Source organism: Trichomycterus rosablanca, chromosome 10 (genome assembly GCF_030014385.1).
Source record: "Trichomycterus rosablanca isolate fTriRos1 chromosome 10, fTriRos1.hap1, whole genome shotgun sequence".
Taxonomy (NCBI): Eukaryota; Metazoa; Chordata; class Actinopteri; order Siluriformes; family Trichomycteridae; genus Trichomycterus; species Trichomycterus rosablanca.
This window is the reverse complement of record NC_085997.1, coordinates 2,311,508-2,382,306: the sequence shown is the minus strand read 5'-3', so window position 1 is coordinate 2,382,306 and position 70,799 is coordinate 2,311,508. Positions and strand designations below refer to the sequence as shown.

At 42.4% G+C, this 70,799-nt stretch overlaps 6 protein-coding genes across 8 annotated transcripts in view; 3 read left to right on the top strand and 3 right to left on the bottom strand.

The window, feature by feature from the left end:
• Positions 1 to 10,347, bottom strand: part of si:zfos-911d5.4 (uncharacterized) — a 30,060-nt gene extending 19,713 nt beyond the window's left edge. The window contains exons 1-6 of the mRNA XM_063003513.1: positions 10,270 to 10,347; positions 9,277 to 9,470; positions 9,078 to 9,178; positions 8,644 to 8,795; positions 7,275 to 7,503; positions 6,955 to 7,175 (exon numbers count right to left, since the gene is read on the bottom strand). Of these exons, the coding sequence (XP_062859583.1) occupies positions 6,955 to 7,175; positions 7,275 to 7,503; positions 8,644 to 8,795; positions 9,078 to 9,178; positions 9,277 to 9,446 (873 nt within the window). The 5' untranslated portion in view covers positions 9,447 to 9,470; positions 10,270 to 10,347. The remainder of the gene's footprint in view (positions 1 to 6,954; positions 7,176 to 7,274; positions 7,504 to 8,643; positions 8,796 to 9,077; positions 9,179 to 9,276; positions 9,471 to 10,269) is intronic.
• A 19,546-nt stretch (positions 10,348 to 29,893) lies between these two features.
• Positions 29,894 to 37,162, bottom strand: acadsb (acyl-CoA dehydrogenase short/branched chain). 2 transcript variants are annotated; one of them, XM_063003511.1, is made up of 11 exons: positions 37,076 to 37,162; positions 35,612 to 35,738; positions 35,279 to 35,379; positions 34,953 to 35,159; positions 33,938 to 34,108; positions 33,349 to 33,474; positions 32,866 to 32,958; positions 32,677 to 32,766; positions 32,178 to 32,315; positions 31,681 to 31,780; positions 29,894 to 31,064 (listed from the first exon to the last, which is right to left on the bottom strand). In XM_063003511.1, exons 1-11 carry the CDS (start codon positions 37,106 to 37,108, stop codon positions 30,988 to 30,990), a joined length of 1,263 nt encoding a protein of 420 aa, XP_062859581.1. In that variant the 5' UTR covers positions 37,109 to 37,162; the 3' UTR covers positions 29,894 to 30,987. The 2 variants fall into 2 exon arrangements, with proteins under 2 accessions (XP_062859581.1, XP_062859582.1); XM_063003512.1 differs by lacking the exon at positions 37,076 to 37,162 and adding an exon at positions 36,957 to 36,992.
• A 2,046-nt stretch (positions 37,163 to 39,208) lies between these two features.
• Positions 39,209 to 43,708, top strand: LOC134321151 (zinc finger protein Pegasus-like). The gene is made up of 4 exons (XM_063002736.1): positions 39,209 to 39,264; positions 40,827 to 41,017; positions 41,124 to 41,306; positions 41,652 to 43,708. The coding sequence occupies exons 2-4, from the start codon at positions 40,831 to 40,833 to the stop codon at positions 42,305 to 42,307; spliced, it is 1,026 nt and encodes a 341-aa protein (XP_062858806.1). The 5' UTR covers positions 39,209 to 39,264; positions 40,827 to 40,830; the 3' UTR covers positions 42,308 to 43,708.
• On the bottom strand, positions 43,706 to 48,394 carry LOC134321150 (L-seryl-tRNA(Sec) kinase). Its single transcript, XM_063002735.1, has 6 exons — positions 48,062 to 48,394; positions 47,452 to 47,707; positions 47,079 to 47,280; positions 45,075 to 45,150; positions 44,597 to 44,690; positions 43,706 to 44,362 (listed from the first exon to the last, which is right to left on the bottom strand). The coding sequence occupies exons 1-6, from the start codon at positions 48,275 to 48,277 to the stop codon at positions 44,163 to 44,165; spliced, it is 1,044 nt and encodes a 347-aa protein (XP_062858805.1). The 5' UTR covers positions 48,278 to 48,394; the 3' UTR covers positions 43,706 to 44,162.
• A 4,269-nt stretch (positions 48,395 to 52,663) lies between these two features.
• slc18a3b (solute carrier family 18 member 3b) lies at positions 52,664 to 54,196 on the top strand. Its single transcript, XM_063003576.1, has one exon. It carries the CDS (start codon positions 52,664 to 52,666, stop codon positions 54,194 to 54,196), a length of 1,533 nt encoding a protein of 510 aa, XP_062859646.1.
• Positions 54,197 to 59,499: 5,303 nt separating this feature from the next.
• LOC134321695 (choline O-acetyltransferase-like) lies at positions 59,500 to 70,200 on the top strand. Of its 2 annotated transcripts, XM_063003510.1 has the most exons (15): positions 59,500 to 59,538; positions 60,434 to 60,442; positions 61,849 to 62,040; positions 62,158 to 62,276; positions 63,302 to 63,355; positions 63,493 to 63,682; positions 63,769 to 63,943; positions 64,931 to 65,100; positions 65,188 to 65,288; positions 66,099 to 66,227; positions 66,897 to 67,019; positions 67,280 to 67,421; positions 68,828 to 68,890; positions 69,562 to 69,699; positions 69,817 to 70,200. In XM_063003510.1, exons 1-15 carry the CDS (start codon positions 59,500 to 59,502, stop codon positions 70,066 to 70,068), a joined length of 1,896 nt encoding a protein of 631 aa, XP_062859580.1. In that variant the 3' UTR covers positions 70,069 to 70,200. The 2 variants fall into 2 exon arrangements, with proteins under 2 accessions (XP_062859580.1, XP_062859579.1); XM_063003509.1 differs by lacking the exon at positions 60,434 to 60,442.
• Positions 70,201 to 70,799: the final 599 nt, after the last annotated feature.

The window sequence follows — 70,799 nt, the reverse complement described above, 5'->3', positions numbered from 1 at the left end:
GGATCATTCTCAGCACTGCAGTGACACTGACATGGTGGTGGTGTGTTAGTGTGTGTCGTGCTGGTATGAGTGGATCAGACACAGCAGCGCTGCTGGAGTTTTTAAACATCTCACTGTCACTGCTGGACTGAGAACAGTCCACCAACCAAAAATATCCAGCTGACAGCGCCACGTGGGCAGCGTCCTGTGATCACTGATGAAGGTCTAGAAGATGACCGACTCAAACAGCAGCAATAGATGAGCGATCGTCTCTGACTTTACATCTACAAGGTGGACCGACTAGGTAGGAGTGTCTAATAGAGTGGACAGTGAGTGGACAAGGTATTTAAAAACTCCAGCAGCGCTGCTGTGTCTGATCCACTCATACCAGCACAACACACACTAACACACCACCACCATGTCAGTGTCACTGCAGTGCTGAGAATGATCCACCACCTAAATAATACCTGCTCTGTGGTGGTCCTGACCATTGAAGAACAGCATGAAAGCAGGTTCAAAAAGTATGTAGAGAAACAGATGGACTACAGTCAGTAATTGTAGAACTACAAAGTGCTTCTATATGGTAAGTGGAGCTGATAAAATGGACAGTGAGTGTAGAAACAAGGAGGTGGTTTTAATGTTATGGCTGATCAGTGTATATTCATACTCATAGCTGAATTATCACATACAGGTCAGTGTGTTTTAGTACCATTAGTTTTTAAAACTGGACGTCCAACAAGCTCATGGTCAGGTGTCCAAAAACTTTTGTGACCATGACCAGGATGAGGCTGTTAGAACATGATGAGCTTTAATGCTGCACCAGAAGCTTTGATGTGAGACGTGGCAGCAGACAGAAGAGACGGATCGTCTGTGTGATGGTGGTGCGCGGCTCATCATTTCTGAGTTCTAGTACTTAATGCATTATGGATCGTCTCTGGAGTGCAGCGGAGCGACGCGATCGATAATGTGCAGCGTTTCCTTTCTGGTGGGGTGTATTCTTTTACCTTTCATATCTCACATAACAAAGAGCCTCTAATAAAACCATCAATTTATTACCCACGTGTAGGATTTATTTACGCACCCACAGGGGACGCGGTCCTGAGCTACATCAGCGCCCCCCCAAAAAATCGGCTCCGACCGCAGGAACCAGCGACTTCACACCTCACATATACATATTTATTCATATACAAGTGTATGCCTGAGACACACTTTAAAAAAACTTGTGACAGGGGCGTGTTTACCCCCCTGTGTTCCATTCCTTTCCAATTAATGAGACTACCAAGTACTCCCAAACCATGTGGTTATATTTATAACTGGAACATGATGGCTTCTCATGCAGTCACATACATTTAAGTGGTTTCCGGGCTCGTCCTCAGATTACCTGAATCTTTTCACAATATTATGTACAGTAGATGGTAAAAGTCTAAATTATTTGTGACGATTCTCTCATAAAGTTTGGTACAGAGTGGTGAGCCACGACCCAGCCTGAAAATTCTATAATCTTCTCACTCCTGATTGTAATAATAATAAAAATATTATAATTAATTAAATCATAATAATTTTCATATAATGTTTTTATTAATTATTAACAATAACTTTTGATTACTTCACATTCTTACTCTGTTTAGGATTATTTGCTATAAAACAGGACTTACCACTATGATCCTACACCATGGTTTGAGATTTATTACCACTAATACTACTGCTCTTCTGTCTGAATGGAAGTGAATCCCAGCAGTCATGTTCAGACAGAGCTGCTACCCAGACTCTGAGGTTGCAGGACCGGGGTTCATGTTTCTGTAAGTGACACATGGCCGATGTTGCTGTGTAACACTGATCCATGTCACAGCCCTCGATTTACAAATATTTCTTGAGAAACAGCAGATGATATTTTAACACAGCGGGTCCCCTCGGAGCGCAGAAAGGGCCCACGGGGCCACTGATGACCGATAAGCAGATGTCATACGTCTATAAAGTGCTGTTTTAGAGCAGAGAGTCGATACGGATCATCTGAGAAACATGACGGACTTCGTCGACTTACAATCTGCTTTTTTTTTTATGTGAGAGGAACATCAGCGGCTCTTCTGTCCCACAGTCAGGACGGTTCAGCAAAACTGATTTAAAATTCTAAATTAAATTTACTAAAATGGATGTTCAGTATGTTAAATCTGAATTAAACTATTCAGACTGGATTTGTTTATCAAATACTGTCAGAAAATCCATCACATTTACTTGGTAATAAAACTAACACTCGGTCTGACATGTTTTGGTCCAGATTGGGCTGCAAGGTGAGAGTCTCCTGAGGGTCTCTGACCTCCGACCCCTATCCGTCCTTAGCCTTGACTTCACTCTGTCAACATGGCACAAAGTATTTTTCTGTTTGACATGGACCAAATTAAACTGCACCCAGAGCCCCATGGTCTGTACCTACATGGCCTGTACACACATCACCTGTACTTACGCTGCCTCTACTCATGTCAACTTTACTCACATCGCCTCTATTCAAGTCAACTTATTGACATCGACTTTACTTAAATTGTCTCTACTAACATTCACTGCTATACACATCGCCTCATCTCAAGTTGCCTCTCCTCACATTGCCTCTACTTACTTCACTTCATCCCATGTTACTTCTATTCCCATTGTCTCTACTCACGTTCCCTTATCTTTCTTTATTTTTATTTATGTTGACTTTACTTACACTGCCTCTACTCACTATTCATGTTGACTCACTTTACCTTTACTCATATCACCCCTAGTCACATCTCCTTTAATTACGTCAACTATTCTCACATCCCTCTACTTAAATCAACATTAATTACATTGCCTCCATGTTGACTCTACCACATCGCCTCAAATAATTTCAAATCAACTTTATTAACATTGACTTTACTTAAATTTCCTCTACTAACAATCACCTCTACACACATCGACTCTACTCACATTGCCTCTACTTGCTTCACTTCATCCCACTTCACCTCTATTCACATTGCCTCTACTCACGTTCCTTTATCTCACTTTATTTTTATTCATGTTGACTTTACTTACACTGCCTCTACTCACTACTCATGTTGACTCACTGTACCTTTGCTCACATCACCCCTAATCCCATCGCCTTAACTTCCGTCAACTATACTCACGTCACCTCTACTCAAGTCAACTTTAACATCGACTTGCCTTTAGTAATGTTAACTTCTATACATGTCGCCTGTCCTCACGTTGCCTCTACTTGCTTCAGTAAAGGTACCTCTATTCACGTTGTCTCTACTCACGTTCCTTTATCTCACTTTATTTTTATTCATGTTGAATTTACCTACACCGTCTCTACTCACTATTCACGTTCTCACATAACCCCGTCATAGTACTTCTGTCAACTATACTCACATCCCTCTACTTCAGTCAGCTTTACTCACATTGCCTCTATTTTCAGTGAGTCTATTCAAGTCGACTCTACTTACGATACCCTCACAATCCTCTACTCACGTCGACTTTACTTATATTGACTCTTGTTAAATCTCTCTAATCTCTCATTTATATTTATTTTTTATCTACACAGAATTTTCTGTATCATAATTTAAAATGAATCCATTTTCCAGTTTTCTCTAGCATCGCCTCTATTTAACGTGCATCTTCAGCAGGCCGTGTGTTTATTTATTTATTTATTTGCTTTTTAGTGCAATCGGTTGCTGATCCTCTCCACTCTGCATGCACAGAGCACGCCTGGAGTATTTTACTTCATTAGCCGAATCAATTAATTGCCTTCCTGTTAAGCAAACTACCCAGAAAGGCCAGAACCAGGCGCCTATTGAAGCAGCGAGCAGGCTGGAAAGGCAGCTTTTAGGCCCGGCATTTACATGCAATTATCTTCTTATACAATTAACTGGATTGGGCTAATGAGCATCTTGCAGGCAGCGAGCGGATTGTAGCCGCGCTGAATGGCAGAGCTGAGTGAGTAATTGGCGGTTCGGCATGGCAATGTTAATGGGAGCGATCTGAAAGGGAAAAAAAAACCAAAACAGCAGCGTCGGAGAAGACGGGGTAGACGAGAGGCACTTAGCTGAGCGACAGAAACAGATATTCGGCGGTGAATAACGCACGAGCGCTCAGGATTTCAATATCGACCGTGTTCAGACTTCATATAAAATAATAAAGCACAGAAATAAACCTGCATTCACGTCTGTTGATCTGAGCTATAATAACTACTATAGCTGGAACAATCCAAACAAAGAGAAATGTCACCTTGCAGTGATTCCTTCTACTTATATACATCATATGGCCAAAAGTATCTGGACACCTGATCATGAGCCTGTTGGACATCTCATTCCAAAATCTTTCACATTAATTTGGAGTTCCCCTCCTGTGTAACTAACAGCCTCCAATAAGTCTCCTTTTCAGTCAAAAGAGCATTTGTAAAGCCAGGCACTGTTGGATTAGAAGGTCTGGTTCACAGTCAAGGTTCGAATTCATCCAAAAGATCCAAATGCAATTCTGAAAGTCGATCTGTAGTCGATCTGACCGGAGTCAATTCCTACTCAAGTCATTCAACAAACTAACAACAAAATAACATCGTCTGTGCGTCTGAGAGAAACTTTCAACAATAATAAACTGATGGCCAATATATAAATGACCAACTTATAAATCTAAAACGCAATAAAATCAGAACACGTGTCTGTGAGCAGCCTGAGACGAGATCAGGTCGACCTCTAGATTCAGTATCATTTGATTGCAGTGCCACCTGTCGGTGAATATGAGAGTACAAGGACTCGTGATACATACCATCGCCAAGTAGCCACTGTGGGCCCCTGAGCAAGGCCCTTGACCCTGAATTGCTCGTCTCATATTCTGGGTATATGCTGCAAATTAAAAATCTATTGTTCTGTTTTAGCTTGTTATAACATTTGTCATATTTTGTATTTGTATTTATTTGATAGCAATGGATTGGCACCCTGGGAGGCTATTACTTACCGGTAGAATTGGACCCACTGCGACCCTGACCAGAGAAAGTGGTTGGTGAAAATAAAAAAGTCTCTCAATATGAATTTATTCTAGTTTTTTGAGTACCATTTAGCAGATGCTTTTTTCCCCAAAATGACTTACAGTAGTGGGACAGCATACTGTCCAAGCAATTGAGGGTTAAGGGCCTTGCTCAGGGGCCCAACAGTGACAACCTGGCAGAGGTGGGACTTGAACTGCTAGGCTACCTTAACTGCTAGGCTACCAGGTTCAGTTTGAGTAAGGTTCTTTCCTGTCTCACCATGACCCTGTGATAAAGACATGGTTTGATGAGTTAGGTGTGCAGGAACTACAGTGGCCTGCACTGAACCCTGACCCCAACCCTGTTAAACACCTTTCGGATGAATCGGAATGTCGACTGTGAGCCAGGCCTTCACCACAGCCTAAACAGGTACACTTCATAATCTTGTGAAAGCACTTTTCAAACAGCAGGTCAACAAGCTCATGGTCAGGCGTCCACATACTTTCTAATCCCACAGAATGCGGCACAGCAGGTCGGGGGACCGAGATGTTCGGCAGCCCTGATTGGCTGCTTCGACTGCCCCTAGGTGTGAGCTATTGAGTGTATTCGTGTTTCTGTGTGACGTCGGAAATGAATGAATGAATAAATCATACTTTCAGGTGGACAGATTTTCTCACGTTTGTCTTGTTTCCTTCGACAGAGAAAACAAAAGGAGAGAAAAATCACATCGGCGTTTGTGTGGCACGGCTCTCTCTCCCTCTGTACCACCGTCACCCGCGGGCGGGGGCAGTAGGTGTTGTGCCCCCTTATTTGCACTGTGTAATGTGTGCTGTTGTGCAGCTCATTTTTCAGTCCAGACTGCAGTGCTGTTATTGATTTGGTGTAAACAGGGGGGTAATGAATGGCCTCTCTGTTGTTACGGCTGCACACACACACACACACACTGCTATTTACTGATACACACTCTGTGTGTGTGTGTGTGTGTGTGTGTGTGTGTGTGTGTGTGTGGATGATGGAAGCACTAACATTATGATATTGTGAGCACATTCACCGATTCCACCAAACAGAAATGCTTGCTGTACACAATTTGTAGGATTTATATAAAAATCAAAAAGAGATACACCACATAGCCAAAAGTATACGGACACCCCTCCTAACTCCATATAGGATCCCTGGCCGGAATTGTGGGGCAATGTGATGCCCATGTTTTAAAATGAGATGTTCAACATGCTTAGAGTTAGGTGTCCACATACTTTTGGCCATATAGTGTATACCCTGGACAGGGTGCCAATTCATCACAGGGAATCATATACGCACATACAGTATATGCTCGCTTACTGATCGTCTGATCTACCTGCTGCATGTTTTGGACGGTGAAAGGAAACAAGCAGGCACAAGGAGAACGTACAAAACTCCTCACAGACAGCAACTGAAAGAGACTGGATGCAACCCAGGTCCTCAGATCTCATGTTGCTATGCAGAGCCCGCTCATGTTTTTAAACTCAGCTGCCCCACAGTGCACGAGGTGTCCACATACTTTTGGCCATATAGTGTACACCCTGGACAGAGTGCCCATCCATCACAGAGATTCATATACACACATAAATGTTCGCTCACTCACGTCTAGAAGCGATTTAGGGCGTCTGAGCTTCCTGCTGCATTTTGGACGGTGGACGGAAACAAGCAGACACAAGGAGAACATACAAAACTCCTCACAGACAGCTACTGAAGGAAATTGGATGCAACCCAGGTCCTCAGAACTCTGCACGGAATAACAACAGAGGTCGTGGGGTTTCTTTCCGCCTCCTGAAACATGCAGGGTTGTGGATTGTCCGTGAGTAACCCCTAACAACGAATAGAAGCCTGGTTCAGAAAATGTTGCCCTTGTTGTGTCCAGGTGGTACCGGATTCACTTTGACCTCAACCAGGGTGAATGAATGAATGTTAAACTTTAAGTATGTTTTATTTGCACCGAGTGTGTGTGTGATTGGGGTGCTGACCTGTGGTGTGTGTCCCAGCAGAGCCCACAGCATGTCAGTAACCGGGCTCTGCCCCCTGCTGAACTCCAGTAGGTCAGTTTCCTGTCGGTTTACAGCGAGGTGCTGGCAACCCTGAAAATCCCCCTTCAGCTCGGCTCCGGTGTTCAGCTGCACCAGGTCCCAGGTTCCCATCCCACCCAAAACCTTCCTGATCGCCCCCAGCTGCTTGAAGGACAAATGACCTGCCAATCAGAGCCCAATTATAAAGATTTATAATCACAAATTCAAACCTGTTACCAAAAAGATTAGGACAGTAGTCAAAATGTAAATAAAATTCTGACCTGAGATCCATGAGGGTGTCAGAGAGTCGCTGATCCAGGTCACGTAACCCTCTCTGAGACCCCGCAGGAACCCCTCCACCTCATCGTGGGCTAGCAACTCCTTTCTCTTCCTCAGCTCTTCATCCAGGTGACAGTGTGGTGAGAGGAAAAGGATTCTGGGTAGGAACAGTGACTGTCTGATGTTTACGCCACAACGCTGCACGTGACTGCACAGATCTCTGGCCTTCATCTGCGCAGACAGACATTCCTTAGTTCTGTATTTGCCTATTTATCCTATATTTACTCTACACATATCCTATATTTACATACTACATGGCCAAAAGTATGTAGACACAACAAGTACATCCCCTTTTGTGTAGGAATAGCATCATATGGCGCGTCATGTATGCCGATATGCATCAAATAACGAAATTCGTGTATCCCCACACTCCGTGCAAATCCTCATTTGAGTAAAGTAAACAAACTTATAAAATAAGCTGACCTGCGAAAAACCCACGACAGGAGGCAGCCAAACCATAAACACAACCCGGCTAACCTCAGCAGAAGTGCGCCAGCGTGTTAAAGAACCCTCATGGAAACCCATCACCATAATCATCATCATTATCTCAACCTCAGCACAAGCGCCGCTCTCATCAGGTTCATGTCACTGACCCAAATTTAAATTTTTATATATTTTTACACCGTAATTGCCGTAATAACTCCATCATTTGAATGAAGAGCGTCTGAACGTGAAGTTTTCCCCTCTCAAACCACATCACAGCTTCTAACACTGTCAAATAATCAACATGTTGTGTTTTGATTATACAATCATGCTGCCGCTTTGCTTTCTGCAGGTTCCTGTCTGTGCAAAGCAGTCATACATTACACCACCAGGATCTGGTTTGGAGTCGCATTGGAGCAACTGGCCTCCTTGGACACTGTACAGACGCAAGGGGCAATTTCTGGCACACGGGTGGCGCAGTGGTATAACATGCTAGCCCACCAGAGTTGAGATCTCGAGCTCTCAAGTTTGAATCTCAGCTCTGCTCTCAGCCAGACGGGCGCCTACACAGACACACAACTGGCTGATCATGGACAGCGATGTGTGGCTCTCCACACACAATACTGAACTCTGTGAGATCCCGTCCCTGGCAGGTGAAAAGAAGTGATTGCTGCCACAGCTTCTTTGCTCAGGTGCAGCCGTGACATTGAATCTTCTCTGAAGCCCGCCCAGCACAAGCGGTCCTCCTGATTTTTTTAATGCAGTTTAAGTAAGTGGATACTAAAACACAGTCTCTTACACACCTTCCAATACCAATGGATTCAGGTCATTTCTGTGTGTTGTTGTTGATTATTTAAATAAATATCAATGTTGTATTTGTAGGATTACCGTGATGGTCTGCAGGGGGTCAGAGATCTGCTGGATGGATGTGTTGGTGCAGTTCTCCTCCTCCTCTTTAACCTGGATGTGCCAGGTGTTGGAAGCCTGAGCTGAAACCGTTCCCGTCCATTGCTTTACGTCGATACAGTAAACACCAGCACCTGAACACAGTGTATACACTCACTAAACATGTAACGTATACTACATACACACCAAAAGTATGTGGACACTTCATTTAGTTATTGCGTTTATTTAATTACTGAGGTGTTTCAGCCACACCCATTGCTAAGAGGTGTATAAAATTAATCACATGAAATCAATTACATGATTCCTTTGATACTTTATGGCGACAGTTTGGGGAAGGCCCTTTCCTGATCCAGCATGATCGTGCCCCTATGCACAAAGTGAGGTCCAGATATAAGCATATATGATCAGGTCATTACCTGTTACAATGACGAGGTTAATCTCCTCTCTGGAGGTCTGAAACTGATTCGGGACTCGAAGGTTACAGTGCACGTCTTCTTTCCTCAGCCCACTAAGCTTGCTGTGTATTAGAATGATGAATGAAAAATTAGAATGATATAAAACCTACAAATTTGGGCCTGTCGGGACAGAAACTAAAATATTTTCAGACATACTAACCGTACATGCTGGAAAAACTCCTTTACAGTCTGAACCTTCTCCTCTCTTTTGATACTCTGGTCCAAACCAGCAGAAGATGCTAACGGGCCATTGTTTTTTCGGCAGCTCCCGGGGTCACCAGACCCCGAGGACAAATACATGTGGGTCAGTCGGCTCCCGAACTCGAACATTCCTCACGAATAGCAAATCTGCACCTGTTAAAATACAGATATATATTAAAAGAATGTAAAAACATTAAATGTGACTCCATTCTAGTTATGAGTGAGGGATTATTTACAGGGTGTCATACGACAGATGGGAACCCAGGTTTGATCCTCAGCTCTAGTCACTGTATGTGAGTACTCTGGCAGTACCAGTAGGTTTATTGATAGGCAGTGATAGCTCAGTGGATCACTACTGGAATAGTGATCAGAAGGTTGCCAGTTCATGCCCCACCACTGCCAAGGTGCAACTGTTAGGCCCCTAGACAAGGCCCTTAATTGCTTGGATTGTATTCAGGCACAAAAGTTGCCTTGAATCAGATCATCTGCTTAATGGCATCAATGTAGATGGAACATCAAGTGAGGCTTTCTTGACCAACATTAGTGGCCAGCCATACAAATGCTCTTTTAACTGAAAAGGCACAAATTTCCACAGACATACTTCAAAGTCTTGTGAGCCTTCTCAGATGAGTGGCAGTTGTTCTAACTGAAGAGATCACAAAGGTCACACTATTTTAGTACCATTTGTTTGAGGGATGTCCAACAAGAGCATGGTCACGTGTTCAAATAATTTTCTCTATATTATGTATCAATAATAAATAATATTGTTAGTATTATTAATATGATATAATACAATACAATATAATATATACACTATTAAGTGACCGTGTGAACAGAGGTCAAATAAGTAAGTGACCCCCAATCATAAACAACAAAAATCACACACACTGAGAGGATGCGCGCACACAAAGAGCGCGTCCCCGCGACACCACAGACACACACATTTTCTTACTCAGAATGTCGATCAGATTCGGTCCGTCTGTTAGAGAAACGTTTACTGACCGAGTGTAGAGAACTAGAGCGGTTTATAAATGTAGAAAAACACGTGAGTGATGAAACTCTAGAGCTGATTTCACAACACCGCTCTGTCCTACAAAACATAAACAAGCGACCGCGTGGAGCGGCGTGACGTCACCGGGTTGCCAGATTGAACACGCACCTTTACACGCGGATCTTAAAATCATCGAATTATAAAATTCATTTATTAACTTGGATAATTGTGTGATTCTTAACTGGATCACCGAGGCGTTTAGTTTAGGGTTATAACCTAACCTGAACACCTCTAACATGGGGTTAAACATGTATAGCCTAACCTAAACACCTCTAGTCAGGGGTTAAACATCTGTAGCCTAATCTAAACACCTCTAGTATGGGGATAGACATCTATAACCTAACTTAAACATCTCTAGCATAGGGTTAGATAACTAAAGTCTAACCTAAACACATCTAACATGGGGTTAAACAGCCTAACCTATAACACTATTAGCATAGCTTTAAACATATATAACCTAATCTAAACACCTCTAGCATAGGGTTAGATAAGTAATGCCTAACCTAAACACATCTAGCATTGGATTAGACATGTATAGTGTAACCTAAACACTGCTAGCGTGTGGTTAAACATATATAGACTTACCTAAACACATCTAGCATACAGTTAAACATCTATAGCCTGACCTAAACACTACTAGCAAAGGGTTATACGTGTATAGCATAACCTAAACACCTCTAACATAGGGTTTGACATCTACAGCCTAACTTAACACCTCTAGCATGGGGTTAAACATCTATAGCCTAACCTAAACACTTTTAATGTGGGAGTAAACATCTATAGCTTAGCCTAAACTCCTTTAACATGGGTTTAAACATATATAACCAAACCTAAACACATCTAGCATACGGTTAAACATCTAGAGCCTAACCTAAACACATCTAGTATGGGGGTAAACATCTATAGGCTAACCTAAACACCTCTAGTATGGGGTTAAACATCTATAGCTTTACCTAAACACATCTAACATGGAGTTCAACATCTATAGCCCAACCTTTTAACATGGGCATACATGTCTGTAGCCTGCAGTTAGACATATGTAACCTAACACCCTTAACAAATGTAACATCTATAGTCAAGGCTAAGCATCCTAAATGTATGGTTAGTTATTCTGAAGCTAACCTAACCAGTAGAGAAATCACTTACAAAATAAACACGCAAACAGACACCTGTGGCCAAACTTAAACACTCTTTAGATTGGCCTAGATGTCTAAAGTATAGCCTAAACAATTCAAAAAAGCATTTGTATACTAGCATAAGGGTATAAAGTTACTGATAAGTTGTCGTGAACTGGGGGTTTTAATCTGTTAGGCTTAAATACCCTAAATAACCTAAATGTTATCTGTAACCCAGATGTGGCCTTAATTGTAGCCCAACCTAAATGCCCTAAATACTCTAAAAATGACAAACATTGGTAGGTGAGGAAGCTAGCTGAGCCTTAACGCTAGCAGGTGTCTGTTCCATAGTCAAAATAGCAAAATGTTAATTCGGAATATGGAGCTTAAATAACAAACATAGTATATGCACAGTCCGAAGAAAGGAAGCCTTAGGACGAATAGTTCACCTATTCATCAAAACACTCATATGAAACTCACACCTGTGTCTAAACCAAGTAGCCTGTGGTCAAAAATACCACAACAGAGGTACATAATCAATCCCACGCAGTCCTGCATGACGGATGAGGCTAGCAGTACTGATATAGGCACTCTTATTTACCTTAGCACTTCTTTAAAGAATCCTAAATAATGCATGCATACACCGCTAATGCTAGATTAGCTCCTCAGACAATTTATATAGAGCTAGTTGCCCTTAAGGCACGTGAAATGTTAATGCTAGCGCGGCACAAAGGACACTCATTTGTTTTCACATATGCCACCATTTTGTGATGGTTGTACGCCAGCTCCATTAGCACGAGCGAGATGGGGTGATTTAGAAAGCAGGCCCGACAATTGATGAGGCTGGCACAACCGAACTGTGAGGATTTACAATGTGGGCTACCTTAAACTTCAGAGAGGTTTTTATGAGGTTCTTTTGGGTTGCCATGATGCATAGAATAAGCTAATCATGAAATAATTAATGGACTATTTTTATATACTGATCAATTCATTCTGGTTTGTCAGAAACACAGAGCTCAAGGCAGGAATACAGGACACCAATCCATTGCAGGTCCTCAGCCACACTCCCCCTAGACATAGCCAATCATGTCTGTATGTAGATGCCCGACCGCTCCTGGATCCCAGTGGTAGTGGGCTAGTGTAATTTACTGTTTTCCTGAGGTCCCATTTACTTTCATGAAAATCTGATTTTTTCCCAGCAGCCCTTATTTATTTGCATTGTGAGAAAATAAAGTCATTAAGGAGTTCTGAATAACGTACAGTAGATTTGTGTTTGGAGCACCATTGATGTGGGTTTTTCCTTAAGTTTGTAGATGGTAGTTATTAATTGCTTTATTAATTGTAAAGCACAATGTTTTGTGTATCTCAAAACCATTATTATTCAGAACCATCATTTAGAGACCAGTGGGTGCCACTGGAGCTGCGTATCAGAAATCTTATCCACGTTTTGCCCTCGAGCAAACAGCTCTGTCGTGTTATTGCTATTTGCGCTGACTGCATATGTTCTATAAAAAAACAGAAATTAGTGTTTCATTAGATTTGAGTTCAGATACAGCAGCTCACTGCATGGGCATAAAAAAGAGGATATTAGTTCAGAGATTAGCAATATTTAATTCTGGAATAAATACGCAGAAACGCCGATAAACATCAGAATTAAAGCACAACACCCTCGGCGTGTAGTGAATGGACTTCATATCGACAGCCGATAGCCAAATCAGCTCATATGAGCTCAATAGAGAGCAATAAAGCGATTGTTTCCCTTGGCGCTGACCCACACTTCACTGAGAGATAGTAGGATAACGCTGGCCCAACCTCAATAAACCCACAACAAAGGAGTCAAAGAAGGAGAAATTGAAGCGAAGCAGACACAATATCGGCCGGGTTCGAGCGTAAAACACGTAGAACAGGGTTTCATATCGTCTCCAATCAGAGAACAAAGCACCAGCTCATCGTCACGATATTATTCCGCAACTTTTCCTTTATTCGCCTCTTTATTGGAGATGTAGCGCATTCACAGCTGATAGAACAAAAGCGTACATTAAATATTGCTAAATATTATCTGCTGCCGACGCTGTTCACGACAATACAAGCTGTTAATTAGAGTCCATTACGATTCATTGTTTTCATTAATGGATTTTAGGTTTAAACGATTTAAATGCTCCAATTAATCCAAGCACATTAGCGCTGTCAATTTGCATCCGTTCATTAAACCTGCATTCATGCTAACAGGTGCCTTGACTTTTCTCAATTATTTACACTCTCAGTTCACCTCTGGGTTTTAGATAGCCGTACCTGAAGTGGGTACTCTCTGAGTTTTCATGCTAGCGCTTCTATCTTTTGCTTCTTTGAATACTGGTATTGTTTCCTGTGTACCAGACCAGCTCCTGGTACTTGGAACTAATGCACAGCTATAGAGTTTAGCGTAGGGGTGTTAAACTTAGCCCCCAGAGAGCAATAGTCCTACAAAAATGATGAAGGCCTTGCTAATTAGCTGATGTATAGCATAGAGTCTGATGCAGCGGTGCTAAACTCAGTTACTGGAGGTCTGGATTATAAGACTACTATATAATGAGTTAAACCAGGTGTGGTAAATGACTTAATAGGTGTATATGAAGCTTATCATAAGCTCCTGGTAGTTTAAATGACACACATATAGCCAAAAAAACCCAGTATTGCTCCATGAGTAGGGCTCAAAGGCATCAAAATGATGTGATTAGTAAAATATAAATGAATAAAAAATAAAGAAATTACAGGGTACAATAAAAAGTACAGGCCCCTTAGGTGGCACAGCGGTTTATTACACTGTCCCACCACCTCTAAGACCCGGGTTCGAATTACAGTGGTGCTATGTGCTATAAATGTCTGGGTGTGGGGGGTAGGGGGGTTGAAGGCTTGCAATGGATTGGCACCTCATGTCAATGTGAGTAGTGGAGGAACACATAGAACGCAGTGTGATTCCAGATGTGGTGGTGCTGGTGTAAATGTATCAAAAGAGGCAGCTCTCAGCCAGCGTATGGGTGGTGCAAGCGGCAGGGGAATTGGAATAGGGAATTAGAAATGAACGTTTCTGTCAGGTGTATGTAAACTTTGGACCTCTGCTATAAGCGCAGCTTGATTTTTCTTTTTAATTGAATTAAAGCTACACGGAATTCGAGCCACATGTTGTACGTTAATCACGCCGTAAATAGACTGACTTTAACGATGACGATTAGCGGCGTGAATTATTTAATCAGGACTTAATGAGGGAACTAAAGAGGGTCTGAGCTGCTGAGCGCTCCATCACATCCGTTCAGCTCCTCGCAAATCTGATCAGCAGCAGATTTCTGCAGGGTTCAGATCCTTGCTCAGAGACCCAACAGTGGCAACTTGGCAGTGATGAGGCCTGAACTGACAACCTTCGGATTACTATTTAGGAACCTTAACTGCTGAGCTACTACTGCCCTTCAAATGTTTTAGTTTTTACATATTTATGTACCTATAAATACTCTAATTTAAATATAAACTTTTTATATTTATTTTAAGCAAAAAGTCTATTTTTAATATGAAATTTATAGAAGCGGCTTGGTGGGTTTCCTCCGGGTGCTCCGGTTTCCAACCGATTTCCAAAGACATGCAGTCAGGTTAACTGGAGATTCTAAATTGACCCTAGCTGTGACAGTGTGTGTATGTGTGTGTGTGTGTGTGTTTGCCCTGTGATGGAATTTCTACCTTTTGCCCAGTGAGGGCAGTGGTAGCTCAATCGTTAAGGTACTGGACTAGTAATCAAAAGGTTGCCAGTTCAAGCCCCGCCACCGCCAAGTTGCCACAGTTGGGCCCCTGAGCAAGGCCCTTAACCTTGGATAAAAGCGTCCACTAAATGCTGCAAATGTAAATGTAATAAAATGCACTCACCGTGACCCTGACCAGGATAAAGCCATGATAAATAGACAGTAAATGAATAAATGAAGTAGATAGAGAACGATTGGCTAACAGTCAGTGGAACACTGGAATTGTGCACAGGAACACAGTCATGGTGTAACTGGAAAGGTCCTTCCCCATACTGTTGTTACAAAAGTTGAAGCATGTCATTTATTACTTATTACTTCTAATTCACATAATAATAATGCACCTGTTAGCAGCAAGTGTAGCTGAAACACCTGACGTGTGATTCAAAGGGGTGTCCAAATATTTTTGTCTGTATAGTTTATTTATTAAACATAGATAATGGAGGACTTGCTGTGCACATTTCGGCCTTTTAGCACATTTCGTGCCACATTTTGTGCCGCTTTTATTAAACCAAAGCGACTATTCGTGAATCAGATAATCAAAGCGGTCACACATCTGCGTCCGTACACACGCACGCCCCGACCCGAGGTGCACAGGGGGCGACCGCAACTGATGATTTGTTCCACTCACGCCATAACAAACCCAACTAATTTACCCTGGAAATACACTCCGACACCACCGGCGTGGTCAGGAACAGCTTACAGAGAGGACCCTCTGTATAATTGCCACCATTATCGCTAATACAGGCCTGAAAAGGGGGCCTCCGAATCGAGACTGTGGTGCCGCGAGGTCCCGGCGCTCCGGCAAATGATAATTGAACAATTAAACTTTAGCAAAGCTGACAAGCACTTTGCGCTGACACTCGGTATTATACATGGAGCATGAAGAGGAGCTGTGTGCACATTTACGCTCTTTATGAGGAGGTTCTTTTTTGAAAAAGTGCTCGTTTTTTATTCCTGAAATGAGACGTAGCCAATTGCAGGTCTAGCATTAAGTGTGCAAGCGCATATGCGCCAATACACAGCGCATCAAACGAACATGATTATATTAAATTATTAAGAAGATCTTAGGACCATCTATGGTTCTTTCTTTTTGGGCATAAGGTGGGATTACACCCCAGACTGGGTGCCAGTCCTGCCCCATGCTTCCTCACTCACACAATTACTCACTACTAGAGTTGAGCAGTAATGAAATACAAATATTAACAGATGTTTATTAATTTATTTTCATTAACAGCTTAATCCTGGCTGGTGTTTTGGTGGTCCGGCACCCTGGACAGAGGACCAATCCAACAAAGGATGCTTCAAGCTTCAGCAACCAGAGCCTAGAATCGAACCCAGGTCCTCGAGACCCTGAATTCCACTGAACTATTTAATAGCTACACATACCATACAGTATGAGGAGAATTTAGGCTGCAACTGCTGCAATTGTCATGGAGGAAGATGATCACCACTGACCAAGCGTAGGAGATGGCCAGAACAAAAATGAAGCTACTGAAATGCATAAAGACCTGCAAGCATTGAAAGAAGTTTGAATCTATGCAGTGCTATCAGCTGGTCAGGCATCTACACAGACATGGATGGGGGTTGCTGAACACCCTAGCCATTGGGAGGTGCACTGCATTTGTAAGTGCACTCTCAGTACCAGTCCCAAGCCCTGATTAAATAAGGAGTGTTGGTTCAGGAAGGGCATCCGGCACCAAAACTGTGCCAAATCAGGTATGCCGATCAGAATGATCCGTCATGGCAACTGGTAAATACGGGAGCACTGGACGCAATGCAGCAACAACTCGGACAGGACGCCAGAATGTCTGACCTGTGTGAATTTGAAGTGGACCTTTGTGCTGGATGTGTATTAAATATCAAAACCACCAGTTCTTGAATACTCCATTCACCTGACTGTATAATCAAGGCGACGATTCTCATTCCACGTGCTACAGTCACTAATGAGTGACAAATAAAGCACGTTCAGATCGCAATGCATACCACACAACACACAATACACAAATACCCACGTCCACATTCCTCACTGTGTCTATTTACTCCGCTGAGGCATCAATTACCAAATTCCTCATTTCGGTTAGCCACAAAGTAAGAGAATCCGACGGGATAATTGGTGCGATTTCTTTTGTTAGCGTCTCTATTTATGCGCCGGTCCGATAAAGGTATTTCATCCAATGCTAATGCGCTGATGCATAGTTTCCACAGAAAGATCATTTATAATCAGGTTGGCGCACACTTACGCCTTCGAGTTTTGTTTTTGGCTGAATCGTAAAGTGAATCTTTTTTGTGTGTGTTGGGTTCAGTATCATGGATTAAATTCTTCGAATAATTATTATACATCTGAAAGAATTCAGCAAAAATGACGGGCACAATGTTTAGACAGGCTACACTTCGTGCTTTGCATTGAAATTTGATCATGTGACTTATTAAAGGATAAAAGGTTATAAAAATAAACAGTGGAGGCCAGAAGTTTACGTACACCCCAAAAGACTCCACATGTTTCATGTCACTGTACACTTTGTATGTTAGCTAAATTAGGGTTTGTACTTACAGCTAGATTGGAACAAGTGAACCCCTTTTTTATTTGGGAATAAGAGTATCAAATACTGCAAAATGTTCTGGTGATGATGGTCATATTGACAAGAATGTGGAAAAACAAATAATTTATGACCATCACCACGCTACAATTGATGAAATCCCTGGTCTGTCCAGTAGCCACATATGGATGTGATGCCTGGACACTAAAGAAAGACGCATTTAGGATTTTGGGATCAAGTGCATCAGAAAACTGCTGAAAATCTCATGAAGGAAGATGATCACCACTGAGTAGGTGGATAAGAAAGCCAGAACAGAAACGGAGCTCCTGAACCATATTATATAATGCATGGTATGTAGCGTTGGGCGTGTGATGCATGGCTGGATTACTGGCCGGGCCAGTGGGGCCAGCGCCCAGGGGCCCTTGAGGTCAGGGGGCCCCGGGGGGGCCCTGGCCCAAAACATTTTGCGATGCCTATCAACATTTATGATACAATATATTTTTATTTCCGAGGGCCCTCCATTTTAAGGATCTTCTGACTATTAGGGACTTTGACCCCAGGGCCTCTTGGGGGCCCTAGCCATGCTTTTGGGGCCCCTAGCCATGCTTTTGGGGCCCTTAGCCATGCTTTTGGGCCCTAGCCAAAATACTTCTCTGTTATAGTTGACTCCACTCCAGACCTTGCTCATGTGGACCAACTTACTTTTATTTTCAGGTTTGTTAATAATGACGGACATGTAGTTGAGCGTTTTCTAGCTTTTGAGCCTATTGAAAACCATAGTGGGGACAGTTTGGCAGAGTGTGTCGTTGCTATGGTGGAGAATCTGGGCCTAGACTTATCCAACTGTAGGGGCCAGTCATATGATAATGCAAGTAACATGTCGGGAAAGTACAATGGAGTCCAAGCTCATCTTAAACAAAGAAACCCTTTGATTTGTTATGTCCCCTGTGCAGCACATTCACTGAATTTAGTTGGTGTCAATGCTGTTGACAGTAGCCCAGAAGCTGGACGTTTTTTTGACTTTGTACAGGCAATGTATACATTTTGTGCATCATCTACACACAGGTGGGGAAAGGTTTTCCGTGATACTGATATCAAACTCACACTGAAATCACTGTCAGGTACTCGATGGAGCGCACGAGCTGAGTCAACTAAGGCTCTTTGGAAATATTATGCACAACTGAGAGAGGCATTGAATGATATGTCTAAAGATATGGAGGAGAAATGTGTAACTCGAAGTGAAGCCTCTGCACTCTGTGACAAATTGGACACGTTGGAGATGGCCTTCATGGCATACTTCTGGGACACAATACTACAGAGGTTCCAAGCCACAAGCCTGCAGCTGCAGAAGCATGATATTGACATATGTACAGCTACACAACTTCTCTTGTCTTTACGAGACTTTGTGGCAGCACAGAGAGATAACTTTGAGGTGTTTGAAGGGGCAGCTTTAAATGTCACCACTGCTGTCTCCCAAGAGTACAGTCATGACCTCCAGCGTACAAAGAAGCGCAAAATTATGTCTGATGATAGTGCAGAGCCAGGTGTAGCATTTAACGGAAAGGACAAGTTTTGGATCGAAACTTTCAATGTTGTCATTGACAAACTTGTGTCCTGTCTCAACCACCGTTTGAATGCATACACACACTTAACTGAGCTATTTGATGTTCTTTTCATGCCTGACAACTCTTTGCCCAGGGGCCCAGACTATCCCTAATCCGTCCTTGGTGTGATGTTGGAGCTGCGTAGTCTTAACAGTAACTCCAGTCCACTGTTGTAAGCACCTACAGTGTCCACGCAGGCATCTGTACTGGACATCGGAGCAACAGAAGACGGTCAACTGGTCTGACATGGTCTGTGTTCTCCAAGATCACGGAACAACATACTGAAACTGAAGGAACTACTGGTAACACCCATCAGATGTCTTGTGGAGTCCATGGGTGTGTTCGAAAACCTAGGGAGCTCTCTACATAGACAGCATTTTACGTCACGTCGGGCTTGTCAGCGAATTTAACCGTTTTCGGTACACGGAGACAGATGTTGGTTGACATGCTAGCGCGTTGTGCCACCCCATACCATTGGTTTGAATGGCATGAGGCTAACTGTGTTAGCTTAGTTAGCGGAAACTGATGGAATCGCCGTCTGAGTAGCGCGTTCGAATAACCTGCCTTATAAGTCAATGACTTATTAGAATCCTCTCTACTGAGGCAGCTGCCTATGTAGGCAGTAAGACAGCAAGGCAGCTCACTAGGTTTATGTTTTGACAGCATATTAGACAGGTGGTCCTAATGTTTTGGCTCATCAGTGTATATGATTTAGGAGTAACTATCATGGTTCTTAAACCAGCAAATAAATACATAAATAAAACATCAAAATGTAATATTAAGGACATAAACTTAAAAATTCTAGATCTGATTTGTGTAACATGGCTTCTTAAGTACGTCATTATTATTTTTTTATCTTTTCGATCCTTTCTGTTTTCGAACCTGTATTAAAAATCAGTGTTTTTTTGTATAAACTGATATACATTTTATACACTTAATTTTATATAATTTGTGAATTGTGAGCATTTGAAACGATAAAAAAATGCAACGATCCAAAAACATGGAGTGTGAATTTGGCTTGTAGTTTAAATGTAAACTCCGGCTGCTATTGCCATCTAGAGGTTAATCACAGAACACACACACACACACACACACACACACACACACACGGATCAAACCCATTTACACTAATCCCACAGCACCATTTAGAACTAAATTGATCATCTCATCACGCAGCGTTCAACATTCCAGCTGTGATGTTGTTACTGAGGAACCGTGAGGACTCCGCCGCTGTAGCTGAGGGAGGTCGGGGGGTGTTTTTACGTTTCTCTTATTATTCCTGATGTTCCTCTCAGATGAAGTTGTTTTACCATCACATCTGTAATAATGAGGTCACGTTCAGTCTGAACTGCTTTCACAGAGTCTGTCTGGTGAAAAAAACGCTGAAATGAAAACGCAATTCCAGCACGGTGACCCCAAAATAAACACAATCTCGTTCTTCTGAGGACGCTGAGGGGGCGCGGGCTTGTGAAAAACAATTTCATCCAGTTCTGCTGGCATAGAACAGCTGGAGAGAATTTTTATAGAGAAGTGAATTATGACTCCCTTTCTGAAGCATTAGTATTAATATGGACTTCAAAGTATGTCTGTGAAAATTTGTGCCCATTTATTCAAAGGATCATTCGAGGTCTAGGCGAGAAGCGCTGGTGCTAGGCGAGAAGGTGTTCAGGCGGGTTTGGTTCATGTCAGGGATCTGTGCAGGCCGCTGGAGTGTATTTATGGATGAGGAACTGGTTAGGACCTTCCTGAAACTGTTGCCACAATGCTGGAAGGAATCATGTATTTAATATAGCTGCTTTTATACCTGTTAGCATCTGCTGGCTGAAACCCTTTAATAAATAGGAGCGGCCATATAGTGTGTAATAAGTATGCCCGATGATCCAACAGTTTGGGGAAGGTCCATAAAGACATGGTTTGATGAGATTGATTTGAAGGATCGCAAATAATCCAGCCTTAATCCCATTGAACATTTTTAGTATGAATTGGAACACTGATTGTCTGCCAAGCCTTCCCAACACTGGTGCCTCAAAAATGTTCTTTTATGGTCACAAATTCCCACAGACAACTCCAAAATCTTGTGAAAAGCCTACACTGAGGAGTGGCTGTCAATGTCATGTTAATGTCAATGGTTTTATAATGTTATTTCTAACAAACCAATAGTCAGGGGCCATATGTCTTTTATTCATTTATTTTTTTTGATATGATGAAGACCTGTAAAGCAGTAACGTAAAGGCTGTGGCATTTTTAGAACTGTGCACACGTCTTTTTCAGGTGCACACAGGTGCTGAGACAAAGCACAGCCCATGAATGGGGAATAAAAGCGCCTCGGAATGCCCCCCCCCCCCCCCCCCCTCCCCTCCCCTTTAATCCCTCCGTCCTTCCCCGCAGGCTCTCGAGGGTGCTGTAGAACATCGTCTATCATCTAATTACTGACACCACATCACTTTCTGATTCCTCATAACGATCTCCAATCAGCAGTGACTATTTCACGCCTGGATAAAGACCACTCACAAGCAGCTGAGCTCAAAAGAGCCACTAAACACCCCCAGAACGCCCGGCACACCCCTCCAGCACCCTGCCATTACACTAATGAAGTGAATCATATGTGTCTTGTCGCTAATTCGTCTTTGGAGAGGGACGAGGTTAAAAGGTGACACGACCTGCAGTGAATTTTACCTCATTATTAATGAACGATACCAGAATGACACATGCAGGGTAAATCAGTTTATTATTATTATCATTATTATTATTATTATTATTATTATTATTATTATTATTATTTTAATTATATTAAGGATTATTATTATTATTACTACATAAAACAATAATTTATTTTGTATTAGTTTTTTATTACTTAGTTTTATAAATTCAGATTATATTGTCATTTTATTATTATTATTATTACTATTATTTTTTTTATTATTTTAATTATATTAAACAATAACATTTTAAATATTTTTATTAGTATTACTATATTACTATTATTATTATTATTATAATTTAGTAGCAGTAGCATTATTATTGTGATTATTATTATTACATAAAACAATAATTTTCTTAGTTTTTTAATAATCTTATTGTTGTCATTTTTATTATTACTATTATTATTTATTTTAATTATATTAAACAATATTATTATTTTTATTAGTATTACAGTATTACTCTTATTATTATTATTATTATAATTTAGTAGTAGTAGTATTACTATTATTATGTTTTTATTACTATTATTATTATTATTACATAAAACAATAATTTAGTTTTTATTTGTTTTTATTAATTAGTTTAGTTAATTCTTTTAGATTAGTCAATTTTATTCTGATTATTATTATTATTATTACATTAAACAATAATTTTGTTATCATTTAAGATTTTTACTTCATTTTAATTATTATTATTATTATTTATTTTAATTATATTTAACAATAATATTATTATTTTTATTAGTATTACTATTATTATCATTTTTATTACTACTATTATTATTATTGTTACATAAAACAATTGTTTTGCTTGCATTTGTTTTTTATTAATTAATTAATTAAGATTATTGTCATTTTATTCCGATTATTATTATTACATAATTATTACAAACAATTATTTTGTTATTATTATTATTATTATTATTATTTATACTCCAGGATTGTAAAATTAACCCTGGACATGATGCCAATTGCAGGGTAACACACTCACACACTATTCACAGACTCACACCTAGGAGTAATTTATAACAGCCAATCCACCTCCTGCATGGTTTTGAAAAGTACCTACGTAGAACGTAGAACAAACCAAACATACTGTATATGATATGATGAATATTAAAACACACAAATAAAAAGATAAATCACATCACATATTTCTCTGTCTCTCTCTCTCCTGCTTTTGTTTTAGTGTTTGTTAAATTCAGGCTGTTCCCCCAGTCTCACAATCTCGCCAAATCAAATTACACCTCATTTCCATCTGAACAGGACGATTCCTGCTCTCTCCGACGAGTGCGCTGTAATTATTTACTCTTTCTTAACGTCAGTATTGATGCTAACTGTGATTACTCTGTATGTAAACATGATCTGCAGAAATAAAGCCGGATCAGTCGCTGGGTCTTTCAGAGCGTCCACGGTTAATCACAGGGGTCAACCAGGAGCAGCTGGGAACCAGACGTGGTGATCATGAATAATTTTGACCCTGGTGTGACCTGGAAAGGGAAACATGGGGTAGTCGGAGGTGGGGGGGGGGGGGGGGAGTGCTAGCAGGTGCAGTGTGGTAATGGAGTAGCGTTTTGATTCCGACCCCCCCTGAACAGGAAACAATCACTATAACTTACACTGTGCTACTAAAGAGAGAGAGAGAAAAAAACTGAGTTGGATTTGGGAAGGGGGGTGAATATTTATTCTTGGCATTCAAAGTCAGGTTTTACAAATCGGTGACAGCCCTGGGAACCGCCGGGGTCTAAATAGCGCCCGTTCAAAATAGAGTGTCGTTAAGGAGGAACAAATTGCGGCCCACTTCTCCAAGACACAGATAGCGCTGAAACTCTTCTGTTGGGACGAGAAGTGAAGGAAGTGGCCTTGTTCTCCGGGCCGGGTCAGGTTCTCTGTCTTTTGTTCCTTCCTTTTCTCCACGGACATGTCCGAGCGGCTCGTAGTGTGTCTGACCTGGGCGGTTAAGTAGCTCAGGTGCCTCGGACATTCTCCCAGATTAAAGGCCAAAGAATCTGGCTGAGGAATAAAGAACAGGGAAGGAATGAGAGGGCGAGTCGAAGAGACAAAGAGCCAACAGGAGAGGCCGAGCGGACCGAAGAAAGCGGCGAATGAATGGGCGTCTTGTCAGAAACCAGGCGAGCGAGACCTACCCCCCTGTACACCACCGCCCCTCTATCCAGACATCCATCCACCCTGCTTTTTTTTTTTCCTCCTCCGGGCCTTGAGGCAGGACAAGAGCTAGACATTCAGAGGCTCCGTTTCATTCACCTCCAGCACAAAAGCCACTCGTAAGAGGGCATGTCGCTCTCAGGAACATATGTTAAAGCTCACCGGCAACCAGAGAGCTCCGTGTAAGGCCAGCGCTGGTCACCACCAAGCTTCTATTCACCGGAAAACACAGACCGTAGGCCTCCGCTAATACTGAAACTCAAATCTTAAGTCTTTAGTAAAGATCCAGGGTTTAAAAGGAAGCTCTGACTCTAAAGGGATCCAAAATATTTCACGTTCATACTGCAGCTTTTTTCCATTAACATAATTTCACTTTCAGAATCAAGGTTGTTGCTCTGGCTTTACCAGGAACTAGCGGTGTGCTAGTAGAACAGATCGCCACACCACACAGGTGCCCCGAAAGCAACTGTATCAAAACTTAAAACTAAAACCGTCATCCCAGCTGTGAAGCATGGTGGCGGGTGTATGATGGTTTGGGGCTGCTTTTCCAGCCTGCAATAAAGTCGCAGGGGGCAAGTGCTAGTCTGCAGCTCTCCTCAGCAGTGTTGGGGTGGTGTAGTTGGGAATCAGAAATGAAAAAGAGGAAAAATAAGGGGAGATGTGATTTGGATATGTCCAAAAACAGCTAGTTTGAAGCCGGCAGGTCAGAATCAGAATCAGGACTTTAATCCAGTTGAGATGTAAGATTCCTCCTCACCATTCAGCAGTTCTGAATATCATCTACAAACACTGACTTGACTCGGGAATCGAACCCAGGTCCTTAGATCCCATGTTGCTCTGTGCCACCCTGGATAAAGATCAGACACAACTGTAATGTAGCTACCCTGATACCCCTAGTCCCTAGTGTTGCACAGGGGTAACAGTGCTCCATTTTACAGGAAAGGTGATACCCCACCCAAAATACAGTATATGTCCAAAAGTATATGGACACCCACACCCATTTCTAACAGGTCTCTCTATGAACTTGGCGGCAATATTTTGGGGAAGGCTCTTTCCTCTTCTATCATGACTGTGCCCATGTGCAGGTCCATAAGGACACGGTTTGACCAGTTTGGTCTCCAGAAGCCTGCACAGAGCCCTGACCCTAACACCCTAGGTAACACCTTTGGGATAAAATAAAATATCGTTTGCAAGCCAGGTCTTCTTGGAGTGTGTTTGTGGGGCTTTGTGGCCATTCAGTCTTGTAACTTGCGAGGTAGAAGGCCTGGCTCACGATCGTCATTCTAATTCATCCCAGTTGTGTTCAGCAGGTTTGAGCAGGTCTGGGTGCTGTACCAGCCACTGGAGCTTCTCTACACCAAACTTGTCGAGCCCCGTATTTATATTACTGAAGGTTAATTATTAAAAGGTTTTGATCTTTGTTTTTGTAGAATTTGAAGTTTAAATCCAAAGAAAACTTTTCAAAGCACTGTTTAGTAAATTGAGAATTTCTAAAGTTTATTAGATTCAGTCCAAGCTCCCCCCCGTCCCAAGTTCAGGCGAGTTGTAAGCGAGGAGAAATTCTCTCCTTTCATGTTTCATGGCTTCTCCGGGAGACAACGGTGCAATTGAGGTTGTCACCAAACAACGCCATATTTCTCTTCTTGCCTCTAAAATTCCCTCCTCATATCATTTTTTGCGCAGGGGGAGCAATTTGTCTGTCATGCTAGCACAGAGCCCGAGCTCTCCCGGGCCTCCATTAAACTGACAGCGCCGTTATTATAGCCGAAAACCGAGCCAGCCGCCCCATGAATTTGGCCACTGTTTGGGGCGGCGGCGGCGGTAAAGAAGTCGGAGGAATCCTTTTTTTTTCCCTCCATAATGAATTTGATAAATATATTAATTATGAATCGGGCCCGGCAGAGCGATCATCAGATGGTCATGCATCCAGCCGGAGCGGCCGAGTTTGGTGATAAGTCGGCCCTTTGTTAAGCGGCCGATCGGATTTCGTGGTGCCTGTCATCTCCTGCGGGCGCACGCGCTCTTATCACCACGCGCACCACTCACCACCCCATTTCCTGTCTGTTGTAATTAAATGGAGGGGCTTTCTGATTGCAAGTGGCCCGCTTTAGTCGACCAGCTCTTGGGTTTCATGTGTGTGTGAGTGTTTTGTGTTAAGGCGAAACTGAACGTCTTCTGCCCCCTGTAGGACATTTTAGGAACTGACGGGTGAAATAAGCAAATTTTTTCCTGGTCAGTGTTACAGTGGATCCAAGGTAGAGCAGTGTAATTGTCTAACAACAGTTTGGGGAAGGTCATTTTCTGTTCTCCTGGGGCTGTTCCCCTATGCACATACATTCCAGTGGTCTGCACAGAGCTCTGAACTCAACCCATCACACAAGTTTAGGATGAATTGGAAAGATAACAGCGAGCCAGGCCTTCTCATCTAACATCAGTGCCTGATCTCTGAGACACAAATCATGTGGAAAGTCGTCTCAGAGAAGTAGAGACTGTTATAGCCACAAATGGGGGAATCTCCATAATAAATTTTCGGCATTTAGCAGACACTTTTATCCGAAGCGACTTACAGTCTAAGCAATTGAGAAATAAGGGTTAAGGGCCTTGCTCAAGGGCCCAACAGTGGCAACCTGGCAGTGGTGCTGTTTGAACCAGCAACCTTCTGCTTACTAGTCCAGTATCTTAACCACTAGGCTACAACTGCCCTATTTTAAAGCCAGGTGGTCAGGTGTCCACATACTTTTGGTCATGTAGCGCATACCGCTTTGCTTCATCATTCCCTAAATCTAAACCTTTGATTTCCGTCAGTAATCCGTATTCCAGAGCCGGTGGAGGAAGTGGCGTCCGATCCTTCGTTGTCAGCGCTCGGTCTCACATCATTTAACGAAGACGATGATGACGATGATGACGGCTGGAGACTTGAGAAGAAGCATTAAGCGCTTCATTCTGCGCTTATGTCAACAGCGGCCTCAGCTCCAGGAGGAAACTGTGAGCCTTTTGTGTGTCTTGTCATTACTCTACCCTCATTATATACACAAGAATGGGAAATATTCCGCCTCTCTTGATGTCCCTGATCAAAAAGACGCTCTACAGACGACAAGAAGTAAATCGGGGCGCAAACCGGACCGTTTCGGCTCCTCGGGACAAAGTGAGGGGGGGCGGAACGGCGTCAGGAACAGTAGAATAAAATCATTTGTCCATTTTCTGACACATGAGAAGCCATTGGTCACTTCTTAGCATCAGCCAGTGGTGGATTCTCACAAAGAGCTGTACCACATACGGAGAGTCACACTGAGCTCTAGGTGGTCCTCCACTACTCACCCTGGGACCTGCTGATCACAGTGGGATCTGGGGCTGCTCTGAAACACTGGGTACAGGGTGGGAACATAACCTGAACACACAGTTCTAAATCCATTATGACAACACAAACTGACACCTGGGGCAAGAAGACGTTCCAATACATCCCAATAAAGGGCGCTTGTTCAAACCGCTTCCTCAAACTTATATGATTTAAGCATATGATTTAATCTTATTTCACTGATTTTAAACACTAACTAGGAATGACCGTGCCTGAAATACAGTAATTAGGACAAATGTCCACATACTTTCGGTCATATAATGATCAAGTACGTTTCTATGCAGCACCAGTGTTTCACCAACAGATGTCGCCAAATCAAATTAAGTCAAATGTGAAGCTTTGGCGCCGCCTGGTGGTTAAGTAATAGAACGGCATGTGTTACTTTGGAGTTCTGCAGCTCATTGAAGGTGCAATCAGGAGAAAAAGAACTAACACAATTAAGTGTGTGTTTGGGGTGTAGTTTTAAATATAACAATAAAGAATGGGACTAAAATTGTCCGTTTTTGGTTTGTATTAGCTTCAGAAAATTTAAATTTACATGGGAGATGCCAAATTCTGCTTGAAAACCTCTGATTACTGATTTTGTAATCACAGATTTGCAAAAACCTAATATCCTAATAATAATTTATGTAAAATAGCAACATTTATTCCATTTTAAAACTTTCTGTAATTTAATCTTTATTAGTTTTATTATTATTTTTATCTTGATGTAACAATTCGTTTATTATTACAAACCAGGTGTGAAAACTCTTTAAACTTAACAAATTCCATTTTTTTTACCCCTCTATTCCCCTATTCTAATTTCTTATTCCTTATAATAATTCATCCACCACTTGTACCACGCCCAAGATGGCCAGCTAGCATTTGTCCCTTCCGAAACATGTGAAGCTATTGGTCACTTCTTTGCATCAGCCAGTGGTGGATTCTCTCAGACAGCCAAACCACTGAGCTCTAGGTGTTCCTCCACTACTCACCCTTGCACCCCAACCAGACAGCAGGAATTGTGGCAGCGGCATTGAATTGAAGAGAACCCCTGTTCAACCTTTTCTATCTCAGACACAGCCCTGTCTGTTCGGCACACTGTCAGGCCGGTAGTACCGCTCGGAGCTCAAACTCTCAACTAGAGTAGTGAGATAGCACTTTAGAAAGCTGTGCCACCCGTGCACCCCTAGCATTCATTTGAAGCCAGACCTCCTCATCTAACATCAGCACCTTACATTTACATTTCACATTTTTGGCATTTAGCAGATGCCTTTATCCAAAGCGACTTACAGTATACAGTTTAAGCAACTGAGGGTTAAGGGCCTTGCTCAAGGACCCAACAGTGGTAACCTGGCAGTGGTGGGGTTTGAACCAGCGACCTCCTGCTTACTAGTCCAGTACCTTAACCACTAGGCTACAACTGCCCTAGCACCTGACCTTACTAATGCTTTTTTGACAGTAGGCACAAGTTCCCACAGACACACTCTAAAACATCAAAGCATAGGCAGCCAGAATTAAACACCATACAAAAAATCAGGCGTCCACATACTTGTGACTGTGTAGTGTATAATCCTGACGTGGTCTCACGGTGGACTGTAGCGGGGTTCAGGAGGCGGCGGGTCGGTCCATGCGAGTGGGCGGCGGGTGACGACAGGCGGCTCTATCTGCCAATCTGACGGCGGATTGTGTTGCAGGAGTCGGGAGCCGCTCACTCAGCGAGGCGTCATTTACAGTTCAGCACGGGTCTCTTTCATGTGCAGGTACAGTCCGAGCGTCGCCACCCACCATCGTTACCCCCCTCGTTACCCCCCTCGCCCAAAACCTCCAGCTAAAGAAAAAAACACTAGACCTTAGATTTCATGAACTCACTTCTCTTTTCTTCAATAACTCCCTCTCAGCAGAGAAAGAAACACAGATCTTATTTGACAGTGTGGCAATTTGGAGCCATTTGTGGTGAAATAGATATGCAGGCCCCTCGGGAGAGAGGTGAGAGCATGATTTCTCGCTCCTGCTCGTCCCCCAGGGGCCCGAAAGTGATTTGAAAACTCTTCTAAAGGACAGAATGGATTTTTGCAGCATAGCTGGAATTTTTATCGGACAGATTGCACATTTACTGGACCCAGGAGGACCGGGTCAGGGCCTGCGTGTATCAATCATCATTTATGCATCTTTTCTTATAGCTTCCTAATAATCATGGTCAGGACTGCAGTGGGTCCAGTGTCCTGGGAAACAAGTTTCATTAATCGATAGTTGAGCTTATGGCTTCCTAATAAGAACAAAAATCACGTCGGGTCAAGTTTCAGGTCAAGTTAGTGTCAGGCTTTATTGAATGCAACTGCGGAACGTGGCAGCAATGAAGAATCAGAAACATTCGTTAGCTAGCGGTCGTTACAGCCAAATATGCTAATCCAAACTAAGTAAAACTCAGTAACATGATTTCATTTAAGAGGGTCAGCAGAGTCTGTTAATCAGCTAAAATATCGTAACTGTGCGCATTAAAAATAAGATTTAACACAGATCCACAAGTACAAAGTTTGATATTACGTAATGACTATTGCAGCGTCGCTGTTCAGAGAGCGGATGCAACTGATAGCAGATTTCAGAATGTCAGAACTGTTGGGTAACACATACTATGATGTTCAAATATCTAGAACACCAGAGCCAGAGATCTGCAGCATCTGAGATCTAATAGAAACGTACCCGCCGGATGTTAAAAACAAATCAAGACCCTTTTTTTATTCATCATTGTGCCATGACGATCACTTTAAGTCATTCATTATCTGTTCTTCCCACTGCTTTATCCTGGTCAGGGTCAAGGTGGGTACGATTCATTGGGCGAAAGGTAGGAAACACCCCGGACAAGTCGCCAATCCATCACAAATCAGACACACACACACACACACTCGTACTTGGGCCATTAATTTCTAATAGCTCCAATTAACCTGACTGCATGTCTGTGGACTTGTGAAGAAAACCCACACTGACACAGGGAGAACATGCAAACTCAACCTTTGGGAATCAAACCCATGCCCTTCTTGCTGTAGTTATAGGTTTATCTATTCATTATGAACAGCGATGAAAATCCCTAAAGGTGTTAAATCGCTGCTATAGTTCTAGATTATTATAATATATAATAATTATTAAATTATTTGTGCTGCCAGATTTACACAAACACTACAGTTTAATTTGAAAAAAAAAAACACACACACAATGATTCCAGTCTAGATTCTAGTACAGTACACATTAAACCAGAAGGATGTGCATTTAAATCCCAGGACCCAGAAGATCCACTGCCGGATTCTTCAATCAGAAGTTACTTGAATGATGTTCAGGACCTGACTGCACACATGACCTGAACTGCATTATGGGAGTGAGTGATGAACTTGTGGACCTAGGAGTCGTACTCCTGCCCGATGAACTTGGCTATGGTGCTCAGCTGAATGTTGGTCGTTCCCTCGTAGATGGTACCTGGGAGGAAATTGTGGGATAAAAGTCACTACCTCATGGTAAAACAGAGTAAATGTTTATAAGAATACATTTCCGTCTCTGACCCCCATATGACCGTGTTCTACCAAAGGACAGTGGCCTGGTGACCAGCCGTTAAGGTGCTAGACTTTTGATTGGAGGGTCAAGGGTTCAAGCCTCACCCTAACAAGGACTCGGATGCTTAGATGCTTCAATTGCATCCTGTACCAGTGAAGTATGTGGACACCAGACAATCAGCAGTTTGGGCATTTCTGCAGCTTTAAATAAGCCTTTCCCAATTTTTGGGAGGGAATCTGTGGGAATTTGTGCCTATTCGGGCAAAAAAAGCATTGGCCTGGCTCATAATTGACATTCCACATTAAATTCGTCAAGCTATGCATTTTTAGCTCACTGGAAAGGGCCTTCCCTAAACCATTTTTATGTTGCATGAAAACAAGCTCCAGTCTATAACTGTACACCTACGACTGGTGCCAGCAGGATGTGTTCCTAATAAAGTGGTTAATAATATATGGTTAAAAATCCCAACAACACTGCTGTACCTAATGCACTCACACCTCCCATCATGTATATCCAGTGTCAGCAGTGTGCACACACTCACCTATTTTGCAGTCTCTGTAGTACTTCTCGATGGGATAGTCCTTGGTGAAACCCACTCCGCCCATCCACTCGATACACTTAGATGTCGTCAACGTCGCCACCTACAGACCACACAGGCGCCATCATGCTACACGCTATATACAGGCACTGCTCTCACTACACGACCTTCCATGAGATTTTGGAACGTATCTGTTCAGAAGGTTTGACCTGACCAGCACTCAAGATTCCAATTCATCCCACAGGTGTGTATTTGGGAGTTTGATGGAGATCCTTCACACCACACAAGCCAAATCGTGTATTTTTGGGACGCCAGACCAAAAACATCAAGGGTTCGAGTGTTTGTTTGAAAACATCATTGCTGTATTCAAGGTGCATTTCTCCTAGTGTCTATTATTAATAATAATAATAATAATAATAATAATAATAATAATAATAATAATAATAATAATAATAATAATAATAATAATAATACATGTGTATATAATCATTATTACTGACCTCGGCGGCGAAGTACTTGGCCATGCAGGCCTCTTTAATAAAAGGTCGCCCCGCCTCCCTCAGCCTGGCGGCGTTATAGGTGAGCAGTCGTGCCGCCTCCAGCTGTGTGGCCACGTGGGAAATCTGATGCTGCATCCCCTGCCAATCAAATCACACCGGCAAGGAAGATGTCTCATAACTGATGACTGATAACTTCTCTCAAAGAACTGCATTCGTCTCCAAAACACTTGGGACATGATATAGAATGCACACGACCACACTGGCTTATACAAGGGATCTTCAAAAAGTTTCCGCACTTTTATATTTTGGTTCTAAGCAGTGAGGGGAGGGGGGAGGAGGAGTAATCGGTCGTGTCTTAGAGACTGAGAGACGCTTATAGTCCGGATTTAGCTCCATCTGATTTCCACCTGGACGCTCAAGGAAGCTTTAAGGGGAAGAAGATTTTCATGTGATGATGTGAAAGCAGCAACTCAACCATGGATTTAAAGATCTGTCATACCTGGAAGTCGAAGATGCGTTTGCCGAACTGGACCCTCTGCCGGGTGTAAGGAATGGTGTGATCGAAACAGCCCTGAGCCAAACCCAGCATCTGAAACCAAACCAAACCAAACCAAACAGCTTCAATATCTCTCCAATCCAGGGTGTGAGCAGATGAAAAGTGTTAGTGTGTTGGTATGGATATTCGTACCTGTGCTGCAATGCCGATCCTGCCTTCGTTCAACATGCCGATGGCGTATTTGTAGCCCTGACCCACTTTCCCCAAAATGTTCCTCTCATGGACCTGTTACACAATAAACCAGATTAAACATGATACTATTCTGTCAAACCTCATTTCTGCTGCTTGTACCTGTGACCTTAATCTTTTGGTCATTCCACGAACTTAACAGAGAGAGGCTTTTCAAAACCTTAAAAATGGGTCACAGAAAAAAAAACTAGTACATGAACACCGCCTTGTGGAGGCTTTACGTTACAACTTGTTAACCACAGTGGGACCAGATTGCCAGCGAAAGTATCGTGGCCTCGGATGAGGACGTGCTGCTTCTCGTCCCGGAAGCAAAACATCGAGACAGGGAGCCTCGGAGTACAGCCGGATGGAGAGGAGCCAGTTAATGTAGTTTGGGCATCTGGTGTGTGTATGTGTGTGGTGTGTGTGTGTGTGTGTGTGTGTTACCTTGACATTATCGAAAGCGAGAGCACACGTGGACGAGGCTCTCAGACCCAGTTTGTTCTCCTTCTTGCCGATGTGAAGACCCTCGGTGTCCCGGTCCACAATGAAGCACGTGATTCCTCTGTAACCCTGCCAATCACACACAGTTATCACACAGTCATGTGATCAGACATGTGAGCAGCCTAGGACGACTGTGCCAAGTAGGAACTCCCTAAAGGAACCCAAGGAGGAACCAGACTAAGAAGTGAGCCTCATCCTTCCTGGGTGGATGAAACGCTGAATTATTTCCGGACTGTTTTGAGCCATAAAAGTCACCACTGAGTCCAAAAGGCGGCGACCTGACACACATCAGAGAAGGCGTGTGCTACCCGGAGCCTCTTTCTGGCCAGAATGGGTGCACTGGTGAATTGGATACTGGTGTACCTACTATGTATTTTTTTATTTGTTTTTTATAACTATGTTTAACCCATATGTGTCATTTAATGGCAAAATAGGTAATAAGTTTCTGTCTGTTTATTTTATCTTGTCTAAATTCTATTTTTATTTTTTGTTGTACCTAATAAAGTGGCCGCTGAGTGTACATGGGACTTACAGCTGAAAGATCTGCATTAGCCATGACCAGGAAGACTCCGGCGTATTCGGCATTGCTGATCCACATTTTGGAGCCGTTGATGACGTAATGATCTCCGTGTTTCTCCGCTCTGGTCTTTAGAGAGAAAGCGTCGCTCCCCGAACCGACCTCAGATAAACAGAAACTGCCCACCTGCCCCCAAAAAGGAAAAGAGAAACCTTCACAAGTCAACATCTAATGCCTCAGTGCCACGTACTGTTCCGGATTTTTTCCTATTCTGATACAGGGATCATATTTACTCTGCCAAACTAATTCCAAAACAGTTGGGACAGTAGGACAAAACTCTATAAAGTCATAAAGAAAAGCTCAGTTTAAAGAAACTCCAGTGGCCTGACCTCAGACACACTCAACAGCTTTGGAATGAACTGGAACATCAACTGAGGCAACTGCAGATTCTGAAATATCTGATATACAGATTCATCAGTCATCAATTCGTCATTCATCAGTCATCAATTCGTTAGTGGTGCACTAAATCAATATGGTCAGTCCTTACAGACCTGGTATCTATCCAACCATCCATCCATCCCTCCATCCATCCCTCCATCCATCCCTCCATCCATCCATCCATCCATCCATCCATCCATCCCTCCCTCCCTCCATCCCTCCATCCATCCATCCATCCATCCATCCCTCCATCCATCCCTCCATCCATCCATCCATCCCTCCATCCATCCATCCATCCATCCCTCCATCCATCCCTCCATCCATCCATCCATCCATCCATCCATCCATCCATCCCTCCATCCATCCATCCATCCCTCCATCCATCCCGCCATCCATCCATCCATCCATCCATCCATTCCTCCATCCATCCATCCCTCCATCCATCCATCCATTCCTCCATCCATCCATCCCTCCATCCATCCCTCCATCCATCCATCCATCCATCCAGCCATCCATCCATCCCTCCATCCCTCCATCCATCCATCCCTCCCTCCATCCATCCCTCCCTGCCTCCCTCCATCCCTCCACTCACCATATCCGTGGAGAGGCGGGGGAGGTATTTCTCCTTCTGCTCATCAGTTCCCAGTTTCACCATCAGTGTGTTGATGAGTGTGTTCTGGATGTCACACAGCACCGCTATGGATGGGTCCACCTTCGCCAGCTCCTCAATCACCAGGATGGAGGAGAAGAACGAGGAGCCGGTGCCTCCGTACTCGGTACCGATTTCAATACCCATCAGCTGTAACACACACACACACACACACACACACACAGGTGATGCATCAACAACCTGTTAAACTATCGATTTAAAGTGAAAGCAGAGCAACTGAGTGCAATTTCCCACCATGCAACACTCACCCCCTGCTCGAAGAGAGACTCGATCACTTCAGCGTCCATATTCGAGCTCTCGTCCATCTTGGACACGAACGGAGCGATGTGTTCCTGAGCGTACTTCTTCACTGTTAAAGATTAAAAATCATGTAAATGTTCTTTACCCATCATACATTAAGAATCAAGAGCTCAGGAATCAGGAACAGCTCCAGTGAACTAGGTTCTATCCTCATCTCTGGCTGTTGTCTCTATGGTGTGAGTTTTTTTCAGGCACTTTATTTTCCCACCTTCTAAAACATACTAGTATACAGATTGGTGGTGCTACATGATCTTTAGGAGTGAATTTATCTAGATACTCACCCGCCTCCTTCATCATGGTCTCCTCCTCTGAATACGTCTGGAGAGGAAAGAACCCGGCCGCTGGAGCCGTTACGGGACGCACAAACGCCTGGCATGATGTCCAGGGTCGGGCCAGCTGCCTGCCAACCTACAACCATAAATCAGAACACATTTGTTACATTTGGACTTCATATGTACTTACAGATGTCAGACTCATGGTTAGATGGAGAGAGATGAAACTCGGTATAAAGAGCACAAAACCTGGACACCTGAGACCTGGACCTACATTTGATTAGTAATGTTAGGAAGCAAAGTGAAGGATTCATGAATGTCCGAGCAGCAGAGGATGGAACACACGAGGTCCACTGATTGTTTTGTACGTGGTCTAACAAATACAAAGCAATAGTACTGGATCAGGTGCACCCTATGGTGCAAACGTTCCCGATAATGTTCCAATACTGACACCGCTGGAACAGAACAGCGTTCCTGAACCTAATCTAACAGTAATAGGACCAATTTACTCGTCAAACCGAAGGATTTCACTGTCTGTATTTCAAAATCTAGTTCCAGTCCCGTTGTTTCCATTTACAGGAACCAAATACTCAGGTTCAGTAAGGAAACCTTCAGTTCCAGAACTCAATATCCAGTTCCAGTACCAAAGCTGCCACTTTTAATCCTAACATATTTAGTTCCAGTACCAAAGCTGCCACTTTCAATTTAGTTCCAGTACCAAAGCTGCCACTTTCAATCCTAACATATTTAGTTCCAGTACCAAAGCTGCCACTTTCAATTTAGTTCCAGTACCAAAAGCTCTTATTTAGTTCCAGTATCAAAGCTGCCACTATCAATCCTAACATATTTAGTTCCAGTACCAAAGCTGCCACTTTCAATTTAGTTCCAGTACCAAAAGCTCTTATTTAGTTCCAGTATCAAAGCTGCCACTTTCAATCCTAACATATTTAGTTCCAGTACCAAAGCTGCCACTTTCAATTTAGTTCCAGCACCAAAGCTGCCACTTTCAATTTAGTTCCAGTACCAAAGCTGCTCTTATTTAGTTCCAGTACCAAAGCTGCCACTTTCAGTCCTAACATATTTAGTTCCAGTACCAAAGCTGCCACTTTCAATTTAGTTCCACTACCAAAGCTGCCACTTTTGATCCTAACATATTTAGTTCTAGTACCAAAGCTGCCACTTTCAATCCTAACATATTTAGTTCCAGTACCAAAGCTGCTCTTATTTAGTTCCAGTACCAAAGCTGCCACTTTCAGTCCTAACATATTTAGTTCCAGTACCAATGCTGCCACTTTCAATTTAGTTCTAGTACCAAAGCTGCCACTTTCAATCCTAACATATTTAGTTCCAGTACCAAAGCTGCTCTTATTTAGTTCCAGTTCCAAAGCTGCTCTTATTTAGTTCCAGTTCCAAAGCTGCGATTTATATTTGGATGTTAAACCGAATTTAGAAAGTTAGGATTTATTTACTCACCTTTCCAAAGATTCTGAGCAAGGGCGCCGCCATACTGATACACTTGTATGTTTATATACGGGTTCTTTTAACTTGTTCGGATGACGCGTGTCCCAAATATTAACTAAAGAAAGCTTTTTACCTTCCAAAATAAACCTTATTTACTACACAAATGCAATAATAAATATAACATTAATAATAGCTGTTGTAAGCTCTTCGGTTTGTTGATTTGATATTAATCGCTTTCTTCAATCGGAACCTTATTCCGATTGAAGAAATTATTTGTGCGCAGGCCGGATAAAATTAATGTAACATAACACAAGCGTGTGTTTTTCCCACCCGTATTCGTACAAACCCCGCCTCCTTTGTTCTGATTGGCTTCTTGTTTAAACGCCCACTCGATCTAGCCAATTAAACTGCGTATAAAAATGACTTTCTAAACATAGCAACCAATCACAAACGAGACTTTGTATTCGCCAGCAAATTCCTTCACATGCTATTTATTTATACCACTGTTTTACTTACTGGTCAGGTTTGCGGTGTGTCCGGCAACACTCGAAAACACTTCTCAACAAAGCTTTGTATGGCAACACATTTGCTTATTAACTTACATTTAGGAGTCATTTAGTTCAGCAAATCCACCTTGCGTGTGCTTTTGGAAGCTGAAACTATAAGTATTTTTTTGGGAAGCTGTTCCCAGTTACATTTGTCCTTGAAACTGCCAGCAGGGGTGAATGCAAGTGAGAAGGTGGACAGGACAGTAGGAGCTTCAGGAGATGCTTGTTGTGGTGGTTTTATCATCATTCTTGCACTGGTTTTCAAGCAAATGGTACATCTGCTAAATAAGATTATAAATCATGGAATTTAGAGAAGGTTGTAGTGAATCAAATGTAGAATAGATGGATCCTTGTCAGCTTTTGTATTTTATTTTCATCAGCCTGCTTTATCACAGTATACCCGTTCTACTGGGAAACACTAGGCGCAGGGCAATAAGGGCGCCAATCCATCAGAGGACTTCGGTCATTTATCTCCAGACAGCCGCTTGGTTGGTAGCGCCACTGAGATATGAACTTGTGTCTCAGTGGTGGTGGGATAGAATAATGGATTTTTTATTGTATCTGTTTATTCACAATGAGCTCTTGGCTCAGTCTTCATTCTTTCTCAGTTTTTCAATCATTTTTAATCCAACTTAATACATAATTGTATAGTTAATGCACAACTAAAACAATGATTAGACTTTTAAAGTGACAATAATTATACTAAAGAGAATGAACAGTGAAAAGGAGACTAAAGAGAAGGTGGAGAAACCTTATAAGAGAATAAGAGGACAATAAAAACATACAGGGAAAAGGACAGTCCCAGTTTGTTTTCTTTTACTTCATAGATATTAAGGTTATTTGTGTTTATTTTACTAATCAGTAGTTTAAAGACTAGTTGGTATGAAAACCTGAGGCTTGGCAGCTCTTGAATATTTAGAATAAGTCTGAGCTCCTCTACAGAATCTACTAGAACCTGCTAAACCCTTTTACACAGACAAGTGGTGCCTTGATCCCCAGTCATTCAAATCTATTTCTAAGTGCATTTTTACCAGCAGAGGAAGATTAAAATTTGCTTTACACCTCTGATTAAATCTTGTATAATCCTGTATCATCAAGAATCCAGAATTTTCTGTTTGTAAACTCGATTTTGCTAAGGTGTGTAAGTGCCATTTCCAAATCACACAAATTGCTAGTTCGAAGAGCACTTGATTACGACTTTATTTGGGTTCTACGGGCTCAGTTCTACAAATAAAGAATTAGGGTGTATATCTAGTATATTTAATTAAGTATTTAGATTAAAAAACGCCCTAACTACGACGCACAATAAAAAATATATTATTTCTGGCGCTCTTGAAGGAAGCATGGTTCAGGGAGGCGGGGTATGCCTGAAAACGGGTGTGAAATGATGCGAGCCACAGGGCTTCTACAAAGCCGCAGTCACTTAGCCGTTAGCTACCAGCCAGTTCATGTTGTGTTTCAGAATACAGTGTGACATTGTATTTTAAAACACACCGTCAGGATTTTAAAATGTTTTTATGATAATATTGGATGTTTTGCTTTATTTAGTTTGGGCTTGTATTTTTATTTGTGTTTATTATCATGATTTTAATATATATATAACAGTTCCCTTTGTGTTCACTTTATCAGTTCAGTCCTGCTGAACCCTCTCAGGTGAGCAGCATGATTTACTTCATTTGAATGTTTTTATTATTATTTACTCATTTTAAATGCACAATGTTTATATATTTCACTGCTGTTTACTTTATCAATCATTAACTACAACGTGGTCCGTCATATTTAGGTTTGATGGATGTACTTTTAGCTATGAAGTGCATTTTTAGTGCAAATCTGCAGCCTGTTGTGGAATCTGAGCAATATATCGGTTGGCCGATATTATCGTCGATATTGTGATTCCACAGTTGTCTGACCATGTGTGTCAATGTTACTTTTAATAATCTGTGAATCTGGACATTGATTACACATCAAGTACTAAATTGTACATGTGAGCCATGACTGATTTAAATGGACTAGTAAATCTAGGAAAGGTCGCTGGTTCAAGCTCCACTACTGCCAGGTTGCCACTGTTGGGCCCTTAAGCAAGGCCCCTAAACCTCAAGTGCTTGGATGATATACTCTCACGGTACTGTAAGTCACTTTGAATAAAAGCATCTGCTAAATGCCGTAAATGTACATTGAAACGCCAAACTGTGGCAGAACTTATGAACCAGCAACCTTCCTGAGACCAATAGTCCAGCACCTTAACGGTGGACCTACCACTGTCCTGAATGCTGAATTGAACGATTAATGCATCTGCACGAGTGGTGGAGGAATACTTAAGTAGAGCGTATTCCTCTGTACACGTTACAGCTCTGTAGTCATTCACCAAACACCCAAAGAGGACGGGGGTCCCTGCGGGGTCCCTGCTGAGTCTGGTTCCTCTCAAGGTTCCTTCCTGTAATTTTAAGGGAGTTTTTCCTCGCCACTGTCGCCCCCGGCTTGCTCAGTAGGGGTTTTTTGGTCTGTTGGTCCTGGATCATGGAAAGAGGAGCCTAATGACTGTGCTGTGACGAGGGGGGGGTATTGGACAAGTTGAAATCACTTTTAAAAAGACACACTAGTCGGTTCTGGACACATTCTCCACTCCTTGTCTAGATCTTTGTTTCAGACACACATCAACACCCCACTTGCAGTACACCAGAGGATCGTGCTCGACCATGCAGAGCCGAATTAGAGAGTTCGATTCGTCCAAGTAACATCTGGTCAGTGGGGGTCCTAAGAGGGGTCCCTTTCCTTTGATTGTTGGGGTAGGGGGGGGTTGCTACATGGTGCAGAGGAACAGATGGACTGCAGACAGTCAGTAACTGTACACCTTTCCAAATAAAGAGCTCCAGTAGAGACTGAGACTGAATTAAGTCTCTGTACTGATCCCTTAGATGTTCCAACTCTGTCTGTCCGAACATCGGAGTCTCTTGCTATCTTTAAAAAACGATTAAAAACACTCCTTTTTACAAAGCACTTAATATGACTTGTACTTACTTACTAACACACTTTTCCATTAAAAAAAACACTTTGGTTCTAACAGGTTTTAGCAGATTTGTGTTCTTGGACTGTTGTTTACTTAAACTAGAGTATTGATATGTTTACTATGGAAGCACTACTGTAAATCGCCCTGGATAAGAGTAAATGTATCCATCCATCCATCCATCCATCCTGGTCTTATCTTCTGTTGACAGTTTCATGTCGATGCGTTTCGAGCGCCGAGACGCCTCGGTGGGTTCCAGTTGGACGATGACCGAGATGAAGCCAGAGCCACTGGACTACGTGGAAGACTTTCAGGATTATCTCGACCAAGAGAACCACCATGAGACACTAACAGGCTCCGTGGAGGAGGAGGAGGAGGAACAGACCGAGCATGCTGGAGAAGGTGAGACAGAATCACACCCTGGGTATACTCGTCTCGGGGTTTAGTATTCGGTAGTGCTGTTGAAGACCAGCGTGTCATGCCGCGAGCTGCGCTGTGTTTGCTGCAGATCTGTTCGAGGAGGAACACGCCACAGCCATGGACCAGCTCGCCTCCATCGAGGTGTACGTGGACGACGAAGCCTTACCGGACGGCTTCGAGAAGATGGACGACGGGCGGATGAAGTGCCGTTACTGTAACTACACCAACAGGAGCACGACCAGACTCATCGAGCACGTGCGCATACACACCGGTAGCACGGGTGCAGTTTTATGGGGTATACAACTACTGACTGTAACACACCTATTGCTGTCTGCACCAGGGTGTGTGTTCCTAATAAAAAGGCCAGGCAGGATTCCCAACAACACCGCTGCACCTGCTATACACACACACGACTATGTTATTACTATGATAGTATCATTCCAGTGCTAAGAATGGTCCACTATGATGATAAATAGGGACAGCAACAGATGGCCTACAGTCAGTGATTGTATACCCACACAGTTCATCTATATCAGGATCTATATGATAGTTAGAAAGGTCAGTGTTCCTAATAAAGTGCCCATTTTTGTGCCTTTTTTTTTTTTTCCCGACACAGGCGAGAAGCCGCACCGCTGCCAGCTGTGCCCGTTCTCCTCGGCCTACCTGCGCCACCTGGAGGCCCACCTGCGCTCCCACGCCGGCGAGAAACCCTACAAGTGCGGCCTGTGCTCCTTCCGCTGCAACGACCGCAGCAACCTCTCGCGCCATCGGCGGCGGCACCACAAGTACCGCGCCAAGACCACGCGCCAGCAAGCGGCCCCCGAGCCCCCGAGCGCCCCCCAGGAGAGACCGGCCTCCCGGCCCCACGGTCAGGCTCATCCCCCGGACGACCTCGGCCCTCAGCCGGCGGCGGGCGAGGCGCAGGACTACGCCAACGGGTTCTGTCCCAAATCGCCGGTGCAGACGGAAAACCCGCCGCACCCCAACCAGGAGGCGCCCGCGGCGTCGCTCAGAGAGGAGCAGCTGGACCTCACCGCCACGCACATCATCCTGAGTCCCGGGTCGTCCTCGGCGACGGTGCCACACGTCCCCCCTCGGACGCTCTACTTCTGCTCCCACTGCCAGACGTACTTCTCCGACAACGTCATGTATACCGTGCATATGGGTTGCCATGGATACGACCAGCCCTTCCAGTGCAACGTGTGCGGCGAGCACTGCGGCGACAAGTACACGTTCGCCTGCCACTTCGCCCGAGGCCTGCATCGCAAGTGACCCGACCGACGTCCAGAGAGTATTTATTGGATGGTCGGTATAGTCAGATCCAAAATGATTGGCGCACACCCCTCCCTCCGCCCCATTCTTAACTGGCACCGCTGTCCAGATCCTTCAGGTTCCTCGGTTGTGGACTTTCTTGTGGACTCTACTCTTCAGCCCAGCCCAAGCTATCCAGTAAGCTTTAGGTCAGGAGACTGGGAGGCGGATTTTCATTTTTCATCTCCAGATACTTCATGGAGTCCATGGTGCAATGTTTTTTAACAAGGTTCCCGGGGCCTTTGGAGAAAACCTAACCCCTTAATGATTGGAAGTTATTTTCTAAATAACCGTGGGATAATGGAGCCTAGTGGTTAAGGTACTTGCCACTACAGTACTGTAAGTAACTGAGGGTTAAGGGCCTTGCTCAAGGGCCCAACAGTGACAATCTGGCAGTGGTGAAGTTTGAATCAGCGACCTTTTGATTACTAGTCTAGTACCTTAACCACTAGGCTACAACTGCCTGCTGGTTCAATCGGCACTGGTTCAAGCCCCACAACTGCCAGGTTGTCACTGTTGGGCCCTTGAGCAAGGCCCTTAACCCTCCATCGCTTAGACAGTACACTGTCACGGTACTGTAAGCCACTTTGGATAAAAGCATCTGCTAAATGCTGAAAATGTAAATGTCATGACTGAGAGTTTGTGGTTCCAAAAATTCAACACCCTGGTGCTTACGTTTGGGGTTAGATCTCAAACGGTGCCATTTGATTCTCCAGCTGTTATATGAAGTGGAATTTTTGCCTCTCTGACCATCCTCCTCACTCCATTGCATCTCATTCTGGCAGGTTCATTACACACCTTTGAGGCACACCTCATATTTATCCCCTAATTAATGACCGCTTAAGATTCCCTAAACTCTTAAATAAGCTTAAATTCAGATTCGGCTAATTAACCACAAACACTTAATCCTTGATAATTTAACCCATCTGTTCCACGGGTGCCAATAATCCCGCATTTGACGGTTTACTTCTATTCTAGTAAAGTCATGTTTACTTTATTATTCTTTCTACATTTATGATGTAAAGACATTCGATCAAAGTGCCCCACGGTGGCTGTTTTAACGTTGGAACAGTGTTACTACGATAGGCTGTGGACCCACCACAACCCTGTCCATGATCAAGCACCGACTGTTGGTAAAGGAATGAAGGATTTAGCTCTTAGCTTAGTTAGTCAAGAGTGTCGAAGACGTACAGCGATCGATACTCGTGAGATTTTGCAAATGAGAAGCGAAGTGACACTCAAGAGCATCAAGAGACTTGCTTTCTTGTGCCGGTTTGAACCATAATCTTGTAGTTTCTGTTAAATTTGTTTCTAAGGAAAAGAAAAAATGACTTTTTAATAAATCAAAATGAAAATAAACAATGTGTGAGTATTTATTTCTTTATTTGATATTTTGTTTATGCGTTTTTTGCGCGTCCAATTGCCAGATTGCGTCACGCTTCCTCTCCACCAATGCCGATCCCCGCTCTGATCGAGGAGAACGAAGCTAACCTACGCCCTCTCCGACACGTGGGCAGCAGCCGTATGCATCTTATCACCTACACTTTGACGAGTGCAGTGCAGCTTAACGTTGTGTACGGAGAGACGCACCGTGACGGCACTCTTTTCTCATCTCTGTGCAGGCGCCATCAATCAGCCAGCAGAGGTCGCAATTGCACCAGACATGAGAGAGAGACCCCATCCGGCTTAGTCGGGGGCGATTACTTTTATTTTTTTTTATGTATTTACATATTACAAATAAAATTAGCAGCAAAAATTTATATTTATATTCACTAACACAACTGAAGGAATTCTTCACCCTTAGCCGGATCTGCAGTCAGCCGTACCTCTCCATCACCGCATCGGTCCTGTGTTTGAACGTGGCGGTTGCGATGTCCACCACCTTCTCCACACACACGCACTCGTTTGGTACCAGCTCGTGGAGAACGTGTCCTCTGAGTTCCTGCAGGAACGTGCTCTTCTGCTCGCTCAGATCTCTGGCTAACGACTTCAACGCCTCAGCAGATCGTTTATTCTCTAACAGTTAGAAGGACGAGTTGTTAGACCCTCTCTGCATCAGATCACCACCAAGTTACCACTGTTAGACTCCTGAGGTCCTAAACCCTCAATTACTTGCATTATATTTGGTCACAATTGAAAATGACTTTGGATAAAAGCGTCCACTCTATGCCACTACCACTACTTCACTTGGGTTTGGGTACCACTGCCAAGACAAAACCGAATCTGTGCAACACCACTAACTGTTTTTACCTCTGGCTGTAATCATGGCCTGTGAGACGAGCCTCCTACAGGCCTGGTCCGCCTGGTGCACGACACTGGAGGCGCACCGCTCCCGATCTGCTTCCTAAAATAAACCAGAGAAAGATCTCAACATGCAACAAATCGTATACACTATAAAGCCAAAAGTATGTGGACACAGGACCTTTATCTGGTCAGACCGTGATCGTTAATATGGTCCAACCACCTTAACCAACCAAGTTTTCAGTTAAAAGAGCATTTTTAAGCTCAGGCACTGAGAAGGCTTAGCTAGCAGTTAACATTCCTTATGCATTCATTCCAAATGTGTTCACTAAAGACACATAAGCATGTCTTTATATCTCACTTTTTTGCTGGAACAGACCACAGACCAAGTTAACGTTAACTGTGAGAAACTGGAGTGGCTAAAACATCTTAATTCAATAATAATAAGAGGTGTCCACATACTTATACAGTTCTGACTGTCTTTTACCCTCTCTTTTGAATCATCCTGAAGTGGGCTCAGTGGATTTTCAACTGCTGAACCAATCAAATGGAGCAGGTTTTCTCTACGAAAACAACAAAAATAAACAATTTTATTTCCAGAACATTCAAAGAACAACAAGAAAAAGAGCAAAACCAAGACCAGACTAACATAATTACTGTTTTAATATTTAGAAAGTATTCAGACCCCTTGATTTAATGCACACTTGTAATTACAGCTTAAATTCGTCTCTACAAACTTTGCTCACCTGGATTTAGGCGGTTTGTCCCATTCTTCATAACAAATCATTTTAACATCTGTCAGATTGGATGGCAAGTCTGTAAACTGCCTTATTCAGGTCTCTCCACAGATGTGCAATAGGGTTTAAGTCTGGGCTTCATCTGGGTTACTCAATGACGTTTGGAGACTTGACCTGAGGGCTCTCCAGTGTTGTTTTGGCTGTATGCTTTGGGTCATTGTTGTGTTGAAACCTAAACTGTTACCCCAGTCTTGAGTCTTCCTGAGAAGCATCCTTATGTTAAAGCCAAAATTAATGCCTAATATTTTGGTCATAAAGTTTATTTCTAGTGTTAATAAACTGTATAGTAATTAAAATATTTTGGTTAAATGTATTAGTGGAAAGTTTCTGAATTTAAAATCTAATTGTCAAATTTTTATAGACACAGAGAAGCTGCTCACAGAACCTCCAATAGTCCACCGATATAACCCTCAAACATAAATACCAGAGAACCAAACGCTAATTTACGTTCTTAGCTCGATTTCCTCCCTCTTTTTTCTTTGCTTTTCTTTTGTAAGCAGTGTAGCGAATACAGTTTTATTGCTTCATGTACCGTGTGTGTGTGTGTGTGTAAATCCTCCTCTCGTTCTTTATCAGCAGGAGTTTTAACCACATGATGCTGCTGGCTGGATATTTTTGATTGCTGGTCTATTTTGCACTCAGCAGTAACAGTGAGGTGTTAAAATACCAAAATGCCCTGCTGCGCCTCACACACTGCCCTGTCATTATCATCTCAATGTCAGTGCTGTGCTGAGAATAGTCCACCTCACCAGCACGTCAGACTTTCTCTTTAAAATGTGTGTGTGTATGTGTACCAGTACATGTGTGTGTGTGTGTGTGTGAGATGCTGTGTGTTTTTTGTGTGTGTGTGATTGTGAGATGTTGCATGTGTGTACCCGTACATGTGTCAGTGAGATGCTGAGTGTGGGTGGGTGTGTACCTGTACATATGTGTGTCTGTGAGATGTTGTGTGTGTGTACCCGTACATGTGTGTATCTGTGTGTGTGTACCAGTACATGCATGTGTCTGTGAGATGTGTGTGTGCACCCGTACATGTGTGTATCTGTGTGTGTGTACCAGTACATGCATGTGTCTGTGAGATGCTGTGTGTGTACCCGTAGATGTGTGTATTGGTGAGATGTTGTGAGTGTGTGTGTGTACCTGTACATGTGTGTGTCGGTGAGATGCTGAGTGTGTGTACCCGTAGATGTGTGTGTTGGTGAGATGTTGTGAGTGTGTGTACCTGTACATGTGTGTGTCTATGAGATGCTGTGTGTTTTTGTGTGTGTATGTATGAACCCATACATGTGTGTGTTGGTGAGATGCTGTGTGTTTTTGTGTGTGTGTGTGTCTATGAGATGCTGTGTGTTTTTGTGTGTGTGTGTGTCTATGAGATGCTGTGTGTTTGTGTGTGTGTATGTATGTACCCATACATGTGTGTGTTGGTGAGATGCTGTGTGTTTTTGTGTGTGTGTGTGTCTATGAGATGCTGTGTGTTTTTGTGTGTGTGTGTGTATGAACCCATACATGTGTGTGTTGGTGAGATGCTGTGTGTTTGTGTGTTTGTGTGTGTGTGTGTGTCTATGAGATGCTGTGTGTTTTTGTGTGTGTGTGTGACGGTGAGATGCTGTGTGTGTGTGTGTGTGTGTGTGTGTGTGTACCCGTAGATGTGTGTGTTGGTGAGATGTTCTGTGAGTGTGTGTGTGTACCCGTACATGTGTGTGCCTGTAAGATGCTGTGTGTTGTCGAGTGTGATGCTGTTCCTCTCCCATTGGTTCTTCACCACGTTTGGAGGCTCCATGCGATCAGACATCTGAACGATGACATCATCTGAAACGGGTCGACCTCGGAGGCGGTTTCTATGGAGACAAACGTCGACGGGGCACCGCAGGTACACCTGACAAAAACCCACCAAATCTGCAGCACGTCAGAGAGAGAGAAAAAGTAATCACACCCTAATCACACCCTGATCAGCAGAGAAACAAGTTTATTATTACTATTGTTGTTGTTGTTGTAACTACAACAACCGGTAATATACTCTTAAAATAACAGTTTTATTATTCCTGTATTATTATTATTCAGACATACGTTTGCGGGCGAGCTGGTACACCTGGTATCTCATGCTCTGGTAGTAGTAGTTATCGTCGAGCAGTATGACGAGATGGTGTGGATCCACGTCCGTGTTTTGTAATGCTTGTAGGATCTGCTGTTTTTCCATCTCTTGTTTAAACCCATCATACACACTCATTCCTGCATGTGTGTGAGGTCCTACAGCACCGGGATCCTGCAGGAAACCATCCAAACACTCCAACACGGCCTGTCTGTGCTGCTTCCACATGCCGTACTGCACAACAACATACACACAGTGAAAAGGAGCAAAATATTTTCTATAATTCTTTGATTACTGAATTCACCGTGGTGTCAGGGTGCTCACTTAATTATTTACAGAATCCTGTAGGAAATGTAAATCCATCAAACACCTTTACATTCAATGTGTATTTGGTCTGATGGTCCAGTGTACCTGAGGCAGTGCAATCTGAATTGTGAAAGGTCTTTTCAGCAAGCATGTAAAACTTTACACTTTAAAAACGAAAAATAAATGCACATCAATAAAATAAGCATCAGTCAATGATTGGAATCCCAAAACAGCCATGACCTTTACAGGTGACTGTATAAATCAGACCTGTGCAGTTCTCACCTCTTTGGATGAATCTTCGCCTTCATTTGATGTGCTGAACTCAAAGACATGATTTGGAATTAATTGATCGTATGAGATGATGAAGGTTTTGTAGCCCTGACTGTGCAGGTGATCAGAGATGAGGTGTGTGAGGGTGGATTTACCTGCTGCAGGTAACCCACATAATAAACACACACATACACCTGACCTGCTTTTATTCATCACCTGCTTATTCATGTACTACACTCCTAACTGCATTCATTCAGGGCTTATAAATGAGTGAATAAATAATAATAATAATAATAATAATAAAGCTTTACAGGTGTGAGCGAAACACAATCAGCTGGAGGTTAAATATACAAATAACACTGTTTCATGTCTATTTCATTAACAAACCCATTTAACACATATATACATTTATATTAGCATATTTAACTAGTTTAAACCTAAATAATTAAATAACGTTTCAGAATATTATTCAATGCTCTAGCGAAAGCAGGAAAATAAGCGTTTTACCACTAAGAACGTCTGTTTACGGTCGTGTCCTAAACCGAGCTTTACCCCACTAAGTAGTGTAGAAGTGGCACCAGACCTGCTGTGCACATTAAGCTCACTATGTAAGGTACTAGTTTAGAATTTGAAACGCATCCTGTTTACTCGCCGCTTCTGGTCACGTGAGACCCATGAGATTTTAAAATAAAAGTCGTACAACTACAGGCAGGCTGTGTTCAATGTGAAAAGGAGTGGATTTTTAATGGCTTTAGATTACATTTAAACTTTATTTTAATCTGCTGCTTTATTATCGTTTTCTTCTTCTTTTTATTATTATTATTATTACTGTTTTTCAGGAAAATGAGGGGAAAATAGACTGTATTATTTACCATAGGAGGAAACTACATTATTATATTATTAATAGGCTTGGTCAGATGTCCACATACTTTTGGCCTTTCACTGGTAATCAGCAGTATTGATCCAACGAATGTTGTGCATTGATTTTAAAGAGGCTCGGTTACATTAATATTCAGATACTGCAGGTCCAGTTGAGGCCACAGGATGGCGGTACAACTCTAAATTTGACATGTTCCCACTCAATAACGAGATATGCTCATTCTCCCCTTAAAATATACTATATAATGTAAAAATAAATATGAATAAACATATTACACTACCTTTGCATAATGTTGGGATCAGGCAGTGTTCCCATCAGTAAACAACGTGTTATAAGCTAGTAATTAACACATTAATTACACTAAGAACACATTGTCTGAGTTGCTGGACTGCACACTAAACAGGTTGATATATAGTAAGGACACTAACAGTTGTGTACTAATTTGTCAGGTATGTAGTGTATTATGATGTGTATTGGGACACAGCAATAGATTCTTGGCAGCAACCAGCTTTCATGTGTGCTGGATATGAGAATCGTAAATAGTCGAGTAAGATGTCTCAATATACTGTATATACAGTGTATCACAAAAGTGAGTACACCCCTCACATTTCTGCAGATATTTAAGTATATCTTTTCATGGGACAACACTGACAAAATGACACTTTGACACAATGAAAAGTAGTCTGTGTGCAGCTTATATAACAGTGTAAATTTATTCTTCCCTCAAAATAACTCAATATACAGCCATTAATGTCTAAACCACCGGCAACAAAAGTGAGTACACCCCTAAGAGACTACACCCCTAAATGTCCAAATTGAGCACTGCTTGTCATTTTCCCTCCAAAATGTCATGTGATTTGTTAGTGTTACTAGGTCTCAGGTGTGCATAGGGAGCAGGTGTGTTCAATTTAGTAGTACAGCTCTCACACTCTCTCATACTGGTCACTGAAAGTTCCAACATGGCACCTCATGGCAAAGAACTCTCTGAGGATCTTAAAAGACGAATTGTTGCGCTACATGAAGATGGCCAAGGCTACAAGAAGATTGCCAACACCCTGAAACTGAGCTGCAGCACAGTGGCCAAGATCATCCAGCGTTTTAAAAGAGCAGGGTCCACTCAGAACAGACCTCGCGTTGGTCGTCCAAAGAAGCTGAGTGCATGTGCTCAGCGTCACATCCAACTGCTGTCTTTGAACGATAGGCGCAGGAGTGCTGTCAGCATTGCTGCAGAGATTGAAAAGGTGGGGGGTCAGCCTGTCAGTGCTCAGACCATACGCCGCACACTACATCAAATTGGTCTGCATGGCTGTCACCCCAGAAGGAAGACTCTTCTGAAGTCTCTACACAAGAAAGCCCACAAACAGTTTGCTGAAGACATGTCAACAAAGGACATGGATTACTGGAACCATGTCCTATGGTCTGATGAGACCAAGATTAATTTGTTTGGTTCAGATGGTCTCAAGCATGTGTGGCGGCAATCAGGTGAGGAGTACAAAGATAAGTGTGTCATGCCTACAGTCAAGCATGGTGGTGGGAATGCCATGGTCTGGGGCTGCATGAGTGCAGCAGGTGTTGGGGAGTTACATTTCATTGAGGGACACATGAACTCCAATATGTACTGTGAAATACTGAAGCAGAGCATGATCCCCTCCCTCCGGAAACTGGGTCGCAGGGCAGTGTTCCAGCATGATAATGACCCCAAACACACCTCTAAGACGACCACTGCTTTATTGAAGAGGCTGAGGGTAAAGGTGATGGACTGGCCAAGCATGTCTCCAGACCTAAACCCAATAGAACATCTTTGGGGCATCCTCAAGCGGAAGGTGGAGGAGCGCAAAGTCTCGAATATCCGCCAGCTCCGTGATGTCGTCATGGAGGAGTGGAAAAGCATTCCAGTGGCAACCTGTGAAGCTCGGGTAAACTCCATGCCCAGGAGAGTTAAGGCAGTTCTGGGAAATAATGGTGGCCACACAAAATATTGACACTTCAGGAACTTTCACTAAGGGGTGTACTCACTTTTGTTGCCGGTGGTTTAGACATTAATGGCTGTATATTGAGTTATTTTGAGGGAAGAATAAATTTACACTGTTATATAAGCTGCACACAGACTACTTTTCATTGTGTCAAAGTGTCATTTTGTCAGTGTTGTCCCATGAAAAGATAAACTTAAATATCTGCAGAAATGTGAGGGGTGTACTCACTTTTGTGATACACTGTATAAAGTACACATATTAGTTTGCTTTCTCTATATTGATATGCTGTATAGGGCAGTGATAGCTCAGTGGTTAAGGTACTGGACTAGTAATCTAAAGGTTGCCGGTTCAAGCCCCACCATCGCCAAGTTGCCACTGTTGGGCCCCTGAGCAAGTCCCTTTAACCCTCAAATCTCAATGCTCAAAATCGTGTTCAGTCATAACTGTAAGTCGCTTTGGATAAAAGCGTCTGCTAAATGCCAAAAATGTAAATATTGATGTTGTTTTCTGAATCTCCATCTTTTAATAACTTGCATTGTCTCATTTAGGATATATCTAAATAACCTGGGCAACACCTGTGTCTGCACAACACCCATGCTGACCAAGTGTGCCATTTTGAAGTGATCCTGCTGTAATCACCACCCTAAAGCACATGGACACAGTGGAAGCAAAAGCAGGAGGCTTCACGTTCGCATTCCATACAATCACCTGAGCAGATGTCATTATTTAAAAGCAGGAACTCTGATGCAGTGAAGAAAGCCAAGCCGGAGCTGGGGGAGTCGGCGTAGAAACTCCGAATCATTTTACCGAAAGGTCATTTTTAGTCAGTTCCATCAGTGTGTGATCTCATTTAAACCCACACAACAAAATCAGCTCGTTGATGTAGCCTATTCATTATACACACATACACACACACACATTGTGAATGAATGAAGTGGTGCTAGAGCTGCATCCATGTGCGTATTTTCCCACTTTTGATTGGTTGATATGTCGATATGCTTTTTAGCTAGAGAGAGAAAGAGAGAGAAAGAGAGAGAGAGAGAGAGAGAGAGAGAGAGAGAGAGCAAGTAATAAAGAAAGACCGGACTGAACAACGCCGGACTGGTGCAAATGGCAGCAGCGCCGAGAACGCATCTGGGGAGACGCGCCTGAGACACAGCACACACATGACCCTCAAACTGGACAGGACTGGGACTGGTACACACGGACCCTACCCATACTGAAAAATACAGAATGAAAATGACTTAGAAACGTCTTTAAAAGCATAGAGTATTGAAACATAGGTGCGGATACGAAAGACGGGAGATACAATTACGCGCGGAGGCTGTTGGGAGTGAAAAGAAAAAGAAAAGAAAGAAAACACAAGACAGGACAGACGACGGAAACGAATCAGAAAACTGGTGCGATAAAAAAAAAAGATTGAGAATGTTGGATGTGAACATTTGAGAAGATTAAAAACTGGATGAGCTGAATGCTCAGTGACGGGAGCGACTTTTACGCACGGATGCTGCAACAGTAAAACGAAAGATATAAAGGAAGAAGTGAAGACAAAAACGACCAAAAAACTGATAAATGTTGGAAAGTTCGAATCCCACAATCCTAAACAATGACAAAGAATAAAATGTGGATGGATTTATCTGACTGTAAGTAGCTCACGGAGAGACGAGGTCGGAAACTTGCGCTCAGACACGTAAGAAGCGTGATTGATTGATTGTTTTTCTTGTACCTTCCTAAGAAAATAACACTTTACAAATATTAGACATGGAGGAGTCGAGTGGATCGACAGGTCTGGCTAAATCAGCCGCGCTCAAACTCTCAGAGATGGGAGAGAAGACCAAGCAACTGGGCGACGCGATGCACGACCCGGAGCGCCAGCGGCGCATCATTTTGGTGATCGTGTGCGTGGCGCTGCTGCTGGACAACATGCTGTACATGGTGATCGTCCCCATTATCCCAGACTATCTGGCCGATCTGGAGAGCGTCCAGGCGTCTCACGACAACACGTCCTCCGCGGAGAACCTGGACGTCAAGATCGGGGTTTTTTTCGCGTCCAAGGCCATCGTGCAACTTTTGGTGAACCCGTTATCGGGCACCTTTATAGACCGGGTGGGTTATGATTACCCGTTGTTGATTGGACTGCTGGTGATGTTTTTTTCCACCACCGTGTTTGCGTTTGCAGAAAGCTACACCACCTTGTTTTTCGCGCGTAGCTTGCAGGGGTTGGGTTCGGCGTTTGCGGATACCTCGGGGATCGCCATGATTGCTGACAAGTATACAGAGGAATCTGAGAGAAGCAAGGCTCTGGGAATTGCCCTGGCATTTATTTCATTCGGAAGCTTAGTGGCGCCCCCTTTCGGCGGGGTGCTTTACGAATTTGCAGGAAAGCGGGTACCATTCATTGTGCTAGCATGCGTGTGCGCGGTCGACGGATTACTGCTGCTCACTGTTATCAAACCCTTCTCAGACCGGACACGTGAGAACATGCCCGTCGGTACGCCCATTTACAAACTAATGGTGGACCCGTATATCGCCGTGGTGGCGGGCGCGCTTACGGTATGCAACATTCCTTTAGCCTTCCTCGAGCCCACCATAGCCAACTGGATGGAGACCACAATGCATTCCACAAAGTGGGAAATGGGTTTGACGTGGCTGCCATCGTTCTTCCCGCATGTCCTCGGCGTGTACATAACGGTCAAGCTGGCTGCCAAGTACCCACACTTACAGTGGTTCTACGGCGCACTGGGCATGGTCATCATCGGCGCCAGTTCATGCACCGTGCCCGCCTGTAAGAACTTCGGACAGCTCATGGTGCCACTATGCGGGATCTGCTTCGGGATCGCCCTGGTCGACACAGCCCTCCTGCCCACGCTCGCGTTCCTGGTCGACGTCCGCCACGTCTCCGTATACGGCAGCGTGTACGCCATCGCAGACATCTCGTACTCCATGGCCTACGCCATGGGACCCATCGTGGCAGGGCAGATCGTGCACAACCTGGGGTTCGTCCAGCTCAACCTGGGCATGGGCCTGGTCAATGTACTTTACGCACCCGCACTGCTCTTGTTGCGCTACGTGTGCCAGGTAAGACCTTCCAACTCGGAGAGGAACGTCCTTCTGGAGGAGGGACCCACCGGGCTCTACGACACCATCAAGATGGAGGAACGCAAGCTGAAGAGGAAAGGACTCTGCACCACCAACACCAACATTAATCCCACCACCAATTCACTGCCTTTTGAGGATGGGTTTCACTCAAGGTCCCCCTCCGAGGAGGAGTCATCCGGACCAGAGTACACCTAATGCAACGGTCATAAAGGTGCCAGAAACGGTTCTTTAAAGTGATGGAACAGTTTCACAAACACCTTTTAATGGATGGTTCCCACAACTGTGGTTAGTAGTCCAGAGCCTTAATCATGAATCATTGTACTTTTTTAGCAACGAAATGCTTTGAAATGCCTCCTAGAGCTTCCTGAAAAAACGATCTCCTAGGAGAACCTCCTTCACATCCTAGTGGACCCTTGATTTGTAGTATTATTACACCATTAGTCAAGAACAATCCATCAAAAGGTCTTTGGGAAATAAAGCTCCTCTACAGATCTTAAAATCAATGTTTACCGTGTACTCAAAGTGCCAAGTTGGCGCAGCTGGTACAGTAGGTGCTGCACGCCAACATGGTCCTAATGACCTGGGCTCAATCCTCGAGTTCTGTGTCTGTAGGTTCTCCAGTCCAACCAAAAAAGGAATGAGGTTTAATAGTTGCACCAAATGAGTAGATGTGTGAGTGTCCATGATAAATTCTCAACTAAAGCCTTGTGTTTCTGGCTGGCACTGGACCCACCACAACCCTGACCAGGATGAAAAAATTATGAGTGAATGAATGAATGCATGAATGATGAGGTGTGAAATCAACAGTATATAAGAAGCTATAATATATAATATAACAGTATAAATGATATATAGACGTCTAGATATATTGAAATCATTTTGGACCCACTGATCTATTTTTTGGATTTGATATAATTATAAAAACGCTGATTGAAGCATCTGATTCCAACATCCTCACTGTAACACGGCTCATAAGGTGTGACGATGGTGCCTTTTTGGTGAAATCACTGGACTGTACTGACCAGTGTGCATCCCTAAAAATGACTACACTGTATAAATAAACAGAAGTATGTGGACACCCTTTCTAACTATTTAGGTCAGGTGTTTCAGCCAAACCCAAATGCTAAGCTTCTAAGCTTTGGGAAACAGTTTAGGGAAGGCCTCTTTTTCATTCTAGCATGACCGCGCCCCTGTGTGCTCGTAGCTTGAAGCACTTTGTGAAAATGAATGAGTGAACGATTGAAAAGAAACATAAACAAAGTGCTGTTAATCTGACAGTGAATGTTTACGACACACAGAGTCCAGAAGGAAGAAATAAACTGATATTTTAATCTTAAAATTGTAAGAGCTTAAAAAAAAAAATCTGTGTGCAGAGTTCTCCCTGTGACCATGTTGGTTTACTTCCAGGTACTTCTCCTAAAAGGACCGGATAGATGGATTGTGTAGATCTTCACTTTAACCTCGTTTATTTATTTTTCTTTATAATAAATCAGAGCTACACACAGAGCTCCACGTCCAAAGCAACACAAAAGTTTGTGAACCCCTGTTGTTGATTTCCATAATTTATTTAAAAAAATTAAAAAACTTAATGGCAGGCAATGACATATTGTTTCATATATATCGTATATAGCCAAAAGTATTTGGACACCTGACATTTGAAAAACAAATGCTTTTAAATACTAAAATCGAAAGACGTCTATGTGATCTAATAGTGGAATAAATATTTGCACTATGTGTTCGGTGTTGATTTATTTAATATATATTTAATTGTTATTTATGAAACATGTTATTTATTATTAATGAATTCATTACTGCTGTTTAATTTGACGCACAGAAACTCCAACATTTCCACGTCTAATAAAATGTAACTTTTATTTTTCCTGCTAATTGTAATTAAGCTTTAAAACAGAAGAAGATCAAATTCACTGCATCTGAAGAATAAGTTTGTGATGAGATGAGATGATACGATGTTTGGAACTGATTTAAACGTGACTGATTCTCTAAGCCAGAAAGATTCAGATGTCATTACATGAGCAGAACTAAAAAAAAAATCTCATTTTACCAGAGTAATGATCATTTTCCTAATAAAAGCCTTTAAACTGGTCTGTGTGTGTACATGTGTGTGTGTGTACATGTGTGTGTGTGTTTGTGTGTGTGTGTCCATTCCTAAGTGTCCTGTGTGTGTGCGTGTATGCGTGTGTGTGCCTTCTATGCTGTATTTTAATATTATTACTAATATTATTGTCATTAATTTGTTTATTCAATTTCTTATTTATTAATTTGTATTACATTATTTTAAAATCATACATATTTAATTCTCATTAAATATCATTTTTTATTGCTTTGTTAATATTTATTTAGGAGGTTTTACATTAATATAAGAGTCTGCAGCACAGCACAGCGCACCAGGAGCGGAATGTTCCGAGACGCGCATCAACCCGTTTGCGCAAAGGTGATTCAAGTGATTCAGGGAATCGACACTACGAGTCCTCTGCGCCTTCATGCACTGGAACCGATTCTGCAATAGAGCTCACGCTGCTCTACACGGCAGGTGGACCCGTTACAGATTCATAGCTTATAAAATAAAATGGCTTTTGTTTCTTAATAAAAAACACAAGTTTTATTATTATCTTTGTTTTCATAAATAAAATTAGTATTTTACAGTGAGCATTTAATTAGATGTTAATGTTGTAAATAAACTCAGAGGTGTTATCACATAAACCTCTGAACTGTAAGAGACGCAGTCATGCTGTGGAAATAAAAACTAAAATACGACAAATCGAATCAAATCAAAACCACTTATAATGATGATTATTAATAGAGGTTACACATACAGTTTTACACTTTGAGCAATGCATGTTTAAAAAAATATATAATCAACTAATCATCCAAAGGACAAGTAACATGATTTAACACACAGCACACATTAAGATTTAACACATAATTCCAATTTGTCATAAAAAGGAATAAACTCTGTGTTTTAAATAAAAGCGAGTGATCCGATAAAAAAAGGTACAAAAACAAAAAAGCGAACAGCACACTTGATCAGATCTGAAGTGCACTTGTAAATCACGTGTGTTTAAACACTTCACATATTGTTTTATTTCTTATAATGTCACTCAATCATCATCAAGTGTTCTTCTTTAGCTCTAATATCAAGTCTTCCAGCTAAAATGTCCATTCTCGACTGCGAGGTAACTGCAGATTTACCTCATTCTGTCGGGTACTGATGATGGAGTTTTAATATGAATGAATCTATGAAAGTTTCATATATAAAATCACTCTGAAATTAGTAAACAAACCAAAAAAGGAAGGAAAAGAACTGCGTGGTGAATTTACTTTATGACATATTTGGTTTTATTTTGTGTGCACATTATTCCTACAGAATTGTTTGAAATCAACACAGTTTGGGATTTAATTTTACTCCTTTTCGGTTCTGCTGTGATAATATTTATTGGTGTGAAAATAATTCGTTTTTATAAGTCTTAAAGGTAAGACTGTTTCAGCAGGTGTAATGCATTAATTCATGCATGCATGCATTCACTCACTCATTCACTCTGATCCTGTTCAGTTCCACGCATTACACAGTGAATCCATATTAAAAGCAGTAAATGATTCTTTATGTTTATTAATTCAGAGTTTTTTCCCCAGTTCATGTTTTATATCATTATTTCTAAGCACCCCTGAGCAAAGGACCTGCTGCACGCTGACCAATCACTGAGCGTCTGATTAATTATGGGCGTGGTTTTTGTATGCACGCCGATGGGATGAAAGAAGGAAAGAAAGCGCGGCTGGTTGGGAAGCGTCCGCACGCGCACCGGCGCCCGGGCTAAGAGCAACAACGCACGTGCTGGAGATGGAGAGTGAAGCGCGCGCGCCTGGGTGGAAATCATAACATCACCTCTGCACACAGGTATTTATTATTATTATTATTATTATTATTATTATTATTATTATTAAACAGAATTTTTGTACGAAAGAGTGTGATATTATTAAATAATAATCCGTGCAGTTGGACTAAAGCAGTAGTACTACTGAAGTGAAGTCTAAAGACAAATATGGAACATTTACCAGAATTGTATATTTATATTAATTCTATTTTATTGCAATCAAGCAGCAAGTCATTTTCAAGTCACAGTGTCTTGTTCTAACAGTTAAAAAATAATGATCAGAAAATCAGAGTTGATCTTTTGGGTTAAATTTTATTGATAAAACGAACCGTTCACTGGTACTAAAGTTTTAGGAACAGGGATTTTTGCTCTAGAAATGCAATAATGGTAAATTAATCTTGGGGCAGAATTAACACTGTTTTTTGTCTTAAATTCCAAAATGCAAAAACATTATGCCCTTAAAATGATTGCCCCCCCTTTAAAGAAACACCCCAAAACAAACAAATACTGCATCAAATTGGTGTCATAATTTACACTTTATTGTTGTTTGTTTGTTTATTAGGATTTTAACATTATGGGTTTTTATTACACTTTTGGTTACATTCATGACAGGACAGGTAGTTACCGGTTACACAAGATCTATCAGATCCAGTTTTTAAAATCAAACACAATCATGGACAGTTTTGTATCTCCAATTCACCTCACTTACACGTCCTTGGACTGTGGGAGGAAACCAGAGCTCCTGGAGGAAAGGAGAACATGCAAACTCCATACAGACTGCCCCACCTGGGGATCGAACCCAGGACCTTTTTGCTGTGAGGCGACAGTGCTACCCACTTAGCCACCATGCCGCCCTTTTTTGTTTCGAAATCGAAATCCACACACATTATGTCCTTAAAATTATTATGTCCATCAGATTGGTGTCTAGACTTGACTCACATATTGTTGGAAGGCTTAGACCCTCAGCTGTTCATTATTTCTTTATTGTTGAGTTTAGCTTAGAATGACTGAGTTGATTGAGCTCAATATTTTAGACAAAACTGAGGATTAATAATGAGGGCAGTGGTAGCTCAGTGGGTAGGACTTTGGGTTGTCAATTAAAAGCCTGAGGGTTTGGCCCCTAGCCAAGGCCCTTAACCCTTCTGGTTTCAGAAGTGAATGCCTGATCTCACAAATGCTTATACCTCATGGGCACAAATTCCTACAGACACACTGCAAAACTCTTCCCAAAATAGAGTAGGCATCAGTGACATCTGCGAAGTGGGGACCAACCTGTATTTATGCCCATGTCAAACAATCTCATAGTTTTGTGTCCATATACTTTTATCCATATCATGTATGTACATGTGGAACAAAATAGATTCAGATTTTTAATCCTATAATATTAAAAATAAGAGCTAAAGCAGCTGATGTGGTTTGAAACAGCAGCTCCGGTGCTGAAATGAGACCTCCAGTTCTCCAGATATGCTCTTGTGTAAAAAAACAGGATTTATTTTTAAGCTGCTGGAAGCTCTGCGGTGTTTATCTGGGTAACAGTGATGTATTTATTTCATAAAGGCTGAAGAATCGTCCATCTGCCCTGACCAGCATCTCTGTAAAACTGTGAAGATGCCTGTCCTGGGGAGAGAACCATCCAGAGACACCAATGTAAGCACATCACCTCCCCTTCCACCACCATCAGCATCATCCTCATCAACTTAACCATCCTCCTCCTCCTCCTCCTTATCCTCATCATCATTACCATCATCATCCTAGTCTTCCTTCTCCTTATCATCATCATTACCATCATCACTGCCATCATCATCATCATTAAACCTACCCTACATGGCTAAAATTATGTGGACCCCACTCCTAATGACATGATTTCAGGTGTTTCAGCCACACCCATTTGTAAAGAGTGTAAAAAATCAATTATAGTATCAACCTGTACACTGAACATACAACGCTGACCTGTAATGATGAAGCTGGACTTTATGAAGATGGTCAAGGATTCAAGACCAGTGGAAGAAACACCAATAACATTTGATATGTGGATGACACAACACTCATGGCAGAAAATCATGAAGACCCGATGGCCCTCTGAAGAAGAGACTTAAAAAATGGGACGTCAGCCAAATACGAAGAAGACAGAAGTCATGACAACAGGACAAGATGTGGAAGTGGTGGACAGCTTTTGTTCACTTGGATCAATTATTACCAGCAAAGGTTCCAGCAGTCAGGAAATACGACACAGATGAATAAAGAATGAAGGAACTGAAAAAGATTTTCAAACTCTGATCTTCTCTGTGGTTCCTTATGGATGTGAAAGCTGGAAAATATACGCAAGACAGGAAGAGCCACTTTGGTGCTGGTGAAGATATCTGAGAGGAGCTTAAACAACCAGAAGACAAACAAATAGATCCTCAACACATAAGAGGAACCAATTCATTGGAAAATAATTATGCTTCAGAGAGTTGAAAGTAAAAGAGGAAGAGGAGAGGCAGCGATAAGATCGGTTGATATAATTATAGGAACAATGAATAAGCCATTAAGAAGCCTGAAGAACCAAACAGTCAAGAGGTTCTGGAGAAACGTTATTCATATAAGACCAGGAGTTGGAATTGACTTGATAGCACCTGATAATAATAATAATAATAATAATAATAAATGATGTGCAGTTTCTAAAAGGTGCTCAGGTCTTTATGGGTCTTTATGGGGCAGTTGTAGTCTAGTGGTTAAGGTATTGGACTAGTAATCAAAAGGTCGCTGGTTCAAGCCCAATCATTGCCAGGTTGCTACTGTTGGGCCCTTGAGCAAGGCACCTAACCCTCAATTGCTTGGACTGTATACTGTCACAGCACTGTAGGTCACTTTGGATAAAAAGATGCTGAAAATGTAAATGGGTCTTTCTTTGTGCACGGAGGAGTCATTAAGGAACAGGAAAGGGCCTTCCCTAAACTTTTGTCTCAAAGTTTGACTCATGAAGCCTAATTTATCTCATATACAGTATTTGTTTGCACGCCTGTTACTAATGGATATAACTGAAGCAGCTGATCCTAATACAAACCCCATCTCTAGATAAGTCCAACAAGCTCATGCTCAGGTGTCCAAATACTTTTGACCCCTTAGTGTACTTGAAGGTTTTGGCTGGATAAGAGTAGCTAATATAAGAAATTACTAGAACCCCTGTCCTATAGAGACGTACGGACCCTGATGTAATGAAAGCATCCGCCTCGGCCGGAGTGTTATTTATACCCCGAGCCAACACGTAGCCTTGCCTGTTCGAGTAATCCATCCAGAACGTTTTGCTACGTCGATACGCCGGGCTAGAAATGACTGAGAATGATGGACCAGAGGTTGGATATTTTATTTCATGGCCTATTTTCTCCTGACACCTATTTAAAAAATGGAAATGAATGAACGAGCGCGGAACGGCTGAGATATTTATTCTGTTTTAGCAGACGTCTACTCTTTGATGCCATATTCATCATTGGCATTTTATTAAAGGTATCACTCTGTACCCCAGACGGAAGATTAGTGCCAAGCCGATCATATAAATAATTGTGCAGAACAAGGAAATATTTAAAACTTCAGACAAATGCTGAATAATTACATCATGTGATCGTTAGTATTGGGCTGGAGGACATGAACACACAGCAGTTGCTGCTTTTGCATTTGTTCTCACCATTGCTGAGATCCGGGTTCAAATCTCAGCGATGCTGTTGACTGGCCAGGCGTCTACACAGACATTATTGGCTGTGTCTGAGGGTGGGTAGGCTGTAACCCTGCAGTGAATTGGTGACCTGTCCTGGGTATTTCTGCCTTGTGTTAGTGTTTCCTGGACCTTGCCGTGACCCTGACTAAGATAAAGTTGTTTCATTTGGACCCAAACATTTTTGATTCTTCTCATTTGCATCTCAAGCTTCTCAGTAAAAAAAGAGCACGTGTATAATGCCACCTAAATCTAATGTCCTTCAGGTCCTGCCCAAAGTGCCTGTACCGGACCTGAAGCAGACCCTGACCACCTACCTGAAGTGTGTTAAACACCTCATCTCCGGTTCCCAGTTCCAAAGAACCAAAGCCATCGTGGAGACGTTTGGTAAAGCAGGTGGAACAGGAGAGACGCTCCAGAAGAAGCTACTGGAACGAAGAGACAAGACAGAAAACTGGGTAAAAAATTTTTTGTACACGGTTAAAGTCAAAAGTTTACATACACTTGTGAATTCAGTGGTTGAAATATAGCAATCCCTAAACTTCATCCAAAGCTTCTTTTCATGCAACTCTCAGGTTTATGACTACTGGCTGGACGACATGTACCTGAACAACAGACTGGCACTTCCAGTCAACTCCAGTCCTGTACTGGTGTTCCCAAAACAGGACTTTAGGGACCGGGAGGACTCCCTCAGGTAAGCACAGGGACCTGAACTGGACCTCACTGAACACCTTTGTCTTCTCATCCGCCTTATGAATGCTTCGTTTGACTGAATGGGCACAAATTGTCACAGTCACGCTCCGAATTGAATTGCTCCAAAGGTGAAACGTTTCTGACGTGAATCTGCTTGCCGTTCTCGCGAGATTAATGAGAACTCACCGCTTCTTTTTCGCCGCACTCAATCAGAATAACGTGGAGCTTTCAACGAGCGCGACGCACACCGCCTCAGGACCTCAGAGATAAAAATATCAGATCTAAAAGATACTCATCAGAGACAGAAGAAAGAAAACAGATAGTACGCTTGAGGAAAAGCTTTCAAGAACGAAAAAAAGGAAAAAGAGATGTAGTGTAAAGAAGTCGGACGCTGCCTCGTTATTCAGTCAGATTATCACTTAGAATTAGAGCACCTTAGTAGGCAGCATTTTAAGGACTCTAATAATTTAGACATGCCCTCTTCTTAGGAGTGTGTAGGACGACGTGAAATGCGTCTATGTAAAGAGAGCACTGGGTTTTCAGACAGACCCAGTTTATACACGTTGTTGTGTACTTGTGTCTCTCTGATACACACAGCCAGTGTGTTGTGGTCAGTAACGAGGCAGTAATATGATTACGGAGTGAAGATGTACAGATCGGAGAGTAAAGATGTTCTGCTCGTGCCGTCTGAGTAATGAGTATCTGATGAGCTTACACAAACACACACACATCTTTACTGCCCACTCGCGCTCATTACATACAATATTATTATTATACAATACATTTCTATAAATACGATGTTCTAAATTAGTGTGGAAAATAGTGTGTGCAGATAAATCAGGGTCAAATGAATCTGTCAAAAAGGCCTCAGTCATATCAATAATATTTAGACGGTACTCGGTTTTCCATTATGGGAGTGTTGGCTCACTGTGGTGTGGTGGTGCCCCGGAGTCTGATGGAAAGTGTTTAACAGACAGATGCACCCATTTAACTGGACAGTTTTGTAATTTTGAATTGTGTTTACAGATATGCAGCTCATCTCATCTGTGGTGTAATGGAATATAAAGCCATCCTGGATGGGTAAATTCTATTTTTTTGTTTGCTCAATATGGTAAAAAGTATGTCGACACCCTCCTAACTTGCCCACATGTGATAATGATATTATTAAATCAATAAAACATGAATTTGATTAGACTTATTTTTCTGTCCCCGGTCAGGAGAACGTTGCCGCAGGATTACGCTCGCGGTCAGCAGCCTGGAACTGAACTCTGTATGGAACAATATTACCGCCTCTTTATGTCCTACAGGAGACCCGGACTCAAAAAAGACTCGCTGATCTCTCACGGTGACACGTGTGCCAGCAAAACTCACGACCCCGGACACATTATAGTGGCCTGTAAGAACCAGGTGAGTCCAGGGATCCGGTCAGAATAAGATGAGTTACATTGTTCCAAAGTACCTCCACATGATCTTTCCTTTATTTCTCTCCTCAGTTCTTCATGTTCAATCTGACGGAGAAATCACAGAAGCTAAATGAGAGCGATTTGCTAACCCAGCTCACGAGGATTAGAAAAATGGCAGAATCGGAGGAAAAGACGCCACCTATCGGCCTCCTGACCTCGGACGGGCGGACCGAGTGGGCACAAGCAAGAGAGGCACTCCTTAGAGGTCAGAAGTTATATTAGTACCACGTAATAATCTAGGTTTGTTAATGCACTGTATGGCCAAAAGTGTTTGGACATCCCACTCCAGAGCCATGGCTGTTATATTAAGTGGCCTCCTTTGTAGGCATAACAGCCTCCACTCATCTGGGAAAGTTTTTAAACACAGACACTTGTGTCTAAACTGAACAAACTTATTTTCCTTTTATCCTAAAATTGTTCAAATGGTTTGAGACACTCAAAACTCGTCTGGTTCCTCTCAAGGTTTCTTCCTGTAATTTTAAGGATTTTTCATCCATTTTTAAACATTAAATCCAACAGGAGATTTTAACAAAAAAGAAGAAACAATTACTAAATAAATACATTACAGGAATAGCCCTAATATCAATGAAAATTAGGTTCATAATAATAAATAAAAAAGAAGAAATAAATTAAATTTATGAATAAATAACTATTAAGATACTAATAACAAAAAATAATTAATTGAATTTAAAAAATAAATAAATAAAAAAGAATAAATTAAATACATGAATAAATAACTATAAAAGTAAATATAATAATAACAAAAATAAATAAATAGTAAGTAAAAAATAATGAATAACTATAAAAGTAAATATGATAATAACAAAAATAAATAAATAATTGAATTAAAAAATAAATAAATAATCTTGTATCCCCCCAGCAACCAACAAAACATGAAGGTTCCTGTTAAAAAAAGGGAAAATAACTAAGTTATAAAGGGTTGCCACCCTTGGCTGTTGGTCCTGGATACTATTTGAGACAGCATCTATTGTAAAATGTGTTATATAAGTAATCATTTTGACTTGACTCAAAACATGCTCCTGTCCTAACTTTTTTGGAATGTGTCGCAGGTGTCAAATCAGGAATGAGTAAATATTTCCAAACATCAATAAGGCTGAGAGGATAAAACCTGAACATAAAACCTTCTGAAGATCCCTCGTACATATGAGTGATGTTATAGTGTCGTTTACAGAGCCGGTGAACCGAGAGTCTCTGGAGCTGATTGAAAGCTGCGTATGTGTGGTGTGTCTGGATGAACCCGTCAAAGTTCAGCCCACCGACTCCAACCGAGCGCTGTTCATGCTGCACGGCGGCGGTCACGAGAACAACGGAGCCAACCGCTGGTACGACAAGTCCATGCAGGTAAGTCACATGGTGGAGAGGTGAAAGGACTCTGAATGGACTGAACTCCATGTCAGTGCTGGTCTTCATTAATGGTGTTTATTGCAGTTTGTGGTGGGTGCGGAAGGTGTGTGTGGGGTGGTGTGTGAACACTCGGCGTTCGAGGGAATCGTGCTGGTCCAGTGTACAGAGTACATCCTGAAATACATGTAAGCACACAAGGATTAATTATACTCAAAATACTGTAGGTGGCAAAAAGTATGTGGACATCTCTACTAATTATTAAGTTCAAGTGTTTTTCTTTCAGACTCATTGCTAACAGGTGTATAAAACCAATGACAAAATACAATATATGCTTGTGACAACAGTTTGGGGAAGGCTGCTTTCTGTCTCGGGATGACTGTGCCTCTGTGCACGAAGCAAGCTTGATAAAGCCATGCTTAGACCAGTTTCAGGTGGAGAAACTACGGTGGCCTGCAAGTCAGACCTTCTTGTCCTGGATAAGTACCTGTCCTAACAAATGGTCTTTCTATTGAATGGACAGATTCCTCTAGACACACTCTAAAATCTTGGTGAATGGCTTACCAGAAGAGTGGAGGCTGTTGTAGATGCAAGAGGACTCATACCAACCGTATGAAGTTTGGATAGTGGACAGATCTATAGATCTTTTAATTTTATTTATTTATTTGTTTATTTTTTGTTGGGATGGGTCAGGGGGGCTTCTCAATAAGATTCCCCACTGTTCCAAGAGGGCTCCTCCTGTGGTTCAGTGGATTCCTAAAGGCATTGTAACCCTTTCAAGCTCTTCTGAAATGCATTACTTAGCTAACTAGCTTACCAATCATTTTTTTACTTTGTTGCATGACACACTGATATGTTGAAGATGGCACTCACTGGGGTGGCAAGAAGGGTGGCCACATTTCTCTGGTGTCACTGGCCATCCCTTGCCTCGGCCTCTGCTTATTTTACATAATATCAAGTCAACACACATCACATTGGAGTTCCTCGTTTCCCACCAGGACTAGAAGTCCAAGCAAGACGATTAGGATCTCCAGTAGAAGTGACCTCCCAGTTCCACGCAGACTCTCCTGGAAATGTTCTGCTCAGATTCCGAGCATGCTGGCCTCCTCCGCTCACAATCTGCAGAGGTGAGATCTACCAGAGCTCCTATAAAAGCAAAAAGCCACACATAGTAACTACATAGTAACTACATTCTAATATGTCTGCCTTTTCTCTGACTGAATGATGGAACTTCTGCTTCTTTATTAAAATAATCTCATTAATGTAAGTTTGTTTGTTGGTTACTTACTGTTGGGTTTCTTAAAATTAGAAGAAATACAAACAGCATCATCAAGCTTCTGGAATCATTCTGGCTGCATCCTTGACGTTTTTGCCAGACACTTTACAGCACATTTCACATGTTCTTGATAAAATGATAGGAGGTCAAGACACTGGAAAGCTTATTCCTACCAGAACACCCAATCAGATCCAAGATTTGAGAACTTTTGAGAAGTTCCAAAGCTAAATATCACCACCACCATGCTTGACAGAAGGTACAGTGATGTTGTCTCATATTTTCCTCAAAACATCATCAGCCAAGTTTTAAGATGTCAGTCCTGGGGCTTCTGTCCTGCATGTTGATGTCTAACTGTGGACAATTACACACACGTTATCCAGGACACATTGCTTCCTGTGTGTCCTCCTGTCAGCATACAGTTTGGGATTTCTTCCTGACCTTTGTATTCTCCAACAACCTAGACTTTTTTCATCGTGAGGCTTTTGACCCGGTCTAAACGGTGCTCCACTGTTCCTCACAGGCTTGTGAACAACCTGGACATGGAGGTTTTCACCTTTAAAGATTACGGCAAAGAGTTCATCAAGAAGCAGAAGATGAGTCCTGATGCTTACATCCAGGTGGCGCTACAGCTGGCCTTCTACAGGTAAAACACCAGAGTGAAAACATGTCAGCATAAGTATGAAGTGTGTTTAAAGTGAACCCTTTAAACACACACTAGTCAAGTTTACAGTCCAGAACTAAAAAGTATCTGAACTGAAATTTCTTTTAACCAATCAGTCATCATCAGTTGAAAGTTAAATGTTAAGCAACAAGCTTTTATTGTACTTATTGTTGAATGATGCCTTTTAAATGTGGGAGTTTACAGATGTCACACACATGCTCATTCACAGTTTCTTTCCTCAGATGCACCAGAAGATCGGTCTTTACCTACGAGAGCGCCTCCACCCGCCGCTTCGGTCACGGCCGCGTGGACAACATCCGCTCGTCCACCGCAGAGGCGCTGCACTTCTCCAAAGCCATGACGGACGAGGAAGCCCACGCTCAGGTGCCTCATTTTTCTTCCTTATCCTCCCATTACTGCCTTTCGCCTCTAATTCTGTCCATCACGCCGCTCGCCTAGACGAGTCCCAGCGGCTTCTGTCTCCTCCACTAAGATCGGCCACTAATCTCGTTATAGATTACAGAGCAACGCTGGGTGTAATACAGACTCAGTGTAATGGCCGTTCACTGTCTATTGATACCAACTACACATCATACTCGCGTCCATGGATTTAACCGATAAAACTGCAGTGTGAAGGTAAACAGAGCTATTTATTAAGTAAAAATAATTTGGACAGCGCTTTTTACAGCCAAGGCTGACAGTGGCAGGAAGAAACATTGAGAGGAACCAGACGAAATAGAAATCTTTGATTAGAATAAATAAAAACTTACTAAAAACAAATTATATCAATAAAAAAATAATGAAAATAATTCGAGCTCAGTTCTGTCTGTAATAGTAATAGTAATAGTAATAGTAAAGAGTAAAATGTGATGGTGAGTTTCTGGACATTGTAAGTTTGGTCACTGCAGGTTCTCATCACATCCAGCAGTCCAGCAGGAGCGGCATTCTTGGCATGGCCAGAAAATCAGAACCAGAAGGTACCAAAGCCATGAGGGATCTCTCTGGGACATCAGCACCCATTCATCAACCAACCTGAGTGATTGGATGTGAGAGGCAGAGCGATAATAGAGCCGAAACCCTGCGATGGATCAAACCCAGTCAAACCAACAGGGTTTAGCATCAGGAGGGTAAAAAGGTCCACATCAGAACCCCCTTTGGGCAAAAAAATATAAGAAAATCAAAACCAGAAGGACCCACAGCCATGAGGGATCTCTCTGGTACATCAGCACCCATTCATCCCACCACCAACAAACCTGAGTGATCGTGTGTGAGAGGCAGAAACCCTGCATGGGGATTGGCACCCAGTCTTCATATCTTATTATTTATATGAATATCAAATGATAAATTTGCATTTTTAGAAAAAATTTTTTACAGATCCTAAAATAATGTGATATAGTAACAAAAAATGACTTTTTACAATTTTATTAGTAAATAAAGACCTCAGTGAGGACATAAGTGAGAATATAGAGAGTTCTAGATGCAGCCATTGTTCTCTTTTTTTGCATTGTCCTAAATTGCAGATCCTCACTTCCCCGTGTACCCTGAGGATCTCTGATCACCTACAAGACATTCTCACTGACAGAGGAGAATTTCCAAATCAACAAAATCAATCTGACACTAAATCATGCTTCCTGTAACCAAAATTAGCATGTTGTTTTACCACCAAACCTGTCATTCCTGTGACTGATGATGTCACTTAATGTGAAAATCTGATTGAAATGGTCTGTACACACCATCATGATGCTAGATGAGCTAATAAGTGATTGGTTTTGTTGTACTTTTTCTTTTAGGACTCCGAGAAGATGGAAAGGTTTAGAAAAGCCATAGACGCCCAGACAAACTACACCAAGATGGTGAGGATCATTCATCAGTGCCAGTTTGCAGATTTTTGTCGTCTTTGTTTGCTTTAACACACAAAACTAGTCAATATTAAGTTGACCAGCTCGCTAAACATTTAGCATACAGTTTGAAGCTTGCACAGATATAGCAACATCCATCTAGTGACCATCAGTGATGACTTTGCAGTGGTGGGGCTTGAATCAGCACCCAATATTCCAGCATTTTCATCACTGACCCAGTGGTACATTGGTTCTTCTGAAGTGACCTGCCTGGCTCCAACTCTTCAGCTCTTTTTAGGCCTACATCTGAGGCCACCCTCATCTCTCTGGAGTGTTCCACTTGGACCCACTCTTCAGCTCTAGCTCTACCCCTCATCTTGGCAAAGTCATCCACCTTGGATTTCTGGAGTTGTGCATATGGACTTGTCTAATCCAAAGAGCCAATTGGAAAGGCTAAATAAGTGACTCCACAGAGCCAAGGGTCTGGAAAACTAAGGGGTTGGGACCAGATGGTACACTCCAGCAGAAGGGGAAAAGGTCAGGTGGGTAGTACCTTAGAGTAAAGAAACAGAGCTAGATAAGTATCTCCAGAGAGCTAAGGTATGGACAGTTTGGTGAATCCAGAGATAATTTCTGATCTCTATAATGATTATAATGTATGTCCATTTTCTGCTGGTCCCATTAAGGCCCTTTCTGGACTGGGAATTGACAATCACCTACTCGGACTTCGAGAAGTTGGCAAGGAGCTGAAGATCGAAACACCGGAGATATTTAAAGATGAGACTTATCACCTCAGCAACCAGTTCATCCTCTCAACCAGCCAGGTATCAACGTTACAGATTGTCCTGATGTTCTGGGTGGAGCGGAGATCTGATCAGGATGAAGCAGGATGGAGTTAAGAGAAGGAGCACCTGTATTTAAGTTTTTTCTCTATTCTTCAGGTTCCCACCACTGTGGATATGTTCTGCTGTTACGGCCCGGTGGTTCCAAACGGATACGGGGTGTGTTACAATCCTCAGTCAGCGCACATCCTGTTCTGCGTGTCCAGTTTTCGGGCGTGTGTATCCACATCGTCCCTGGTTCTAGCAAAGAGTCTGGATAAAGCGCTCATGGACATGAGGGATCTGTGTAATAAGTACAGCACTGTCGGTCCGAAAGAAGGCGGAGCCAAGTCTGTCACGCCTAGGATGTAAGTCATACTGTATGTAAGATAGGCTAACATGCTGATAAGTGATACTTTAGGAGGCGTCTCCAGTGGTATTGATTTGAAGAATGGGATGCATGCTTGCTGCTTTTGGCTGGGTTGTATTGCTTGGTCCAGTAATCTGGAGTTACTTTCAGGAAAGTCTTTATTTAGTGACACAAATAATAAATATTAAACTCGGATGAGGTTTTACGCTCTAATGAATAGATACAATATAATGACGCTGGATGTTGATTAGAAACAGGAGTCATGTTGAGAGTAAAAGTCACAATACGTTTGAGTGCCAAAAATAATCAAACTTCATCAAGGATGCAGTTCTCATTTCACGTTAATGCCTATTAGAAGAGAAACGAGGCATAACATTATTAGGTGAGGTGAATAACACTGATTATCTCTTCATCACGGCACTTGTTAATGGGCGAGCGTGAGGATCTGAGTGAGTTTGACGAGGGCCAAATAGTGATGGATAGACGACTGAGTCAGAGCATCTCCAAAACTGCAGCTCTTGTGGGGTGTGTTCCTGTTTTGCAGTGGTCAGTATCTATCAAAAGTGGTCCATGGAAGGAACAGTGGTAAACCGGAGACAGGGTCATGGGCGGCCAAGGCTGATTGATGCAGGTGTGGAGCGAAGGCTGGCCCGTGTGGTCCAATCCAACAGACGAGCTACTGTAGCTCAAACTGCTGGAGAAGTTCATGCTGGTTCTGATAGAAAGGTGTCAG

Excerpts from the sequence above, each read along its gene's own strand:
- LOC134321151 (XM_063002736.1), top strand. The coding sequence starts at position 40,831 with ATGTCGATGCGTTTCGAGCGCCGAGACGCCTCGGTGGGTTCCAGTTGG. Across the intron at positions 41,018-41,123 it reads GACCGAGCATGCTGGAGAAG|ATCTGTTCGAGGAGGAACAC; the intron begins GTGAGACAGAAT and ends TGTTTGCTGCAG. Across the intron at positions 41,307-41,651 it reads GCACGTGCGCATACACACCG|GCGAGAAGCCGCACCGCTGC; the intron begins GTAGCACGGGTG and ends TTCCCGACACAG.
- acadsb (XM_063003511.1), bottom strand. The coding sequence starts at position 37,108 with ATGGCGGCGCCCTTGCTCAGAATCTTTGGAAAG. Across the intron at positions 32,316-32,676 it reads AACGCATCTTCGACTTCCAG|GGGATGCAGCATCAGATTTC; the intron begins GTATGACAGATC and ends TTTGATTGGCAG. Across the intron at positions 31,781-32,177 it reads CCAAGTACTTCGCCGCCGAG|GTGGCGACGTTGACGACATC; the intron begins GTCAGTAATAAT and ends TGTGGTCTGTAG.
- slc18a3b (XM_063003576.1), top strand. The coding sequence starts at position 52,664 with ATGGAGGAGTCGAGTGGATCGACAGGTCTGGCTAAATCAGCCGCGCTC.
- LOC134321695 (XM_063003510.1), top strand. The coding sequence starts at position 59,500 with ATGCCTGTCCTGGGGAGAGAACCATCCAGAGACACCAAT. Across the intron at positions 63,683-63,768 it reads TAGTGGCCTGTAAGAACCAG|TTCTTCATGTTCAATCTGAC; the intron begins GTGAGTCCAGGG and ends TTCTCTCCTCAG. Across the intron at positions 68,891-69,561 it reads AGACAAACTACACCAAGATG|GCCCTTTCTGGACTGGGAAT; the intron begins GTGAGGATCATT and ends GGTCCCATTAAG.
- LOC134321150 (XM_063002735.1), bottom strand. The coding sequence starts at position 48,277 with ATGAATAAGCAGGTGATGAATAAAAGCAGGTCAGGTGTATGTGTGTGT. Across the intron at positions 47,708-48,061 it reads GCGAAGATTCATCCAAAGAG|TACGGCATGTGGAAGCAGCA; the intron begins GTGAGAACTGCA and ends GTTGTTGTGCAG. Across the intron at positions 44,691-45,074 it reads AGGATGATTCAAAAGAGAGG|GAAGCAGATCGGGAGCGGTG; the intron begins GTAAAAGACAGT and ends GGTTTATTTTAG.